This window comes from Ricinus communis, chromosome 6 (assembly GCF_019578655.1).
Source record: "Ricinus communis isolate WT05 ecotype wild-type chromosome 6, ASM1957865v1, whole genome shotgun sequence".
Taxonomy (NCBI): domain Eukaryota; kingdom Viridiplantae; phylum Streptophyta; class Magnoliopsida; order Malpighiales; family Euphorbiaceae; genus Ricinus; species Ricinus communis.
In genome coordinates, this window is record NC_063261.1 from 23460525 (window position 1) to 23529823 (window position 69299).

Sequence of the window (69299 nt, forward strand, 5' to 3'; positions counted from 1 at the left end):
TTTGTCTCGTGTCACCAACTTCCTTGGGCCTTGCATGAAATGGCTTCCCATCACCACCTTTTGGTATTTGATAATTCCATTTTTCCTCTAGGGCTTTCCACCTTGTCTCAAAAATCTTCTTCAGTTTCTCTGCCATATTATGAACATAATTTGGGGGAGTATTATATAACAAGGCATTTGAGAACGTCAATCTGACATCAGCAGCAAACTCTTCAGATTCGAAATACTGATTGTTCTCCAATTTCGATTTTACTGTCCCTAAATCCATGGGATTAGTTATAATAGAAAAATAATCAGGAATGTGAAGTTTATCTGGATCCACCGGCTCCTTGAAAACCCAACCACATGGATGATCCATAAGTGATTTCACAAGGGAAGCACACTGATGTATCACACTCCGGTCCATCTTCCGCTTCTTCTTTGATTGACCCTCCACCATCTCCGTTGGGCGACGCTTAATAGCACTGCGCTCTCTAGGGTTCTGCTTCATATTCTCTGTGTCACAAGCCCGAGAACGATAATTCTTCTCCACATTATGCGCAAAGCCACAAGCTTTTCTCCCAGAAACGCCATCTATCTTACGGGAAGAGAACTTAATCTTCAATTTCTCTGCTACTACAGGCACGGCAATAATCATTCTGAAGGTCTACAAGAGCACAAAAGGAGCACCGGCTAGATTAGCGAGTTTTTCAGACACAATTAAAATTGACCCCCTTAAAAGGCAATAACACAACACTGAAGCAATGCCCTATGAAAACAAAATCAACATGCAAGTAAGTACAAACGCAATTAGACAGTAGAAACAATGGATCGATCGATTAAAAGCAGACGGGAGACACAGAGAGAGAGAGGAAAGAAAGGGTTTTGGTTCTGGAGTAGAGAGAGTGAGCTGTGTTAGGGTTTTTGGACCTCTCTGTGGCTGTGAATGGATGTCTAAACAATGGGAACTAAGAAAGAACAAATAGGAAAGAAAACAGGAAAAGAATTTTATATGCGAAAGAACAGGAAAGTTTTCGTCTCCCATTAGGATTGTGAAACGCAATGCCACCTGGCATCTCCGAGTCCTAAACGTTTTTAGCGGGACAGCACTTTTGATTGGCCCAAACCTGAATCACTAAAAGAGTTTTAAATGGAACAAAATAGGCTTATAATGCTATTTAATCTAATATTTTTATCCAACTTATCACATCGTCTAATGTGATATTATAATTAATAGCTATCCTTTCTATAATTAAACAATACAATTAGAAAAATTATGATAATTAAAATAAGTTGGTTAAATAGAAATCTTCAATAAATAAATAAAAAGAATATTTAACATTAATTTTAATATTTATTTAAATTAAGAATTAATTAGTGTTTATTAATTTAAGACTGTATCTTGTTTAATGCTACTGAAAGAAGCCAAAATCTACTATTCAAATTAAATCTAATGATTTTAATTGTTTTAGATTAAATTTCCATAAAACAAGATTTTAATATTGGAAACATCCAAACTCATGCTACCAAATTGTGAAATGATTTAATATAATACTTTGTTATAGTCAAAAGTGCAAGAAAATAAATGTAGAAAATAAAGAAGACAACATATTATTTAATCTGGTTTCAAAAAACATATTATTTAACTTGAACGTTTTCTTCTAAAATTTACTGTATTTATATATTTCTATTTATATTTTCAATAAGATTATCTTTTTTTATACCTTGTTTTAGAGAATATTAGAAAAATCTCTTTTGTCATACTATTTTTCCTAGAAACAACGGGTAGTATTATTGCTACTTTCTATTTTATTAAGGCCAAACTTGAAGACCTCATTTTAATATAAGAAATAATCTTATTCATCAATAAAATAATAAAAAATTATTGGACCCATAAATCTTGATCACTATAGCTAAATTGTAATATTTTCTATTTTTTCTAATAAAGAACATCTTTTTAATTTTTTTAAAAAAAAAATTATTTACTTAAACTATTTATTTAATATTAAGAATATAAGAAATTATATTTATTTTATCTAGTAATATACCTATATACATAGATTTTATATTATCTTTTTAAAATTTTTTATTGTAAACATATATATTTTTTATTTTTCAATATGATTATCTTCTAAAGTCGTCAATTTTTTATATAAGTTAATGTGTTTTAATTAGAATAAAGTAATTATTTTTTTATTTTAATTTAAAATATTTTGTAAACTTAATCTTTCTCTGATTTATTAAGAGAGTTAAAAGAATAAAAACTCTAAAAATAATAATATCATGTTGCAGCATGAGAAGCCAACCAATCAGCAGCTTTGCTTTTGAAATCCTTGATCGCCTTTGAATCCCAGGGAACTAGATAAGCTGATTATATTATATATAAGCCCAATCTAATAACTGAATTTTCAATGTTTTCTTTTTCGTCTGTACTCTTTTAGTTTTGTGATTTTAACCACTCCACTAAATGCGTGGAGGCACATTTCTATAAAAAAGAATATGTAAGAAACATAATCCAATTGACAAACCATATAATAAATAAGATCATTGATGATCCAAGGTCTATTGATTTCAGTTGAAGTTCTTATTACATAAGAAACAATCAATTTAATGAACAAAATATAACTTGAACTGCATAAAATAGATAAATTGCTGGCAAAATCTTCCCGATCAAGAACGATAGATGTTGTTCTTACACCCTTCTTCAGACCCTGAAATTTCTTTTAGAAGAAATGGACGAATTAAAAGATGAAAATATTATCTTTAAGAACCTGAGGCAATAAATAATCTTTTCAGATTAAGAGTTATCGCACATACTGTTGGTAAGTGATGTGTATAACACCAGAATTAGGGTCTGCAATGGAGGCAAAAGCTTCTTGTGACAAGTCAATGGTACCTCTACAACTAGCAGGACAACGGTCTACAATCTTCACCACTACACTCCCACTGGCCCAACAAGGAAAAGGGGTGCCTTCATTTGTCCCACTTATGCAATTTACCTGATACATTTGTCCACAAGCAGCCCCATTATTCCAAATTGCTTCGCTTGCTGCTGCTATCATCACTCCTTGGTCCTCATATCCGTAACAAGCAGAAGCTGCACATAAACAAGAAAAAAGAAAACATCAAGAGAAGATGAAACGATTGTATGGCACATATATCAGGAAACTAACAAAGTTTGTGATCCCTGTATTATAGAATTTTACCGGCATATATGCCTGACACACGTAATAATTTATTATTATACGTAATGACTAATGAGAAGCACTAGTTTCTAAGATGCATACGCAGGTAAGTAGTATAGTAGGTAGCTGTGCCAGGAACTTGGGCATATGGCTTGAAAGAGGAGCTCAGTAAGGTCAGCCATATAGTAAGAAGAGCAAGAGAAATGGAGTAGCGAACTCTCAATGCCATTGATTGAATACAAGTGCTAAATTAACCAACTGAATAATAGCAATCAATTATAAATGTAGACTTGTTATGGCACAAGAAAGAAATGCTTGCAAATATATTCTCAATTGGAGAGAAATGCTATATTTATAGAGAAGAGCAATGGCTTGACTATTATTGAGGTGCTGCCCATTTACATTGTAGTCATAATCTACATTGTCCTTGGTTTAATTAGGCGGCAATTCTGGCTTTTTATGAGGTTTACAATGTGGCAATCTGCCAAAGAAAACACCCCTTTTTCTGTCTGGTAGTTTTACGGATGCATCGTGTGTTACAAATGGAAGAGCAAGTTTTGCTACATAAACGAGAATATGATCATCTCTTCTTTTTCTTTTTTTTTTTCTTTTTCCAGATTTCTGATTTACTATTATTATTGTTAATTTTTTTGCTGGTATTGGATCTTAAAGTATCTTTACGTTTATTAACATCTGGAACCTCTATAGGTGTAAATATGATTTTGTCAATTTCCAAAAGCTATTCAAAAATATATTTTCAACTATTTCTCGATCGTGTACTTTCAACTTTTTGTTTTTTTACTGGGTAAAATAAAAAATCATCCTTCCTGCAATTCAAAATGCAAATTTTCTTTCTTTACCCTTTCATTGTCTTAGCATAGAGAGTATATTTTGTCTTAATTATATAATGTGGTCACAATAGACTCAAAGTTGATGAAAATAATAGTTCAGAGATATATTAAAACACGAACATACTCAGATGCATGAAAGATAAAAGCTTCCAATTTATGAAAAATAATTTTGTCTTTTATTTTATTCTAATAAGTACCTAAAATGTAGTGGTAATATTGAAAACAAAATTAAAATTATGGTACCTACTACGAAGTAACATGCTAAAATACTAACGTTAATATTTGTAATACTATATTTATAGAATCGGTATAACTTTGTAATTAATACTACTAAATACTAAATTTACCAAATAATATAAGTACTATCAATACTAATACCAACTTTTCAAAAAAAAAACTAATATCAAGGTTATAAATACAGGTGAAAAATACCCTTTACAATCTTTAAGATACTATTAAAATACTAATGTTATTATTTACTATCTTTATAGTTTAGATGAATACTAAAAGGGATAATTTTTGGTCATTTAACTTTGCTTTAGGTTTCTTGTTGGTCATTAAATTTTTTTTTTTTTTATTTTGGTCACTCAACTTTTATTTCAATAGCAACGGTAGTACTACATGGTGAATATACAAAAATATGTTAATATTGTTTAAATTATTATATGATTGTATGACACGTGTCTAAGCTTAATCCTACTCACTTTCTTAAATTAGATTAGTTATTAAATCTAAATAATGTAATTGTATTAATTTTAAGACAGTAAATTCATTACAAATAAAAGGGTCACATACATTATTCAATGAATGAATTACATCTTTATTAAAATAATGAGTTAAAAATACTAATATGACCTATAACAGTGACTAGGATTAAGCTTTAGATATATGTCACACAATCACAAGATAATTAGAATACGTCAAATTTTATATATTTATCATATAGTGACCATCATTATTATCCAAATGAAAGTTGAGTGACTAAAATGAAACGAAGAAAAGATTAATGACCTAAATGAAACTAAAGCAAATTTAGGTGAATATTAAGATTATTATTCCACCTTATAGAATATTAGTGTTGCATTTATTTGTTAAAAAAAGAGAGAAAAAGAAGAGATATGTTTTTATTTTGTAATGATTTATACATATAAGAAATTTAAGAATTTAAGAAGAGTATTCAGATTCTATGTATGATATATAAGTCTGGTCTAAAGAAGCGGTTCGATGAGAACAAGAAGTGGACGTCGGAGCAAGGATAGGATACTTAGATAAGGAGCAGCTTATGGTAAGCTTCTAGGATGACAACACTTTAAGGTACAGGGGTACAACACATCAAAACGGGGTGGATAATAGTTGATATGTAAAGAGTTAGAACTAATCAAATGAGGTGTTTTTTGGTTGTTTGGTTGTGGAGTTCTAAAAACTCTAAAGTTAAACGTGCGAAGAAATTTTAAGATGGGTGACCTCCTGGACCCTCCTGGGAAGTTTTTGAATCCACAAAAGGGACAAACCGTAAGGCCAGTAGGGAGCCAAAAAGCGAATAATATCTCTTAAAGGTATTTCTTTTTTCTATTTTTAAAGGCATTTCTCTTAATTTAGATGTATTATTTTAATATATATTTTCTTTTATCTTAGATTTCTTCTTTTTCTTTTATCTTAGATTTCTTCTTTATTTATTTCATCTAAATATTTTATCTTTCTTTATTTTATTATTTTTCCATCTAAATTTTCTTTTTTTTCTTTTTTTCATTATTTTTTTCTTTCACATATACAACTATTTCTTTTTTTAACTTTTATTCTCCTATTATCAAAGAATAAAAAAAAAAATTTAATCCCTACATTTTAGTTATTTTTTTCCATCTATTTTAATTTACTAGCAGTCTACTTATACTAATACACAACTTTTTCTTTTTTTTTTTAACTTTAATAAGTATTTAATATTATCATTTTATTTTAAAAACTTTAAGATTTAATAGTCATAAAAACAATAAAAAAACATAATAGATATATAGTAAATTAGTGGTCTTATATAATAATTATTTTTTATTATATTTAGCTATAATAGATATATAGTAAATTAGTGGTCATAATAAATTATTATATAACCACATGATGCGGCTTTATAGAATATATATATATATATATGCTCTTAATTTTTCAGTCTAAGATCGAAATCCTTCACTCTGGAAACGGTTCGAACTTTACTAGGAACCGATAGCCTCAAATTATGTCAGGGCAAGAGAAAGAAAAGTAAGGACTCTCGTTTTCCGCATACGCATATAGGCTATATATATATATATATATATATATATATATATTATAGATTCAAAAGTAACTACTGTCTTCTGCAACTCAACTTGTTAATTATTCTTATTTGTCATGAATTTCTTTCTATGGACCGATAAATTTATTTTTTAAATTTATTTTTATTCTTTTTTTGCTTCTTCTATATCAGGTTATTAGTTAAATTCAAATCAAATACTCTCTCTTTATATAAAAAGAGTGCTTTAAGAAATGTTTTTTTTCGTAGATGCATCTCTCTATTTTTAAAGCTATTTTTATATATTTTAGAATTACTTAAAAAATTTATTATAACATATTCTAGAATAATTTTTTTTCTTACATGACAGTTTTTCTATTCTTTAAGGACATTTATTTTGATTTGATATGTTCTTTTAATATATTTTTTTCTTAATGATCTAATTATAATCTTCATCGATTCATCCATATTAATTCTCTCATTCAATTTTTCTTTTTTATTCAATTCTCTCCTTCACTTTTAATTATGCAAATTTTAAGTTTTTAAATTTATCTTGATTTTATTCAAATATTTTATTTGGAAAAAAATATTGAAGCAGAAATTATCAGATATTAAAATTTTCAATAATCTGTAAGACACTAATTATAGTAGAACATAATAGTTAATAATTTATGATATATAACTATTTAATAATTTATTATATTTGATTAGTATTTATATATAATATAGCTATTTTTTATATTCTAATAATTTTTAATCGGCCCATATGGTGGGAACTCTTCTAGTATGAATTGAAGCAATCTTAACATAAAACTTTACCTCCTGTTTCTTGAAATAATTATGAGGTGATCTTTCATAAATTACATCCAAGATAATTAAGGTTTAAGACATCCAAGATAATTAAGGTACTGCATATGTAAGAACATATCAAACTATTTTTAGTTTGTGGCATTCTCTAACCAAAATCTTGTGTTTGAGTCTTAACTTATCAAATCATACTTGGTTTGTGGCGTTTGGAGTTGAATTCAAGTGCTAGTTTTATTGTTGGAACTAGTTTTTCCTAACTTCACTTGAGGAGATTCTTAGGTTTTGGCATCATCTTGATTGGAGGGTATTTTCTTGCATTCCATATGTATCATAACTCATTAGTTCTTTGGGTGTATGGTTGTTAAGATGATGATTTCCTATCATAACTTTCATTATTTAATTTAATACATATTAGAAATTATATCTTTTTATTAATGTCTTTTAGAAAAAAATTAGAAAAACCCTAGCCGTACGATTTTTTTTTTTTCTATTTTTTTCGTTGTCGTCGATGGCTTTTGTTACCGTCAACGGAAGCTAACTTCAATTCTTCACTTCCTACTTCTTTTTCTGTTTCCTAGTAATTTTTTCAATCACAATGAAATGATCAAATTATATTTTCATCTTATTTGTATGAATTTTTTTCGAGTTTATAGGTTTTGATTGCAAAATCTCTTATATCTCTTTAGTAGTGAATTTGGTCTTAGTAGTGAATTTGGATAAACAGATAACAAATAAAAAGTATATGGAAGAAGATCTCATGACTGCTAAAGTTTCAACATTCGATGATAAATCAAGGCCTTCCAACAATGAAGATGAATTTATTTGGTTCAAAATTTGTTTAAGATCATATTTTATTTTATTTTTCATAGTTGTTTGTTAATTTTGTTGATTAAATATTATGAGTATTTTGTTTTATTTTTCTTTACAGTGGTTTGTCTGTCTTTTGTCATAGGAGTTAAGATGAGTTTGATTTTGGTATTCAAAAAACCATATTCTTTTAAAGACTCTTCAAATGATAATAAAGTCGATTTGTGGCTCAATATAGCTATCGAGTGGAATGTTTTTTTTGCCAATGCGCCAAACGCAGTTAAGATGTTGTATATAATTGTTCCGTCAACACAATTAATGAAGCTTAGAGAAAAAGCTTATCTTTTTAACAAGATTAATATGTATTTCTTGAATGTAGTCATGTTTGCTTGTCTATTACAAGTTGTATTTATTAATTATTTTTAATGAAAAAACTCATTTTATTTATAAAAAAAAAACACTTAGCACTAAAACCTTCACAATTTAGTTGTATGGTATTTAATTTGTTACAAAAGTTAGTTACAATTATATCACATAAGTTCTTTTTATAAACATAATTACTAAGATTAAATTTAAACATAATGACTATTTTAAAATAAAAAATCTATAACTGCTAAAAATCAAATTTATTTTAATATTGACCGTCATTATATTGTATTCTAAATTCAATATAAAATCATAAATAATATAAAAGAATTAAATATGTATAGTTCAAATATGTAAAATTATTTTTAAAAAGTTTAAAAGCGGTTCAGTTAGATATAATTCGAGACAATTTAATTTCATAATTAATATGAGTAATTAATGAAAATCATGACTTCATAAAAAAAATCTCAATACCATTCATGTCAGACAAATTTTTTTGGATATTTTTAATTTTGTCAAAAAATATTTTTAGTTTTAAATATTTTCATCTTAGGAATTTTTAATATGATGAAAGTGCTTGAAAAATATAAATAATAAATAATAACGACGAAGAGATAAGTGCAAGCACCGAATGACCTAATAAAATAACTACTACAGTAAATTCTTTCCTATTTCTTGTGCATCAAAGTGGCTTTCGATTAAAACCCTAACTGTAGTTGTCACTTATAAATAGGTTAGATGCAATATATCTAAACTATAGATTAGTCATCTAATCCTTAATTCAAAAAAAGATCCTACTGAATACATCAAACACTCCCTTCTTCTTCAGTATGGATTCATCAAAGGAAAGCTGAAGAATCTCTTGCTATGTAACTCCATTATGCAACATTGTTGAACCAGAAGACAATATCTCGCCATTGGACTTCTTCGTCTTCGAAATGTTAACCAATTTTATCAACTTCTCCGATCAAGAGACCTTCCTTATCGAACACAACATGGTTTTAAATGATGATCGAGAACCATCTAGGGCAAATATTTCCGACATTCTTCTCGAGATGCATGTTCCTCTTCATGAAGACGAAGCCATGCTTGATAAGATATTAAATACTGCAAGTAGCATGGCGACTCCTGATCGGCTCACGGGTCGTAAGGTTTTATGTCTAAAGATTAAAATTATTGTTGGGCTAAGCATAGATATTGACAAGGATGACAACAACAACTACTACTACTACGATCCTGATGATGATGCAGCATTGAACTAGGTGCCTGATCAAGCCTTAAACCTAAGACCCGCTAGTAATTTATCTATCAAGTCTCTGGAGAAAGTGCATGTTGATACCGGTATTGATTTGCAGCAATCTCAATATGTAGTTTGTTTACAGCAATTCACGATTGGCTCTATCGCCACTAGATTGCCTTGCAGCATGTTTATCATGATCGGTGTATACGTGATTGGCTTAAGACAAGTGGTGTTTTTCCATTCTATGGGGCATACATTGATACTATTAGTTCAATAGTTGAACTCACTATTTTTATTATTATTAATTTTTTTTCGTAATAATAGTTGCCTGTATAGGAAATTTAGAACTCCTCTAAGGTTAGGGTTTATTGGATATAATATATTCAAGTTGATTTGTTGGTTGAATTCAAGGAAATGGGTTATCAACTTGCATATTATGATGAATCTATTAACAGTCTGCAATTTGAAATTCTCAATTAGTATATGTTTGCTTAACTTTGTTTAATTTCTTTTATGAATTTTATATTTTGGAATTACTTCTTACTATGTTTGTTTAATTAACTTTTCTTTTTCAATTCCTTGTATGAATTTTATCTTTTGAAATTATTATATATGGTATCATATTGCTAATCTTAATTTTGGTATCTGCTTATGTTTTTGAAATTATAAAAAAAAAACTAAAAGATGAGCAATTTTTAATTTCTTTCCTCTTGATCTCGATTATGCTAATTTACAATCCGCCACTCTAAATATTCAAAGAACTAAAACGGTTTTCGTTGCAGAAATCTGCATTATGTCTGAATGTTCCAGGAACTGAACCGGAAATGGTTTCTTACAAAAGCATTTGTTCGAAGACCATAATGTCCAGTCAAATTCATACTAACACATTTATCTAATTAAAAGAAAAATACAAAAATGCTTTAAGAATTCAAAGGCATGGAAAGAAAAAACATGAATTCTATGTGGATAATAAAAGGAAATTCTAGAAATTAATCCTATAGTCGATGATCAGTAATTAAACTGCTTCCACCACTCAAAACATAAACACATAGTGGATCACACAGATTACAAACCTAAACCTGTCACAAGTATGTCTATCATCCAGCTGCTTTTGGAGCATTGCTAGTTTCATAGTTAAGGAAGAAGAGCATTGCTTCAATAGTGATTGCATGTATAGACCTAGACATATTAATTTTAGTTGCTAATTAATTTGTCTAACCAATAACATAATTATATAATTACTATTTGCTATTATCTTTTAATATTTGGAGGTTATTAAATCAATTAGCTATGATATATATTCACCGTGCTATAATTAATATAATTCATGTCTAACTATTCTCAACTGATTAAATTTTCACAAATAAAAATTTTATATGCCCAAGGTAATCAAAATATATAACGATTTTGAATTGATTAAAATGTTCACTTACCATTCCTCACCGTACCATACTCGATGTCATTCATGTCTAAACATTCTAAATTGATTCAATTCTTACCAAAAAATACTTGTTGTATGCCCTAATCGTGGTAGGATAATAATTGATGAAAATGATTTAATATCTACTACAATTAATTGACTATAAATTCAATAATTCACTAAGAACAATATTAATATGGTCATCACTGTAATTAACATTTAATGTATAATACCTTCTACAAAAAAATAAAATTACAAAATATTATTAATAAAGTGAAAGAATTGTTCATGTAACAGAATTGAAGTTCCATTAATAGTTAAATTAAAACTATTAAACATAGGCTAATATTTTTATGAATAAAATGTATATAGTTGATGTGCATAGTATTGTCAGAAAGTATTATTTTCGTATAAAAAAATATTATTGAGATGACATTAATAGTTTAGATGCTTATTATAATATTGCTAAAATACTCGATTTTCTCTTCTAAATAAATAGCATGAGTATAACATTTATTATATATTATTATAAATAGTATTGAATATGGTTTGACATCAATATAATACTATATAGCAAAAACGGTAAATATTTTTCTTTTAAAATAAAAAATATAGATAATATATCACATAATACTTGTCCATGACATAACAACATATCAATGTTATGTATAGGATTGATATTATCAAGGAAAAATATAGATAATAAAATGTCATTTTTAATCGTGATTTTGTTGATTCTGGTTTCATATAAATATATTTAAAAAAATATTATATTTAATTTAAAAGAATTACCATAAATTTGTATAAATAATTAAATATGAATTTAAACCTCGATTTAAATTTATGAATAACTTAGAGATTTTTCTGTTTTAAATTATGTTAAATTATTAATTAAATGAATTCTCTTGATAATATAATATGGATTAAATGAGATGAGAGAATAAAATATATATTTTAACTAAAACATTTAAATCTAATATTTCAACTAAATTAAATAAATTTAATAGAAAGTTAGTGTAATTTTTTCCTTTGCTTAATCAAGCATTAAATGCATGTTTCTAGAATTCTAGTTGGCTAGATTCTAGCCTTTTAGCATTGTCCAATATTTAATAAGTGGAATGATGATATTAACTCCACCTATTACTCTAAACAAATGAAGAATTAATCTTACCTATCGTTTTAATACTTTAGCACTATAAATAAATTACCATGAACCGCTCTAACAACCATGCTCTGCTCTGCTATACGACACTCCCAAAAACCCACCTCATAGTGGTAAATTATTTAAGAACCCACCAAAACCCATAAACGGGATTTAGGGCACAGATTGCAGAGCAAAAGAGTCAAAAGAAAAACCTCTCAGAATAACAAAAATGAAAGAATTGGACCATTTTTTGGCAAATCAACTAGGCACCTTCTCAAATTCATTACTCCAAAAACATAGAAGGACAATAAAGCTTGAATGGAAAGGGCGGCAAGCTACCCCCTTCTTTCCAATAAACAAAAAAAGTAATTTTTTTCCCTTCCAACAATCCTAATCTTGAAACATTTAGAAACACTTCCTATGCACAATTGATGGCCCAGATTCATCATATTCTGCCTTTGCAATCCACATCTGCAATCAGACAAAGAAGTAAGCAATGTACACATTCAGAAATAAATCTAAAGTGAAGCTATAATAAATAACATTCGTGATAAATCATCATGAATGAGCTTTGAACCAACCTGCTGGAAGGTGCTGAGTGAAGCCAAGATAGAACCACCAATCCAGACACTGTATTTCCTCTCTGGGGGTGCAACGACCTTGATTTTCATGCTGCTTGGGGCTAGTGCAGAGATTTCCTTGCTCATTCTATCAGCAATTCCAGGGAACATGGTCGAACCACCACTGAGCACAATGTTACCATACAGATCTTTCCTGATATCTACATCACACTTCATGATGGAGTTATAAGTGGTCTCATGAATGCCTGCAGCTTCCATTCCTATCATGGATGGTTGGAAGAGAACCTCAGGGCAACGGAAACGCTCAGCACCAATGGTGATGACCTGACCATCAGGCAGCTCATAGCTCTTCTCAACTGTTGTGCTAGTTTTGGAGGTCTCCAGCTCCTGCTCGTAGTCAAGAGCTATATAAGATAGTTTTTCCTTCATGTCCCTCACAATTTCTCTTTCAGCTGTGGTGGTGAAAGAGTATCCACGCTCAGTGAGGATCTTCATCAAGGCATCAGTAAGGTCACGACCAGCCAGGTCAAGACGAAGGATGGCATGTGGGAGGGCATAACCCTCGTAAATGGGAACTGTGTGGCTGACACCATCACCAGAGTCTAACACGATACCTGCACTTAGAATTCCACAAAAATCATGCAAATGATCTAAAAATTGCCTTGAATATGATATAATGTGATGCCCAACCAGATACCCATTAAAAAGAAAACCAACAAACTAACCTCAAACAAACATTAAATGAATCATATAATGGTGATCAGGAGAGCACTCCATACTTATTAGCCGTTTGGCACACTTCATAATTTGAACTATACATATCTAACTTCATCTAAACAATATCAATTTGCACATTGAATAGCTGCAGTTTTAGAATCACAAGCACTCACTGAATGAAGAAAATCATTTGCCTGCTTACCTGTTGTGCGACCACTGGCATACAAGGATAGAACAGCCTGAATGGCAACATACATAGCAGGAGTATTGAAGGTCTCAAACATGATTTGGGTCATCTTTTCACGATTAGCCTTGGGGTTCAGAGGAGCTTCAGTTAGAAGTACAGGGTGCTCTTCTGGGGCAACACGAAGCTCATTATAAAATGTATGATGCCAGATCTTTTCCATGTCATCCCAGTTGCTTACAATACCATGCTCAATTGGATATTTCAAAGTCAAAATACCCCTCTTGGACTGAGCCTCATCACCAACATATGCATCTTTCTGGCCCATACCAACCATCACGCCAGTGTGACGAGGACGGCCAACAATGCTGGGAAATACAGCACGTGGAGCATCATCTCCAGCAAACCCAGCCTAAAAGCAAATGTTGTAATCAATTTCCAGAATAACAACATACACACATTGTTTAAAAGTTTTGAATCAATATATTACAAAATAACCAGCCCTGTTACGCATGTAGTAAGAAACAACATAAGAAATCAACAGCCTGTTCGATCTAGTTCCCAGAAAGAGTCATTTGTCTTTAACAAACAAAACTATTTCCTGTTAAGACATGCATTTGGCTTAATGTCCCTAATACAAAGTCAATAAAGCCCAGCAACATACCTTGACCATTCCAGTTCCATTGTCACAGACAAGGGGTTGAATGTCCTCAGCATCAGCCATCTTCTATTGCCTGCCATAGAAAACGGCGACTAATGAAACGTACATAGTAGTTCATAGAACATTGTGAGATCATTGCATCATTTTGTATGATTATGGTCATTTAGAGAGATTCCGGAAACAACAGCCATTATATGTAACAAAGGTACATTACAGGAGACAAAATCAAATGTAAATTAACAATAAGACATACATAAATCCAATGCATCTCATCCGAGACATCTAGACAAAGGTAATAAATCATTAATGTACCACTCCATAAATGAAATAAAGGCATTGTATCATCTAATGTTCATGACTTGTTCCATTATAGATTTAGATTATTGAGTAACTAGTCTCTTTATTTAAAAATAACAACAAGAAATAATCCTCAATATAATCACTAAGGAAAAAAATCCTAAGCAAAATTCAACATTTAGAATTCTCTTTCTCTGAAAGAAAAAACACACTTAAAGAAAACAAACTCAACAATTCCGGTAGCAGATTCTGTCGGAGCTAAACAGAAAGATTAGGTGAATCGGAGAACAAAGAGAAAATTAATATGATTAAGAGAAGAGGAAGAAGAAGAAAGTACCTCAATTGAGATTGAGAGAGAAAGTAGCAAAATGGGAGTGAATGATTCTGTTTTAAAAAAAAAAACACAGAAATGGTCATTTTATGGAAGAGCGAGATTCAATGTGAGCCGTTGGATATTCTTGTGCTTTTTAATTTTTCTTTTTTAGTTCTTTTTTGTGTGGGCACAACTTGCACAAAGGAACGCGTCACGAGCATTAAAACTTCAAATCCGACCTTCGCGCGTTGTTTTAAATGCTACATGCCCATTTTCTCACCTTTTTTTTTTTTTTTTTACTTTATTAATATTCTTTTTCATATTTAAGTGTCCTTAATTAAGGTAAAGGACTAAATATTTCATTATAAGATTGAATAACTAGAATGAATATTATAAAATTATTCAAAGTTGGCGCCAAAGGTAAATGACTTTCTCATTATTCTATCAATTGAGATTTGAATTTTCATATTAATTATTTTAGAAGATAGTTTTCATATACTTGAGCTCAATCAAAATATTCTATTTAGATTCATCAAGATACATAATTTAATGAAGTTATGTATTAATACGGACCTTTATAATTTAAATTATTGAAAAAGAAAAGATAAAAATAAAATTTAATAACTTAAAAGTATAATTTGGACATCTCTTATTATTACTCATAAGATCATGTTATTCCAATTTTTTTTTTAATCCCATTCCAAGACTATATTTAGTAGCCTTCAATAATTTTCATGTTGTGAAAAAGCATTGGGCAAGTATGTTTCGCTATATTTTTAGGTAAATCTAATCATGGTTTATGAACTGGTAGTTTTTAATTGTCTTTTTACGATTTATTGACTTTTAAAATTTAGCAGTTTTGGTTTCATTGATTCCAACCCATATTAAAAGAAAGTAATTAGCTAAAAACAATTTCTCATGTTGAAATCGGAACCGTTGGTTCCTAAACTGGAGTCGGCGATTTTAGTTCCAATCAAATGAATTGGCTCTGGATTAGTTCTTCTAGTTCATATCCAAATTTTACCAATTTTGGGCTCGTATTAGCTAATGCTTATGGCTATTTTCAGAATATTGTTGAATATAGATATCATAACTGCGAGGTGGAAGATATCAAACTAAGGAAGTCGGGCAACTACCCCTTACGTGCAAATTGCTAATATATTAAAAATCCAGACGCCCGGCTTAAAGAGAGATGTGATGGCAAGATATAGTTTGATCATTATTTATCACCGAAGTTTAAAAACATGAAGGCTTAAACCAATGAATTGGAATTGACTAAATATACTAATTTTTTTGTCCCTTATTGCTAGATATACTAAAATTACAATTAATATTGAGTCGATATTAATTAAATGGAGTTCAAAATTAAGCTATTTGAGTAAATTGACAAGTTAAATTCAGGCATCTCAATGTTGGATTCACAAGCTCATGAGATTTTTACTATTTTACAATTTTATTATTACTAGTTTTTTTCAAGAATAAAAATTTGCTAATTTACTTTTCAAGAATTTTTAAAATGTAAAATATTTATCCAAATTACTACAAAAATTTTACAAAGTTTTATGCTTAAATCATGTCAATAAATTTGAAATTAGTGTTAATAATGATGAGTTATTGATTCATTATTTTGGATAATACGTATTGCTTATGGTGCTATTAAATAAATAAATTTTATTTGTGATTTTTTTCTTCAAATGTTTTATTTTATTATTTATCTTTATGAAATTAAATAAAAAATAAATTATTTTTCATGCTTGTTCAATATATGTGAATATTAATAATTTAACTTATTAATATACTCTTCTATTATCCTAATTCTAGTATAGACGTTATATTTTTATTTTGACTTAAGATCCAATTAAAGATAATATATCTCATAATTTTTCTATATACTTGAAATTCTACTTTAAAAATTTTAAATTCCCATTTTTAAGAAAATATTCATATAAATTTAACAAAATTATATACGATTTTAACTACAAGACTACAAATTATATAAATATTTATTAATTTAATAAATTTCTAATCCACTAAAAAGTGTTAAATACTCCTAATTCTTCATTTTCAATTGTTTGCCTCTCACACATCTACAAGAAAAGTTTTCACCTTTCTGCAAGTGCAAAATTTTATTATTACTAGTTATTTACTCATACGTTTCACGGCCATTATTATTATTTCGATTATAAAAGTAAGTTTATAGATACAATTTAATAAATTTTTTAATATTTAGTATTAATTTATAATTTTTTAAAAAATAATAGCAAACTAACTATTTTTAAATATCTTTAATTTTTTTAAATTTTATTAGTGTAATAATATAAAAATTATTTTTAAAATATTTATTTATTAATTCTAATATTATATGAATTAATACTATCAATATAATTGATATTACTCTTTTTAAATTAAAAATTATTATATAATTAAAATTAATTTTTAATGAATATAATATTTAAAAATATTATTTTCTATAATTATAATCATTATCTAATTAGAAAACTAATTTGTTAGTTAATACTGTATTAAAACATAATTAATATATTATTTTTAGAATAATCATTATCTAATTAGAAAATTAATTTATTATTAATATGTTATTTTTTAGAATTAGAATAAGTGTTTAATTAGAAGTGTAACTTATTAATCAATAAATTAATAAAAGAGCTACAAAATAACACATAAGCTTGAATTCCATGTGTCAAAAATAAATATACATGTCAAAAAATTATTATTTATGTTAAAAACTAAGCATACATGTTAAAAAAAAATTAGGTCTTATAAATTTATATATATATATCGTTTATTATTATTATTATTATTATTATTGCTGTTATTGTTATTATTATTCCTCTTCCTAATGCCACTTTTTTTCTTAATATTTTTTTAATTTAAATTTATTATCTTTTTAAAATTTTACTTTATAACTAACATTAGAAAATTCTAATAGTTAGACTTCTAAATTGGATATGTAGTTAATGAATTATTAATATTATTCGTCAATTTTAATTAATTTGAATAATTAAATAATAATTAATACATTTTTAGTAAATTTATTCGTCACTTTTTTTGTATTTTTATATATATTAATGATATGTATGATATATTTTAATATATTTGTCAAAACTCATTAAGTTGAAGCTTAATCTGAGATCATTAAAATATTAAGTGGGGTTCGAATTTGGATGATTGTATTGAGTAGAGTTATATGCACTTTTCTTTAGTAGAATTTATATTGAGTTCGACTCTAGCTTTTGCAATTTAAGTTGCGTTATAAAATTGAGTTCTTTACAAAAATATTTTTTATTATAAGAATAATTGTATTTTAAGAAAAATATTTATAGAAAAATATTTTTTAAAAAAATATACTTATAAAAATACGTTCAAGTTAAATATATTAAAAATCAACTAAATATCAACCACATCAAAAATCTATATTAATAGGATTTTTTTCTTACTTTATGTAATTACTTTCACTTTATTTATATCAATAGAACCTTTTTTTTTTGTCAACTTCAAGATGAAAATTTTTTTTTTTTAAAGAGGATAAAATTATTAATGTGAAATTGAACCTCAATGTATGATATTTCTTAACACATAAACATAACTTTTCAATAAAAAGAATTTCTAATATTTAAAATTTATTCAAAAAATAAATAACAATTTAAGTAAAGAAATTGAAAATAAATTTTCATAGATCTAAAAATCAATAAAACATCAACTAAGATAATTTAGCCTAAAAATTAAAAGACTTCAAATCAAAATAATTTATTTTATATAAAATTTTAAAAAATTAAACTTTTACATAGAGAAAGATTCAAGAAATTTGAAAAAGAAATTGAAAATGACAATATTTCTTCTTTTATATTAAAACATCAAAGAGAAAAAGCAAAAAGAAGAAATTGATACCAAAAAAAAAAACAGTTCAAGGAAAAGAAATTGAAGACAATAATTCATGAATACGAAAATCAACCAAACATCAATCATAAAATCAATCACGCATCAACTAAACATCAACAAAAAATCAAAGTAACTATGTAGTATCTGAACTTTAAAAACTTACTATATTTATAGAACTTGATTTTTAAAATAAATAAATAATAAATTAAAAGTGGAATAATTAAGCAATGATATTATTTTCAATGTATAATTTTTCATATATAATTAAGGGTAAAATTTACAAAACCACTATGTGGTTTGATGTTTTTTCACTTGAGGGAAGGAAATATTTTTTGTATCAAAGGAGTACCATTTTTTATTATTTTCTTAGCATTTCTTAGATACACATTTATATTTTTATTATTTTTTATATAATTTTGCATATATTTAATTTGAGTCATCACTAAATTATGATTTTATAAACAATATGGTATATAACAATGCAATGTCAAGTTCATAAATATATTAAAATTTTATTTTAAAAGATATTTTTAAATTTAATTAAAATTGAAAAATTTATATTTTAACATTTTGTTATGATCACAAAATATCTAGTCAAATGCTAAATTACTTAAACATATTTATTTTATCAAAATTTTATATTTTGTATTAATATTTATAATCTCAAAAATGGGAAAAACATTGAATGTACCCAAAAAATACTATAAAAAAATACATATTACTTCTTTGATACAAAAAATATATTTATTTCCCAAATCTAAAATCGCTAAACTATATAGTAATCTCTTAAAGTTTATCCTATATTTAAATTAAATAATTAATATAGAGTTTAGTAACAACAATGAAAATAGAATATATAATTTTATGTTATTAAAGAATAATTGTAAATATGGTGAGAATTAATTATGATAATAATCTATGTAATTATTTATTAGAACTTATTTGATCAACTGTATTAAATTAATAATTAAAATATTAATGAACAACAATTATATAAACTTAATATTATGGTTACTGGCTTAGTGTGTTCATAGTCATAAACTAAGTTAATTAGTTGATATAACTCTTTAAATCCCTGGGTTTGAAATTTCATGTCATTAAGAAAAAATTTCAAATAATTTATCAAATGTTAGGAGTTTAACTGATAAAGTGGTTAGTTTTGGTCATTTTAATATTGATTAAATTTAAATTCAATTTCTTTAGCGAACTTTACATTGACCAGATTCATTGATAATTTAGTTTTTTATCAGGATAGATATTTAGTTTTTTAATTTTTTGATTTTTTTTTTGAATGACTATTCAGTTTTAGTAGCTTGATACGATAGTATATCCATGTGTCAAATTAATTACATGTTTTAGAGGGGGATGACAATTTAACTGACAAATAAATAGTAAAATTAAATCTGCACTTGATGCATAAAGTAAAATTCTAAATTTATATAGATGCTAAAATTCAATCTAATAAATAACTAATTTTAGTTATTTTTTATATTAATTATATCGAAATTGAATCCTATAAACATGCTCTATTTTGTACATATTCACTTAACTCCTCCATAAATTAATTATTTAAATGCTAATATTATGAATATTTTGTCTAACAACACTCATTAAAAAAATTTCTCTAAGTTATTATATTAATTAGTATTTCTATTTTTATTTATAAAGAAAAGAGAGTAAATGAATTTTAAATTAAAATTAAATAATTTTTTTTAGAGTTTATTTTAATTTTTTTTATAAAAGAAAATATTTAATTAACATTATTGTAGAAAATAAAAAAAATATAATATTAATGAAAATAAATGTGAAGGCGGGTATGGAGAGAGAAAGAGAGAGTTATGAGATGAAGTACATGAAATGATTGCTCCTACAAACATTGAAAGTATAAAAAAAGGATGTCTACTGCATAATAGGAAATAGAAAAGACCGTTTCGATTGTATAAATGCAAATAGTGCAGATTGGATTTGAAGATACAATTTCCTTTTCTTTTTTTCTTAATGAAAATGAGACAATATCGAGGAGTTATTATTTAATGTCATATGACATTGATATCATTATAATTTTATATTTAATAAAAATAAAATTATTAATTTTTTTCTTAAAAGCTTGTATAATTGGTGAAATAAAATATTATTATTACTGAATTTTTACTTTTGTATTATATGTGACTGTTAAAAAAATAATCTATTATTTTATTAGTAAATTTTTTACTTATCGGCTATAATTAAATCTAACTAATTTGATGATTTAAAATATAAATGACACCGGTATCATATGGCACCAAATCAATTGTCTTATAGAGATATGTATCATTTTTTATAAAGTATGATAAAAAAAGTAAAAATGTAAAAAGAAAGCGGAAAAATATTAAAAGATGAGGTATTTTTATAATTATTAAAAAAAGAGTATTTTTGTAATTAATCTAATAAAATTAAGCTCCTAAAGTCACCTAATAGGTTAATTATTACTGAGGCTTCAACGTTTCATTTCCTGTATTAAAATGCAGAAAATAGATTGGCAATGGCGTATGCTCATCTCCTTGTTACTGTGCCTTAAAAGTTTAACCACCCAATAATTCTTCTTGTCTTAACATCAAGCATGTTGATACTTGAAGAGTGACAAGTATCCTCTTGAGCTAGAAACAATTTATTAGAAGCAGCATAAACTCATTGTTTTTTCTTGATTGCAAAGGATCCTCTTGGTTAATAACCTTAGAGCAAATGCTTCTGATGTCAAAAGTATTTTGTTATTTACCTCCTGAACACTTGCCTTTCTGACCAAAAACTACTTCATGTGATTGCCATTATTAATCAATAAAAACCCAAACTCAAACGCAAAAGATGGTAAGCTGAAGCTGAAAATGCATTTAAGAGTCAAAAACTTCTTACAATAGTAATAATGAAAGAATTTGGACCATTTTGGCGAACAACTTCTCGCCTTCTCAAAATCATCACTCCAACAACACAATAAACGTACAAGGACAACAAAGCTAGAAAGGAAAGGGGGCAAGCTACCCCCTTCTTTCCAAGACACAAAATAACACTTCTTTTCCTCTCTCTTTCTTTGACAATCCTATTCTTCGAACATTTAAAAGCACTTCCGATGCACAATCGATGGCCCGGACTCGTCGTATTCTGCCTTTGCAATCCACATCTGCAATTAAAGAAGGAAGAGCAAAGTGCACATTAAGAAATCAATGTCAAAGACAACTCCTATAAGGAAATATTTGTGTACATCCATGGCTGAATTTGAACCAACCTGCTGGAAGGTGCTAAGAGATGCCAAGATAGAACCACCAATCCAGACACTGTATTTCCTCTCAGGTGGTGCAACCACCTTGATTTTCATGCTGCTTGGGGCTAGTGCAGAGATTTCCTTGCTCATTCTGTCAGCAATGCCAGGGAACATGGTTGAGCCACCACTGAGAACAATGTTACCATACAAGTCTTTCCTGATATCAACATCACACTTCATAATGGAGTTGTATGTTGTCTCGTGGATGCCTGCAGCTTCCATTCCTATCATGGATGGTTGGAAGAGAACCTCTGGGCAACGGAAACGTTCAGCACCAATGGTGATGACCTGACCATCAGGCAACTCATAGCTCTTCTCAACTGATGAGCTGGTTTTGGAGGTCTCAAGCTCCTGCTCGTAGTCAAGAGCTATGTAAGACAGCTTTTCCTTCATGTCCCTCACAATTTCTCTTTCGGCTGTGGTGGTGAAAGAATATCCACGCTCAGTGAGGATCTTCATCAAGGCATCAGTAAGGTCACGACCAGCCAGGTCAAGACGAAGGATGGCATGTGGGAGTGCATAACCCTCATATATGGGAACTGTGTGGCTGACACCGTCACCAGAATCCAACACAATACCTGTGCAAAAGATACCACCAGTCATGCTAAATAGCCCAATATAAACATATAAGCGGCATCAGAAAGTCAAGCTCATATAAGGGAGTTCCCATCAAGATAAATTGCACTGCCTAGCACATATTTAACCCAATACTCAGTAGAACAGTTCATATATACTAACTGTATAGCTTACCAACTAAGAAGTCTCAATCTATGCAAAAATGACTTTATCTGGCACATAAAACATGATTATTTGCAAATTGAAGTACTGAACAGTAAAGTTTTCTAATGAAATCTTCATTGAAGCAAAAGCAAGCAAACTATTCAATTACTTACCGGTTGTACGACCACTTGCATACAAGGACAGAACGGCCTGAATGGCAACATACATAGCAGGAGCATTGAAGGTCTCAAACATGATTTGGGTCATCTTCTCACGGTTAGCCTTGGGATTCAAAGGAGCTTCAGTAAGGAGTACAGGGTGCTCTTCTGGGGCAACACGAAGCTCATTATAGAATGTATGATGCCAGATCTTTTCCATGTCATCCCAGTTGCTTACAATACCATGTTCAATTGGGTATTTCAAAGTCAAAATACCCCTCTTGGACTGAGCCTCATCACCAACGTATGCATCTTTCTGGCCCATGCCAACCATCACACCAGTGTGACGAGGACGACCAACAATGCTAGGAAACACAGCACGTGGAGCATCATCTCCAGCAAATCCAGCCTAAAAACAAATTTAGGCATCAATAACCTCAAAAATAAAATAAAAAATAATTCACTTTCTACTCAGTAGCATGTAAAAAGTAATAGCGTGCAATATTAGCAGCCTGTTCAATCAAGTTTCGAAATTTGTTAACAAAATGAAACCAACTCCACAGCCTATCTAAAATTACAAAGACTGTTCCCAGAGCAACTTTAATAAAAACCAAGCCAGCACACCACACAATTAAATTAACTTTTTTTAAAATTCTGTAAAAGAGCCCCTAATACAAGGACAATAAAGTTTCATTCCTACCTTGACCATTCCAGTTCCATTGTCACAGACAAGGGGTTGAATATCCTCAGCATCGGCCATCTTCTACTGCCTGCAAATGCCAAACTGTTATCAATCTAAACGTTCAAAATCACAACATTATGCTCTCCCCTTATACTCATTCATTAAATTCATTCAGCAAATTGATCAGTCAGAAAGCTTGCCATCACATCGTAAATGTGATGCAATGCATTCTCTCATAATCATATAGTCATATCACCAAAACATACAAAAGATTCTCTTTTTTATTTTTCTTTTGTGTGTTGGGTAGTTCGAGGTAACTATAACTTTAGTATTTTTCAGGGAAAGGTGGAATCATACAAACCCAGACAACCTCAGCTACACATAACACAGGCAACATAATTGAATCCTTTGTTTTCAAAAAAAAGAAAAATTCAATTGCAATCCTCAATTAAAGAATTAAGATTCAAATTCCCTAAACCAAAATAACAGATTTCTGATCAAGTAATTGGTGGCTCATTTCCTGCATACAAAATTCTTCAAACTACTAACAATAGGTTTGCAAAATTGATGAAAAAGAATACAATCATACAACTAAAAATTCCTCAATTTTAGTGCTCAAATTTTTAAAAAATAAATAAATAAAAGAAAAAGGGCAACACTGAGAAGCTTACTACACTGTTTAAACAATGAAACTGTTCCATGTAAAGAAAACAATGTCAAGCAATTAAAATGACATGCAACTTAATTTTCTTTTACCAGCAATCTATCCACATTTTCAGGTTCTCCTCCAAGATCAAACCAACAAATCATAAAATCAATAAAAGAAAAAGATGTAACATTAAAAAACAAACAAAAAAATGAATGTCAGAAGATTTGAAACCGCATTCAGCATAAGAAAATGAAAACACAGAAGGAACAAACTCTTTTAACAGATTCCTTGACAGATCCAATTCGGAGCTTAACAGATCAATCGATAGTGACAGGAAAAGAAAATGAGAAAATAAAGAAGAAGCAAACCTTAATTTAATTATGGGTCGAGAAATCAAAGAAATGGGTTTGTGTTGTGAGAGAGAGAGAGAAGAGAGAGTGGGGGGGGGGGGGGGGGGGGGGGGGGGGGGGGTGTTCGTTCGTTTCCTTTTGAAAGCGAAATTGGAAATGGTCATTATATGGAAGCGCGACATCTAATTTCAGCCGTTGGATTCTGTTTGGTTTTTATTTATTTATTATTATTATCAATTTTTGTGTGGGCACAACTTACAGAGCGGAACGCGTCGTGGGCTTTGAGGTTTGTTTTTTTTTTAAGAAAAAAATTTGATCTCATGAATCTGAGGTTATTATTGCTTCCCTACTCTTTTCCACTCATTTCTTTTTACCCCTTTTCTTTTCTTTCTTGATTTTTTTTAAATCAATACATCCAATTTCACTTACTACTAAATCTAGTGAATTTTAAAAAAATGTATTAGTTCATGTTATGAATAGAATAGAAAAATTAAATGCTAACTATGAGGGATAAGCTTATGAACTCAATATCCATTAAAATTTATTTAAAAATAGCTTCTTCTTTTTTCAAGCTGGATCAACTTAAATTTTTTAGAAAATTTTAATTATTTTATAGGCGAACTCAAATATATTATTCTTAAGATTCATTGAATAAATTTGATTCGAGTAAAAAAATTAGACACATATATAATTACAGACATAAATATATGAAAATATTAGATTTAAATAATTAGTTAAGCTAAGTTCAGATTTTAGTTTAGAAATTTCAAATCTAACTCAGTCTAGTCCAAACTCAGTTCGGCCTAGTAATTAAACAAAATAGATCTACTAGTTGTGAGATTAGAGAAGTCTCAAATTTAAATTTATTTATCTACCATTTAATAATATTAATGAAATTAATAAGATATATATATATATATATATATATATATATATATATATATATATAAAGGAGATGGTCCTATTATTGGGCTCTAACAAATTAAAATAATAAAGTATAAACACTCTTCTTTTTTTTAAAAATGTATTAAATATAAGAGTCGAATGTTAATTTATATTTTTCTTTTTTCTATATTCACTTTCAGAAGAGATACTAAGAAATGCTTTTTATTTTGGACTTAAGCACCTTCAATTTGTTTTTGGAAGTGTTTTCTCTTTTAACGGGAACGGTAGCAAGTGGGATTTAACTAATTATTATTATTATTAAGAGATCATAGTTTATCATTAAACTGTTAATTTAACCGTCCAACTTAAATTTGGTGAATTACATGTTTAAAATTAATTGTCAACTAGGTAATGTATTGACCGGCTACCGTTTCAGTGAGTTATAATTCGGAAAAGAAAAAAAAAGCAGAAAGAAAATAATGTATTTTAGATATTCTGAAGGAATTTCAAGTTTTTGGCCCAATGATAAAGGCGCCTAACTTTCATTATAAATGGGCAAGTGCCAACTAGGAATAAAATCAAAAATATATTTCTGTTAAACAATAAAAATAATAATAATACGTTGTGGCATCTATTTTTTTAAGAAAAGAAAAAAAATTTCCTCCAGGAATTTCATGGCAAAGCAGCTTGAGCAGCTTTTTCCAGCCCATAATGGTTGTTGAGTGGAGAAATTCAACAGTTCAGTAGTTGCTGTAGCCCTTATAAGCTGTCAGTTTTCCAATCTCATAAAGTTTACCTTATAAGCTATTTGTTTGAGCGTCACAAGTGGCCCTGATGATGACTTGGTTCCGGATCAGGAAACCTATGATCCTCCTTTCTTGCCATTCTCATTCTATCAAATCATCATTTCCATTTGTCAGCTTTAAGCTTTACAATACATGCTCTTCTTCTGCATAAGTCGCATGCATGCTTGCTATTTACTTTGCAAAAGTCAGACTCGAACTCCCATGAGCAACTTTCTTGTCAGCAAGGAAACTATCTTTCCATGACGCACAGGGTCAGGGTCAGGGTCACTGTCCAAGTACATCATCAAGTTAAGAGAAATATACATCTGCAAATCTGTAATTTACATGCATAACACCCTGTAAATTAAGTAGGGCAGCGAAGCCACTGTGCTTAGACATCTACGAATAATAAGGTACAATCGAATAACTCAACCAAGCCTTAATGGCAACATTAGTCTGAGCCTCGTGATTCTGAGTTTACTTGCATTACCTCTGCATACAGAGATACAACTATATAGGTTCATACGATAGACATTAAAAGAAAAATGGGGCGCGCAAGGTCAAGGCAAATATCATTTATGCTCTCTCTCAAGATTTGCAGATAAAAGTCCAATGCTTGCTGTAGCTAGCAGTTCCCATTTCATGATTTGGAATTTCGCAATGTTATATATGGAAAATGTAAGTTTATCAGCCAAAGCTAACTAGTTTTCGCATCAAAGATCTTAGTCACTGCTTTATACAGGATCCAGAATAAAACTTTAGAGGACAGACAAAAATGAGAAATGAAGAATGAGATACTAATGATCATCAGAAAGTCATAACTCATCAGATTAGCTAAACCAACAAATTCAGATAACTTGCCAAATAATTTAACATACTGGAGAAAGTTTAAAATAAGATTATGTTTGGACAAGATTATCCTCTATTTCCAATAATTTACTATCTAAATGGAAAGACTAGGTTCTCCAAGCGATTACATAAGTGTGACCTCCACTTCATATCTGAGAAGAACGAACCACAATCTGGGATTCATCATACTGCCAAGACTCAATACCAAATCAGCAAAAGAGTGGCAGAGTATCAATTCAGTTCTACAGGAATGGGGGCAATATAACCCATCGGCGTGGATATTTTGGTCTTCCATCCTTTCCGTCAAATAGCTGCACAAAACAAACAAAGGTTCATAAACACAGGGATGAAAAAGAAATTACAAAGAAAACATCATAAATAAGGAAAGTCTTTTATTTTCATTTTGATCAAATACATAGACAAAAACCAGCACATATACACACATAAACAAGTCCAGTGAAATAGAAAATACGTGAATGTTACTCGTATTTTCTAGCTATTTTCACATTTCAAGTTACTGCCCAACATAGATGGATCCTTTGCTTTCTGGCACAGATAGTTAGCAAACTCTTTTCTTTATGAATTAGATCTGCTAGGTAAGGTAGCACATACAACCGTACATTCCATATATAAGCACATTGCATGTATCAAAAAGTGTATTGCATAGATACAATAACCAAATATAGGCGTACTATCTCAATTGATATTGAAATGAACTAAAGCAACCAATCTAATTTAGCAGTAGGACCTTATTGCTACAGATGGCTTCAATATCACACAGTAACATACCAAGATAAAGCTTGCCTATTGTTAAATAAATATTTATGACTTCTTTCATTCATAAAATGCAATACTTTAAACTAGCTCGGAAGTGCAGAAGGATACCTTCCTCAGTCGGCGGTGCTTTGCAAGGGCCCAATTGGTCATGATCGAAGCGGCAACCACAAGAAAGATATAGCCTGCAACAGTCTGCGTTGCAATATTGAAACCCAACCACTGGTAAATTTCTGTTGTGTAGTTTGCGCATGTCACAATATTGAAGAGAAACCCATGTGGGATTTGATAACCTCCACTGCCATCAGGGCTGCGAAGATTTTTCAGCAAGATGTGACAATAGAAGTTGGCAATTTGACAAATCAAACCAAAACCAAAACCAATCTTCATTTGAAGATCACCAACAGGAGTGTAAAGTGGGTGGTTCACATAGTAAGCAATATAGGAACCAAAGGTCCAATAATAAGCACAATTTCGGAAAACATTGGAGAGCGGTGATGTTGCATGGCTAAATCGGTGCACAAAAAATGTTTCCATGATACGTTTGAAGTAATGGAAGCACCAGTAGTACATAGCATATGTCTGAACTGGGTGGATGACACGTTCCTCCTTGTATCCAAAGTACTTGTACACAGGGAAGAAGTAAAAGACAGGATAGAGGATCAAAGGACCCAAGTACTCGAAGAAAAAAAGTGTGCGGTAGGATACTTGTGGACCCAGATCCTTGAAAACTACTGTTATATTATCTGAATTCCCATCACAGTAATCCTTAAGACTCTTCTTGTAGTTCAGAACAGTTGGCCTGTCCTTTGATCCCGGTGGAAGAGGAAGGGTCAGCCGCTGTCTTGAAGGGTAGAATTTTTTGGCTGTTGATGTAAACAGTGAATCAGATTACTAAAATAAAACTCTCATCTGATGCTCCAAATACAAATACATATACACCTTATATGAATGTGTTTCCTTGGATGGGGGAGTGGAATATTTTATAAAAACTTGAAAAACATACTTGGACCTTTTGTCAAAGAAATTCAAGTATATTTTTGTCAAAAATATATCTGTAAAGTGATAAGCTAAAAAATTCAAGCTCCAAATCTGTTGAAAAAGATTCAGGAGACAATCCAGTCCCTTTCAAATTTCAGCCTTGATAGAGAGGGAGATATCTATTCCCTCACTCACGAGTCACCATTACAATCTATGATCTTAACAAATTGCTCTTATGCATGACAGTATTACATAACAAGAACCGCTGTGATTGAATATCAACATGTCATGGTGATTCAATGAATAAAATTGAGAATTGTACTTACCATGAAAAAAGTTACAAATTAAACTATATAAATAAAATATTTTTTCAAATGATTTAACTGAAGAAATGATACAAAGATAAGGCTGCAGATGAAGAAACCCGACATAGTCTTGTGTTAAATACTCTTCCCTCAAAATTCTAACAAAAACGTATGAAATCCGGTCATACTATCTTATGCATGTAGTTGTACTGAATGATAAGAAATGAAGTTTATTTTCTGCCAATGTCTCTTGTTGTCAACCAGAAAATTAACATTTGCAAGGAAAAATTATAAATGTTCTATGTGTGCTAGACAAGAAACACTACAAACTTTAACACCACCGTGAACCTAAACGGAGGGAGGAGGGGTGAAACAAAGGGACGCTACAGAGGAGCAACAGTCTACTACGCTCATGCTTATCAACAAAGCAGTAAGCAGAAATTTCTAAACAGATGAGATCAAACAAAAAGAAAATCTAGCCAATGTAATACTTGTGTAGGATTTTTCTAGTTTATAAAATTTTAAGAAATTCCAATGCAACAGAAAAAGTCTCTTTTTTTCTTAAAAAAAATAAAAAATCCAAGTAAAATTCATAACAGTAACAGCATCTATAAACCAAATTTAACATTAACAAGTTCCGGGTTTTGAAATAAATCTTAAATCAATTAGTAGAGTTACATGCATCACTTACTTCGTTTATGAATTGCCTCCTGCAGATCAGCCACTGTAGCCTATAAAACAATTCAAACACATAAAAATCACTATTGAAATCCCCAAAACAATCTGGAAAACCGACGTCTTTGACTCCATTACGCTGAAAAGAAAGAAGATTTTTTCGCTTTCCTTCTACTTTTTTACTCTCACATTATGTAGACAAACAACAAACTAACAGCATCATTTTCTTAGCAGCCTAACAAACTAAACTAAAACACAAATTATAGCATATATAGAGAGAAGAAGAGGGTACCGAATCATTGAGGTCGAGGCCTCCTTTGATGACCTCTCTACCACTGCGTGAAACTACAGTAACCTTCATCCTAATGATGAAATGAGAGAGACCCAATACACCAAATGGCAAACAAAAGAAACCCTTTAGACTACAAAGGATCGTACTCAAGATTGGACTAGAACCAGAGCTTGAAGTGGGAAATTGAAGGAGATCTCAAATAGATTCAAAGTGAAAAACAGCACATGAAATAGAAGAAGGCAGAGATGGGTTTGGGCCAATATAGATAGTTATAGATAGGCGGATATATTAAAGGCGTGTAGTTGGGAGTAGGGGAGCTAACTATACTGCTCTTAGATTGAATTCTGATGAACCGCACCGCACATACCTTCCTTAAATTGCCATTAGCTAATTGTCGTATTGAAGATGGCCTACTGTTGTTATGGGCCATGATTGACTTCACTTCAGCTTAACATGCCACTTCGATGATGTGGTTGAACAGATTTTTTAGTAAGATCTTTTTTCGACGCAATGTTTTTTTCTTCAAAATTAAAAATTTCATAGCTATAGGTTTAGACCTTTGCAATTTTTGATAAAATATTTTTATGTAAAAACATTTTTAAGATATGTCAACCGGAATTTTATAAATATGTGTCAGCTCATAAAAAAATTGCTATACACTAAGTTTATACAGTAAAATTATTCTTTTTGTAGTGACTCAGTATAAGAATAATTAGTTATAAAAGATTTCATTTCAAATCAAATATCTATCCACTCCGTTCAAGTTTAGTAGAAAATTTTGAGGGTTAGACACATTTTTTTCATTTTAGCTCCGTTTAGGTTCCAACTCATAAAAACTTGTTATGTTTTGAATGAGTTTGAAAATATTATTTTTTTTGAGCTTTGCGCAACAAGCAAACAATCAATCTAAAAATTATAAGATAAAATGTTTTAAATTTTTCATAATAGATTGAATTTAGTCAATTGTTTGTGTCTATATAGCTGGACCAGGCTGAACTCAGGGTTAGATTTAAATACTTCAAATTCCACCAGATTCAGATCAAACCTCACTTGACCCAATATTTGAATAAATCTAATTATATATATGAATAAACTCTATATCGTAATAAATTATAATTTTTTAAATTTTATCTTAAAATGAATATATATTATTATATTTTATTTTACTGTATTATTGGTTTGTCTCATTAAAATTATTGGTATAATATGGTAATATATTAATATATTTTATTTCTTATTATAACTTTACCAATAAAAATAAATATTAAATTAAAAAAATTAATATTCTAACGTGCATTAAATTATAGCTTTTTTATAATTTTTTGATTTTAAATGTAATGACATAAAAAGATTTTAATAAATACATAAAAAAAAAAGAAGTGCACGCGCATAAAAAAATCGATGCAAAATTACTTTTAGAGTAAAATTTTTTATATCAGTAAGATGAGACTTTTAATTAGAAAGAAATATACTTTTTTATTCCAACCAAGAATAATATTTTTGTGTTTTGCAGAGTTGCGAACATAAAATGAGATAGGATACTGTTAACACTCAAATTTAATTGTTCCATATTCACTTTGAGTTTCATTTTGGTTAGTTAATTTATTTTAATAAAATTATATCTCAAATTGGTTTTATGATTTGTGAATTCGTATGAATTAGACAATTCCAATGGTAAGATTTTAATTGATTTGTAGAATAAATTATTCTGATAGTCCCTTAAATTTGGAGTTTGTATCACAATTATCTTAAATCTCAGTTTAATATCACTAAACTATTTCAATTTTAATTAAAATATCAATAAAACTTTTTTTTTTTAAATTACATGTTATTCTTACATGGCACGTCACCGTATCAAAACCAATAATATTAAAACTACTGTCACTCATTGAAATTAAAAAAAAAATATATAGTAAACTAAATTAATTAAATCAAATAATAAATATTAAAAATATTAAAATCAAAATTAACGCACCTACTTTCTCTTTCAATTTTTTCTCACCTTTTCTCCCAATCCAAACAATCTCAATTCAAATAAAGTCCAAAAAAGTGACAATCTCTTGCACTACCACGAAGCTCTTGAAAAGGGGAGTTCAACCATACAACTCCCGCTGCCTGAAGCCTCGCCGTCGCCGCGAATCGGCTCCTTGAAATTTCGGCTCCGGGAAATGGCCTTCTCCCTTCTCCGATGATGTCGACGACCAAGAAGGGTAGTACTTAGATCACGCTACTTAGAAACAAGTTCTATCTTCCAAAGAAGAAGCGTTTGGCTAGAAGAACCAGTGGGTCAATAAATGCAATGGAAAATTCTACAATGGTTAGTGTGGTTCCAAGAGAGGATTTTCGGGTACACAATTAAAAGACAGATGTTGGCACTAGTAATGCCTCATTCAGTGGTGTGGAACATTGACAGTGGTTGGCATGGGGATTATTGAGCTTGATAAACTACATTTGTTAAACGATTTGCATGTTCTTGTTGTTGATCATTTTCATGATACAGAAAGGAGTAGTCCTTCAACTATGAGTTCTTTTTGCTATTTCGGTCTAATGTTCTTCCTTAGGACTGTGTTCAGTTTTTTTTCAAGTTCTGATTTTTTTGATTGAATTTGTTTATGGATTTTTTGATTCAATTTTTTTTCACAGTACCAAGGCCGAGGCCTTCACCTGAGACTCAATGGCAAGCTCCCCCCAACTGGAGTCATTAAGCTAAGTTTCGATGCGGCAGTAAACAAGCAAAAACAACGTTGGTTCTTGGGGAGTGACTGTAAGATATCATCTGGGTGACATTCACTTTGCAAAAGCTCATCAGGTGAGTGAGGGGTTGCTCTAATGAATACACCTGTGAAACTTCAACAGGATATAGCAGTTGTTGAAGATATTAGCAAGCTGATTTTAGACTTTGTTATTTGTCATATTCTATTTGTTCCCCGTATAGTTTACACTGGGTGACTCATGAAACAGCCAGGAAAGCCCTTAATTACTGATTTCAGTTTGTCTTCAAATCCCAGTAGCCTTATGGCTTGGCTCAGGGATACTGAGACTGTATGAGTTTTCCTTGATTAGTGAAGCTCTATCCTTTGTTGAAAAAAAAAAAAGAACCCTTCTAACCTTCATTTCTGTTCATGCCAATATGCACTATGAAAGAGGATGCTGTGTACGTTTAATTATATGTTCAAAGTTTCCAAGTCTATTACCAGTTCACAGAACAAAATGAAACAACTCCAAACTACACAAGACAAATAAATGTATTCTCTGGTCATCAAGTTCCTCTTATCACTTCCACTAGTTATTCACATTATACACTCTTAAACTTTGCTTCTAGCTATGCATGTTACTACGATTATCAGCTAGTCAGTTTCCATCCAAAAATATAGATGGAGAAGAGGCAAATTAAGACCACTTTGTTAACTAAACATCAAAACAAACAAATTTTGATTTCTTTTAAACTTTTATATATTGGGGTTTTATGCGACGATTTCAGTAAAAGTTCAAGATCGTTCTTAATTTTAATATTAGGCTTGAGCTTTCCAAACATGGTTTTCAATGGGGAATTACAATAAATCGAAGAGATTTTCTTAACTCACTTGGAACAGCATATTTAATAAGAATAAAATAAAAAAAGAAAAAAGAAAAAAGAAAGAGAATTAATTCACTCATATAGATTAAAAACTCAACAATAAGAAAATGTGTGGTGGGAATTCAACTTACACAAGGAAAAAACAGGAAAATCTCCAAGCGATGAAGAGCAAGGGAAAGCTGACAGAAAAATCACAGTGGTTTCTTGACTGGTTCAGGAAAAATCAACTATAGAGAGACCGATTAGAAAAAAATGTAAGAAGCGATTCCCATCAACAATCAGTATTTCAAGACAACAACTAATTAGGGTCTTCAACTTCCTGGTAAGTGGAAGAGAAATTTATGTCTTTACCTTTTATTTTCTTTGAAATTTCCGTATAAGATGATTGAAATTCAAATTCTTTAATCAATATCTTATAGTTATTGCATAATTAAACCAACTCAGATTTTAATTATATAGTTTAACTGGAAATTAAGAATCATCTTGTATAAACACCAGCCCAGTTTGGAAGCTTCCATAACATATGTATGCATCTCATATCTTAGAATTTACAGATCAAATTCAGTACTCCATGACTAGAATTTCTTTTTTTTTTTTTTTATATATATTTTTTCTGATAATTGATTAGAAAATGTAAGAAGCAATCCCCATCCAACAACAATGTAACAAGTAAGGTCTTTTTCTTGGAAAGTAAAAGAGAAATATATACGTCTTTACATTCTATTTTCCTTGAAATTTCATTTTCAGAATTGTTTGCGGGAACAAGAGGATCAAAACGACCATTAATAAACAATTACTGGTTGTATTGAATTGTTATTGAAATTCATCTTCAACCAATTAATGGCTATTTTCTTTTAAAAGAACATGTATAATATCTGTTGTTAAAATAGTCTTAGCTTAAGGCATCGTTTTTAAACGTTATTATTTGTTTATTCATACTTTTTGTTTGCTATTATTTTAATTACAGATAATAATTTAAAATAAATTAATGAACATAATTTAATATAATTTTTAAAATTTTAAAATATTTTTATTGTATTTTAAAAATAACAGCAATTTAAATTAACCTAACAGAATTTATGATATTTTAGAATTTTATAATTATTTAGAATAAAATAAAATCATTTCATACATAAATGAAGTTAATTGTATAACACATCAATAAAATTTCTACATGTCAATAACATAGTCTAGAAGTATATAAAAAATTTCGGTTGAACACTTTTAGACTAAGCTTTTATATATTTATAAAGATTTCCAAAATGAGGAAACTTCTACCATTTCTATTGTTTTTAAGGATAGGATTTAGTTTTGTAACTTGCAATATTTGGAACAACTTAAGGCAACCTTTAAAAAATTTGATTGAAATTCATAAAATTTATAAAATTTATTTATAAATTTAAAATTTATGTTGATTTAGAATTCTATATAATCAAATTTATAAAATTGATTATAACTAAATTAAATTATAACAAAATAGATAGAATTTCTAAATGTATTACACTTTAGTAAGTTAATATATTTCATAACACTAAAATATCTTTTTTAATTTTATTATTTTTATTTTATTTTCTTTTTCATATCTCTTTCAAATAAAATGAAGTTCTTAATGTATTTCAACTAAATAATTAATGGTGTTTATCGATTAAGTAGTGTTTGATAAAAATGTTTTCAGATTGAATTATATATTCTTATTCCTTAATTTTACTTTTTGAAACAGACTCAAAATCTTCGCTTAGGTGGCCAAATGATCTCTATTCTTGGTGGTTTATAGGTGGTCAAATGATCTCTACTTGTGAGAATTTGAGAACCCTTTCATTATTTTTTTTAATAGAGGTACCCAATTAATGGACCATTATTACAAATCAAATTTATTTAATACAAAGAAACTTTAAGACATAATTAGCATCATTTTTTGTGCCTCATATATCATTTTATAATTAGATGACTATAAGATGATGATTACATATTTAATGCTTGGAAGATACCAGTAAAAAGTCCAGAAATTCTGATACCTTAACTCAAGAAAGAAAGGGAAGTGTGGAAAAAAGAGGTAAAGGAAGCTTCCTCCACCATTCCAAAGTCGGTTCAAGGAAAAGCTCCTCTATATAACACAACTCAACAGCTGAAGGGTTAATTCATTAATCTTCACAGCAAATCCATCTTTATATTCTTAGAATTAGAATTACAGGCCTTCTATTTGAGAAGAAATTTTTGGTTCTTGCTGAAATTGCTTTGCTAAGATAATCTGCTCATTCATTATATATCTCGCATGCATATATGCTCATGAAATAATAGGTACATCAGTAGTCAACTTATCTTTAATAGTTTACTTGGAAAGACTTATTCAGTTCATGCATGTATAATTAATCAAAATTGTATGTATGGTTAAATATTATACATAATTTAAGTTCTTAATTAATTAATCGGGTGTATGCAGGAAACTTTAGCTGTCACTGAGATTGGAAAAAGTTTGCTGATTATTTCATTCATCAAGTATGAGACTAACCAAGATCAATCATTACAATCATCAACATCCGCTCATATTAAAGGATCCTCAAGAACCATATCTGTGCGATGGGTGCAAAGAGCGAGGACTTGGCTTGTGCTATGAATGCGAGCATGAAGGATGCAATTTCTCTCTTCATGAAGAATGTGCAAATGCTTCTCAATCGACTTACCATCCTTTTCTGAATGATTGCAACCTAAATTTTCACATGAAAGCCCCACAAGATGGCAAAAGATATTGTGACGCTTGTGGAAAGGATATATTAGGGTATGTATATCAATGCAACCACAAGCGCCCCTTTGATTTACACCCATGTTGCGTTAAGCTTCAACGCACCTTATCTGCGGATGGAGTTACAATACACCTAAAGGAAAAATTGCCATCAAAATGCCTGAAATGTGGAAGCAAAGAGATTGCGAAGAGAGTAACCGGTTGGTGCTACGTGTCGTCCTGTGGTAAGTATTGTTATCATGTAGCTTGTATAAAAGAAATGATCCTGGAGAGCTGGATGAAGCAACAAGAAAACAAGACAGGAGAGCCGAGTTGCCTGGCATTGCAGCGTTTGAATACAAGTCAAGAGGTAGCAACACAAAGTGAGAGCTCAAATAAGGCTGCAAAGCTGTGGAAAATGACAAAAACTGTGATTTTGCTAATCATTTCTGCTATATTTGGAGACCCGACATCTCTGATTTTTGCTCTCGCACAACACTTATTCTCAAATTAATTTATAAGAAGCTAGGTTTTATGTTTATGATCAATGTTTATTTTTGCATAAATCTTGTACATAGTATTAATTGGTCAAGTACTTTCCCATTGTGTTCGTAATTGTGTGTTTTTGGGAAGGTTTGGAAAGTTAAAAAAATGTTTGTACAAAAGAAAATAATGAATGGAGGTTGAATTTGCTAATTTAAAAATTGTCAATTTCTTATTCTTTTAATATTATATATTATTATCTCTGATTATTTATTCTCTTGTATTCTTTCTTTTTACACGAAATGTAGAATGTGAATAAAACAATACGCAGTGTGGAAAAGTGGCATTATAATCTTTAAAATGTATAATTTATAAAATGTTCGAAGAAGCTAACCATAATATACCATATGACTTTGTCCGACAAAAAGTCTATGAAGTAATGACCACTCAATATGAAGTATTTAATAAATTTAAAGTTGCATGAAATTACCTGGAACAAAGGAGTTGAACGTTACTTGATCATTTCCTTACAATTATTAATAAGTGTATCAATGTTGTCAACTCTAATCATCTAAGAAATTAATGCATAGTTCCTCTATTGATATTAAATTTATAATAATATTAGTGGTTTGCTGGTGCAAAGAAAATAGGATAATAATGAAATCGGCATACATATTTGATCACACAACGATGCTATAATTTTCACACCACAATAAAAAGAGATGATCCTAATGATCATTTAACTTTATTTGTAGTCTCATTTTATGTACTATAATTTTTTTATTTCATTTTAGTCGCTCAATTTCGAATTGGGTAGCAACAATGGTCACTACACTTATCCATAATGATGGCTGTTTAAATTGTCCTATGTTTGAGTGACATGTGCCTAACGCTCAATCCTAGTCACTGTTCTAGTCAGATTAGTAATTTAACTCAAACCTAAACTCATTCGAATACTTTAGTTAATATAGGTTGGCCAAATTTAGGTTTTAAATAACTAACCTGACTAGGATAATATTTAAGGTTGAGTTTTAGACACATACACTTGAGTATTCCGTATGTAGCCATCACCGTGAATGGATGTAGTGACAAACGTTGCTATCTAAATTAAAGTTGAGTAGCCAAAATGAAATAATAATAAAAAAAGATTGGTGACTAAAATGAAATTTAAAAATAAATTAAATAACCGTTATGATTATTATCCTAATAAACCCGTTAAAGTTTATGTGGATAAATAAATATATATTTGCAATCATAAATGATTTTATGTCTACAAATGGTGTGATAACTTCTATGATTCGAATTAAATATATTTATAGAAATTTCAGGATGAGTGATTTCTCAGGAAAAACTCGAATTCACCCAAAAAAAAAAAAGAAATACAAGGCTTAAATTCACCAAGAGAATAAACATGTGAAATCAATAGGGGACAAAGTAAATATTGTCTCATATAATTTAGATTCAGATCGTTAAATCTTCTCCAACAGAACGAGATACTAGCTTGCAACATGAAAATGAACCAAATAGTAAAAAAAGACTATGAATCCTTTAAAGATGTAAATATGGTGGAAAACTATAAACTTAAGCTAGGTAAAGATGGCATGAATTTTAACTATTTCACATTAATATTTATTGGAAGGATGTCTATAGAAATATAAACCAGGAAATCAAATGAAAGACTCTTATATATTCATGCCGTATACATTTCCACGTATACTGACATAAGTTCCACAACAGATTAGTTGATTATCATTTAATTAGAAAGGCCTAAACTGATTCTTTTTTTTTTTTAATCCTGAAACTACTTTGTTGACTAGGAAAGAATTAAGGACTCTTTGTGGTAATATTTAATTCATCTCTCTGAAACTTGTAGATAATATCTTTGAGTATTTAAATATTTAAGAGCAATTATTATTTATTTTTCTAAGTATCTTTAAGATTAAAAAAAGTTTATCATCCTCTAGTTGAAAAACAATTAGTATCACAGAAGAGAAATTCAAATTGGTGAAAAGGAAAAAAACAATTAAAATTAAGGAGATATTAGATTTTATTGAATTACAAATTTAATGGTCGAATTTCTGTCCGGCATGATAAGTTAAAAATTCAAGTTTCTAAATCGAAAGCTATAAATTAAATATATCTAAACATTGAATTTATTCCAATAGAAAACCATAGATATTTGAACGTTTACTATATTCCATACCCAAATTCAAAGGCTAAAATCACCCTTAAATATACTAATTTTTCTTTTTTCCTTCTTTTTAATGGAAATGGATATGTAGTAAGGTTTTATCATTTCCTGCTTTAAATTATGGATAATCTCCACATAATTTCTTTTATTTCTCTCCTTGTATGTCTTTGTCTTTGTTACTTGACTAAGTACACGTCCATGTGAAACAATGATTTGTCTTTGTCGCGCCCTAAATTTGGCCATTTGCTGTGGTTCAGTAATAAGGAGCAGAACCCCTTTGAATCTGTTGCTTTCCCGTGTGAGCCCTACCAAATAGGCAGTTAACTAACGACCATATAACATATATTATATAGAAACTAAATGGAAACTCAATCGACATAGAATTAGGCTTTTTTTTCTTAATTTATAATAATGTGGGTGTTTTCACCCTATTTCTTTAGTTATTCTTGACCTTTTGTTTTTAAAAGAATTTCGATCTAACTAATGTAGGGTTTTTCTTCTTTTTGTTCGAGTTTTTAGATTAGTTAACAAAATATAATGAAAGACTATTGACCTAGTTCAGGTAAATATGGTGGGAAAGAGAACTAGTTATGTCGACTTAAATAAACTATTTGAGGCTTTTGGAAGCTGAAAGTATGACTTTTATACTTAATCTCACCAAAGGGTGCACATATAAATTTCATTAATATTTTTAAATTTGGGTCTCTCTTCTAATCTGTTAACTAAAAAAAGACTTCCTTACTTTCTAGATACAATCACATAAATTCAATCAAAACGTAATGAATTAATGCCTCAAAGTGCAAATACTTTTTGACCAGGGATGAATATCTCATCATTCTAACTAATCCATCTCAAATGGAAACTTCCATATATTTTGGTACCATCTTATAACTGCCTCTCTTTTGTTGGTTTTTCTTATCATAGCCCTATAAATAACATGTCTTATTCCAAAACACTTCACAAATTGTTCATTTAGCTATATTCTTGCTTCTTTTGAAAAGGTTTATCAATTAGCTCATGCTCTTTACATAAATTTGATTTATTCATGTCCATGATGTTTAATTATATGTTATTTATATGTAGATCTCAATTTTTTATAGCTATTGATTGAGATCTCTGCCTAGTTTTCTTATATTTATATTTTGATTGATTTTATAAATGTATTTTTGGAATTGTACAAAATATTTATGAAAATTTTTTTTATTAAAATTTTCAAAATATTTCAATTGGCTGTTCATTTTACTATTTGTTTTATGTTTGGGAAGAGGTGAAAATATCAAATGTTATGGCGAATATCTAGATGTCAGTCCATTGGTACAATAGGTCTAAACTTTCCAATGAATTATAATCAGTTGTTAAATAGAATTACAGGATGAAAATTGGAAAATAATTTATTTACTTTTGCAATTGCATCTAGCATTATTAAACGATGTTCCTGACATTAATTTATGTGCATGGTTGCTTCTTGTAATTGCAGGAAAGTTGTAACCATGAACATGTCTTCTGTTCTCGAGATACAACATCCAAGCCACCGACACAAGCTCAAACTGAAACGTCCTTCTGCACCTTACTACTGCGATGGATGCAAAGAGCTAGGTTTTGACATATGTTACCAGTGCGAAACATGCAATATGTTTTCCATCCACAAGGAATGCGCAATTCCTGTATCTCCTACTTACCACCATTTCTTGAAGGACTGCAGGTTCGAGTTTCACGACAAATCAACAATTCCGGGTAATGGTAGAGATTGTGATGCTTGTGGGATGGATGTTAAAGGGAATGTGTATCAGTGTTCTTGCAAGAAATATGACATGCATCCTCACTGTACTAAGCTACCAGAAACTTTAACAGGTGAAAATGTGAAGCTACAGTTAAAGAAAAAGGTTTCACTCGAGTGCCAAAAATGCCATTTCAAGATTGATTCAAAGAGAGGGCCAAAAGGTTGGTGCTATGTTTCTTCTTGCGGGAAATACTGTCTTCATGTTGCATGCGTGAAGCAGCTGGTTTATGAAGCATGGCAAAATAACTACTTTAATCAGCAGAATGATAAAACTACCACAAAGAATTTAGCACTGCCGAGCAGAGAAGGTGCTAGCACTAGCACAGCGATCGTTGAAAAGAAGGAAAATAGATCAAGTGGTGGATGGAATATTGCAGTTTTAGTTCTGAAGCTCATCCTATCGGCTATTTTTGGAGAACCAATTACTGGGTTCACGGTTCTTATTGCTACTCTTGCCCATATTCTTTTTCCAAACAATTGATATTACTGGAGCAGCTTGATGGTGCGAGTTGTTCCAATTTTCCAGGCTGATGTCTACTGGTTCGAGTTTTATTTGCTTGTTCTGTTTAGAGTCTGGTTTTGGTTTCGTTTTCAGTTTGTTTGTGTTCTGCTTATATATGTTTTGGTCAGGAAAATACGGTTCCGGGTTCGCAATTGTTTGTCGGTCGATTTCTCTTTTAAAATTCTTGCAAGTTTCAATTTATTTTCTTGTTGGAAGATAAAATAAACATTTATGTTTAGGTCAATTTAATTTTAAAATAATATTATGCTTAAATTTGATGTATGTACCCACAAATAAATTAGTAACATAAATTTATTAATTTTAAATAATAAAATATGTGTCAATTATTCAATATAAAAATATAAAATATTTATAGATAAATACCACTCTCTTATTAATTATGCTTTAAATAGATAAAAATTTCTCTTAATTTTATGCACTTTTTGCATTGAATATAGTAGTAAACTCTTAATAATAGGCAACACTATTCCTTCTAATAAATAAACAAACAAATTCAAAAGATTTATAGCATATAAAGACGACTCCTTGATAACTGGTCAATTTTAGTTATTTCAGAATTATAAAAACATTTTAAAATCTTAAACGACTAATTCCAAGTTGACTTGTATTTATTTATTGCTTGAATCATTTATATTTTCTATTTATCACTCGTGGTCCCCTCCTCATAGTTAGGATATAATAGCATAAAGATAATATAATTAATTATATATCATAATATAGAAATATATATAAGAATTCAATAATGTATTATCTCTTCCCTTCCCCTAATTCACAAAAAGAAAAAAGAAGTAAAATAGATAAAATCGCTTTACATAGAAATTAAACATTTTTTTAATCTTTTTGTCCATTAATATAAAATTAACAAAAGAATCTATTATTACCAAAGAAATTATCATTTTTATATTAGATGCAAGAGACTTTTATTTTATTTTTTTATTTCTTTTTGATTTAAAAGGGAGATAAAAGTCTCTGATAATACATTTTGGATGAGAAACGCCTATATAGTATTCCTGCTGCAGCAATCCAAAAATATCAGTAGGAGCCGAATCAAGCTCTTGGACGCCAAAGGGAAGAGATTCAGCAAGAGAGGCAAGGCGATCAACAAGAGTGTTGGCTTCCCTGTAAGTGTGCCTAGCTTTAACCATATTGATACAAACCAAATTAATACAACCAACTAAATTAAGAGACTTAGTTTTTTTTTTTAGATTTTAATTATTGATAATCTATTTTAAAAATTTACTTTCAAACATTTTTTAGAGGTTGAATCGAATTAGTTCTTAGAATTTTTATATTACTATATTAGAAATTCACAATTCAAAATAAATTTTCAAACTTACTCATAGAGTTTTATATTACTAAAAAAATGTCTATATTGTGAATTTCGTTATTTATAAAATGCAACAGTCAAGATGTTAGTATTTTAAATAATGGAAGGATTTGGATCAATTGACATATATTTCTTCCCAACTTAGTGAAATATATATATATATTATATTATATTATAAAAGTTAGTCAAATTGATTATTACTATATATTTAAGATAAATAACAAGGTTGAAGGATAACGAGTGCATAAACCTTCTGATTAACTGTGTAAGAACTTAGAAATCAAATTGACAACATTTTTAAAATAATAATTTAATATAATTTTTAACTAAAATAGGAAAAAACATAATATTATAATGCGGCCTACTCAAGCCATTAGGCTCACCCGAATACACTAGAAAAATATATGCATCACAAAGTTATGTGAAAAAATTGCAAACTTCAACATTACAATTGGAAAGAAATACAATAGCTGAACTAGAAGATACTACACATTAAATTTAATTAGAAATGCACAAATTAAGAGTTCAAACAGCCTTGATACATAAAGAACAAGTCCACATGTGATTAAACATATCTCAGCAGCCCCAGGAAACAAAAAGCATTTGAAAATGCAATTAAAAATCACCTTAAACTCACCCTACTGAGCTACAAAACAAAAGTGAGCATCAGTAGTTGAATAATTAGATAGCTGAAAAAGCATTGTTGCATTAAGTAATATTAGGCCAAAATCCATAATGCTAAGACAAGACACATGAATAAGCACCAAAATCAAACCAAACAATTATAATTCAATTTACAACCAAGCAATCGTATCCTGGGTCTTATGAATTGCAGATTTTGCCAAATGATCTGCTCCACCAGTCGCCGGTGCTTCTGGGATCGGTATGCCTACTGCTAATCCTTCCAGTCTTCACCAGTTCTCCTCCTCCTCTGCCTCGGACTAGTCTTTTGTTTTCCTCAATTTTCTAACTTTATAGAACATTTTTTCTATGCAAATGATTAATATTTAATATATTTGTATATATTCTTAAAATAAATTTTATTATGCATCTAAACAAAATTAAAGGATCACCTTTAACGTATAAATTACTAATTACTACTAATAATAAAATTTTATTTAAAAAACCCTGCATTTATCAACGGATTAGCGGTGAAAAAAAAAATAAAAAAATATTATCCGCGAATTAGTGATTGAAATAAAAAGATAAATTTAAATTTAAAAAATTTTAGCCACAAATGTACTATCGTCGGAAAATGCTAACGACAACATAGAACGACAATATATTGTCAAATTAGGAATGATCATGTATATATATATATTTATATCCGGATAACTTAGGATTCTCAGACAAATTAGTATTAAGTTCAGCAACTAGGAGTTTGGATTTCTATATGTTGGAACTCTCTACCAAAAAGATTCAATCGTTAAAATTTTTCGAGTTGGATGGAAACGCCTGCTACAGTGGAAAAATTCCAATAAAAAGAGGAGGCCTTATGTTGCATTGGCAATGGAACTTGTAAAGAGTCATCAGTGGCAATCTCGGATGGGTAAGATCTATTGCTTTTGACCCAAACATACATGGCTTTGTACATGTTCTGCTGATCGTACAATCAAGATCTGGAATGTAGCAACGGGTAGGTTAAAGATTATACAGGACATATCGGACAAGTAGGGGCCTTGCAGTCAGTCCAAGAAACACATACATGTTTTCTGTTGGAGATGACAAACAAGTTAAATGCTGGGACCTTCAACAGAATAAAGTCATCCGGAAGTATCATGGTCATCTAACTGATGTCTATTGCTTATCTCTTCATCCTGATGATAAATATTTGCTTACTGGTGGCCGTGATTCTATATGCAGGGTTTAGGATATTCGAAGAAGAGATCAAGTAATTGTCTTTCTGGTCATAATGATGCAGTTTGCTCTGTTTTTGCTCACGGACTGGATCCACAAGTAGTCACCGGCTCTCACGATACAACAATAAAGTTTTGGGATCTCAGATTTGGTAAAAGTATATTAACTCTTAGACATCATAAGAAATCTGTGCGAGCAATGGAATTACATCCTACGGAAGATTGCTTTGCATCTGCATCATTTGATAATATCAAGAAGTTTAATCTTTCAGAGGGAGAATTTTTATATAATATGTCATCTGAGCAGAACACAGTCATTAATGCAATGGCTATTAAGAATGAGGGTGTTATGGCTACAGGAGGTGACAATGGGACTTTGGGCTTTTTGGGATTGGCAAAGTGGCCGTAGTTTCCAGCAAAAGAAGACAATTGCGCAGCCTTGGCTCAATGGAAAGTGAAGCTGGTATCTATGCTCTGTCCTTCGCAGAAACTCATCCCCTTAACTTGGAACGACCTAAATAGATTCGACGGTTTTAGTGCTCATGATTTTGCTGCCGGTGGTGGTAACTGTCATCTGGTGCAATATATTGGCAATTTAGTGATTTTTCTTGAAAACTATATAAAATACAATATGTGGGTCTATCAATTCATTAGATATAGTATTCTTTCTCATGCTATCAATAATTTGGCTTGCTTCTTGTTCATTACAAATTTACAATATGGCAATATTCTATTATACCACACTGCTGATTCTTTCTAATGATTAATTGTCTAAATTGCTTATATTCTTAGTGATCGTGTTTTTAAGAGTGAAAATCTCAGTGGATTAAAAGATGGTCTGTTCTATTTGAGGAGCTCTAGTTGTTTATTTTGATTTAAGGTGAGCTTCCGCAGATTCTGCGATAGCTCCTTGCTTCAATCCTCTTTCTGTTCTAGTTTTCTTTCTCTTTTTTATTGCTCGATTTTGTAATTCAACGAACATAAAAGCAAAAGCAGCTAACGTTGACTTTTCTTTTTTGTTCCAGGAGAATATTTTGATTGTATGATCAGAAAAATGAATTTATATTTACGCTCTCAATGTCTTCAAATTTTGCATAAGTTTCTAAAATTGCATTTTGAAATCCAAATCAACAACGTTCTTGGCTCTTCATCTGTATTTAGCTAGTTGGCTTTTGATCATATACCAAATGTTCCTGACAGAATTGGTCGTGGGAAATGTAACATCCACGAAACTTTTTAATTCATTATGATTTGCATGAAGAATTATAATATGAACCGAGTTTTCTATGTCGGCACCTGATATTGATAAAAGAATTTATTTCCATGATGCTCTTGGAGATATCAGCGGTGTTTTCCATCGGCAAGCAATTTCATAGTATTGTTTCAACTTCTGACTTCAAATGATCTTCTATAGTACTGTTATCGTTGGAATGTATTGCCTTGATCTGTGATCCATGCTATACAAGGTCTAGGCAAGATATTTTGATTATTATTGTGTTAATTGTGAACTAATGTATCCTCACAATCGCGCAGGAACTGTGTCTTCACCTTTATGACGGATGATAATGGAAAATATTTGTGTCCCTGGCTACTAGCAAGACGTGCACTTGCAGAAGCTTCTGTTTATACCAGGTCAGCATGCTAATTTTGTACATGATTAACCTTTTGATCAACAATTTAAATCTTGAGAAAGTAAAAGCTAATAAGTAAACTAATATCAAATGAAATGTTATTACATTTCATATTCTACCTTCTTTTTCCTTACAGCAAACCATAGAAACGAAATGAGAATTACATAACATTTTTCATTACATATTTTATACATTTAATCATATTATAGTTCATTGCCAGCACACTAAAATGCCTAAACATTTACAGATGATTGAGCAACATCAACATAGTTAGGGAGTGTATAGGATACACACACAGATGAAATTGCCATGCAAAGGAATCCAATGAGAAGAAGGCCAGCGGATGCATAACCCTTGTCAAAGAATGCTACAACTTCTCCAGCTCCCAAATCCTCAAATATTGGCTTCAGATCCACTGAGACACCAAATCCTGCAGGCACACCTGTTGCTAGTATATATGATATAACCTGCCCAAAATAGAAGTGTAGATTATGTAGACGTTAAAACCATCATTGAATATCAAGTTTTGACCCTTCTTTTATTATTAATTGGCGTCGAACGGATTCAAACTCGATTTCAATACCAATTCAGTTATTTCTAATTGGTATTAACTAACTTTTTCAAATACCAATTTATTAAAACTGGGTACTCTAGAATGTAACTTCAAGGGTTCAACAGAAAAAGATTTGAAGGATTAAGAGCAAAAATATATAGGAGAAAGATATAAACTCTCTCAAAGATGTGAAACTGAAATCTGCTGCGCAGGGTGTGTGTAGGTTTTCATGTTGTTGGTCTGTTTAGCCACTAAAGCTACTCGGTTTTGTTTAGTTATGAGAATTAGATATTGGAATACCTTATCACCATACATTTCGAACAAAAGGTTTCCATCACCACTCAATACACTCTTTCCTGTGGTAGCATGATATATTCTAAAAACAACCTGCATGATTGTGTATGCCATTCCAATCACAATTGTTGCTAGCATGAATCTGCAATTTTTTTCGACATCCAAAGTATTAAGAAAAGAAAAAGTTAAACTACATAGGTAAAAGATAAAATAACAATAGTTTTTTCATTAAGAAATAAATATGAAAGCAATATTAATGAAGGGTTTTTCTAATTATTTTGAAGAATCTGGCTGGTTAAGCAAAATTAAATGCTCCTGTAATTAATCATAGTTTTAACTTTTATGATGATTAACAAAACAATAAGTGATCGTTTGTGCTGATTAATTAATATAGGTTGATTAATGTATACTTTTATTACAATTTACAATCATAATCAGAGCTTACCGGTAGGAAATAACATCCTTAAAGTGAAAATTAACCTCATCAAGCTTAACTACTAAACTGGCAGTGTCGCTGATCAATATGATAAGTGAAGCTAAGAGGAAAATAAAAGTGAGAACCCTCAAGACAAGAGGAGCCTTACGACTAGCATTAGATAGTACTGATGATTTTAGTGGCATATTCGTCTCTTAAAAACACAGGATAATCTAACCCAGAAAAAAAAGAAAACCCTAGTACTACAAATGTACAATTGCTCTCAATTTATAAGAAATGTGTTATGAATGGGTCAATCTAATAATGGCCAATAAGATTTCACACATATATGAATTTTGCCTCATCACGTTGCTGGGGGGACCTGATTAATAAGCAAGAATTATCAGTGATATCAGTGGATGATGTAAATTAACCTAAAACGACAAGCAATGTTATAATTAATTCGAGAGAGATTTTGAATCTGTATGATTTCAGTACAAAATATGTGCAAATGGCTGAAATAAATTCAATAATTCTTTTTCTGTTTATTTGTATTTTAGTATATTGTACTTAAGTCTGCTGTTGTATTACTACTATTTTTAGTGATCTCATTCTGGATTAAGAAGAAGCAACAAACACCCATTTAGTATTTAATTAATATATTAGGAATTCCCTTTTTCCATATCTATGTAAAAGTCTAAGATTTGTGGAGATAGATATCAATGATTGCTTCATAATGTAATAATCAAGATAGAAAATTTAATAAGATATTTATAATTGCCACCAACTCTTTAAAGTTTAAGTTGTAACTGATAAAAATTTATATGTGGGATATGAATGACAGGAATGCAAAGTTTTGAAGTTTCCTTTGAACATTTTGATTTTGATTTTTCTAAATTTTGCAGCATTATAATATTTACAAGATGGTTGAAGAACAGAAGTATAGAAACTGTTAGGAAGCTCATCAATATTTAAAAATCAATGTGACAACATTTTAATTTCTTTCAAAATTCAAGTTGGAAGATAGAAGACACTGAATTTCCACATCAAATACTGTAAGGAAACAAGTATGTGGAAAGGAACCTGCGGAAATTATAATTCACTTTCTTATTTCGATATACAAAGTGTTTTTCCTGTCTGTTTCCTACACATAATAAGGTGGGAAAATAATAAAACAAACAACAGTACTGATCATACAAAGACAGCATCTACTTTTCTTTTTCCTTTTTTAAGTAATAAAGTGAGTATCAACCAACAGCTTCAATCTTTTCTTTCTTTAATAAGTTCAAGAACTTTCTGCAATTGCTAAATGGTATAATGTTCAACCCTATATACTTCAAAAATTCTAAAGGAAATAGGACTTATGCTATAATTTTAACTCCTAACCTCCTAATTAAGAAACAGATACATTATTAACTTATGGCGTATTATAATTTGAGTTAGCTGTTAATATTATCGTTATAAAAAATAATATATGATAGTGCATTTTATGTAATTATGCTGAATTTATCTCAGCCATAATTACAAGCATTGGTTATTTACTTAAAACAAGAAAATAGGGAAAAATGTAAATCCAACATCTAGTGATTAAACTTAAACTTGCTCCCATAAAGAGAAGGCTAGATGAGGCATAGCCGTTGTCGAAAAATTGTTCTGCATCTCCAGCTCTTAAAGCTACAAATATTCAGTTCAAAACTTTGATAGTAGCAAATTCTGTAGCAGAAGTACCTTTAGCTAGCACATATAATATTAACTGCCAAATTAAAGGATCTGGCTAGTGTTCAAGTGTCCATTGATTTATGCAGCATATTTAAACCATTGTGATCAAAGACACATTCTTGGCTATTGGACTAGGAGCCAAAATATTACGGCAAATTGCTATCGTTAGGGGTTGTTGTTGCCCTTGTATGGGAATTGACAAGGAGAAATTTGGGAGCTTGACTCGAAAGGGATTTTTTACTGATATCTATAGTAGAGATGGAATATTATATATCTTGATGCGATCTAGTTTATTGTTTGGGTTATATATAATGCAAATGAATTTTAGAAATAATATTACTATGAAAAGTTGGCGTTATTTCCATCAAACAATGACTGAAACTACTTAGAACAAGCAATTATAGAGGCATTACGTCATGTCCCTCCTTCTCGTCCTTTATTCGCCAGGAAAACATAGTGGTCTCCTCATGTAGGTTTCGTAACCAAGCTTTTGAGTTATTGGTGTTGAAGAATGATTCAAAGGTTGACCGGGTTTTGTGGGTCAAACAGATATTTTAGTAATGGGTTATGAGTTTGTTTTAGTTAATAAAATAGTGCGTAATATTGCTAATATTATGCTGGTAGTTAGTAAACTTAGTTTTGGACTTATTTTGTAAGCCTATATATAGGCACTGCACATCTTTATCATTTATTAAGCAATTTAGTAAAAAGTCTTCTGCAGATTCTGTAAATCTATCTTGTTCTTTATTTCTCTTTCCAACAAATTTGGTATCAGAGCCTGGTTGGGCAACAAAAATAATTGTGAAGTTTGGGTTCACTGGGTTTTTGAGTGAAACACGAGAAAGTTTGCGTTTACTGGGTGCTTGAGTGAAACACGAGAGAGTTTGAAGAGAGATGAACGCAAAATTAATTGCAGGAGCTGGTTTTTCATCCTCTCAACCGCTTATACCGATTTCCCATGGTGAGAAGTATGAGTGGTGGAGCATCAAGGTGAAGACATTGCTCAAATCGTAAGAGTTATGGGACTTGGTGGAATATGGGTTTATTGATATTTTAGATCCCACTCAAGAAGAGGAGGACAGACTGAGAGAAACCAAGAAGAGAGACACCAAAACATTATTCATTCTCCAGCAAGCAGTGCATGAGACAATTTTCTCTCGAATTGTTGCAGCAACCACATCAAAAGAAGCATGGTCAATCCTGTAGAAGGAGTTTCAAGGCGGTTCAAAGGTCATAGTTATGAAATTGCAAGCACTAAGACATGACTTTGAAACTTTGCTTATGAAGAATGGTGAATTAGTTGCAGATTTTTTATTACGAGCTATGGCCATAGTTAGTCAAATGCGCTCTTACGGTGAGCAGCTTTCAGAAGAGATAATTGTTGCCAAAATTTTGAGAAGCTTGACTCAAAAATTTGATCATGTGGTAGCTGCTATAGAAGAGTCTAAAGATCTGTCAGTTCTTTGTGTTGATGAACTGATGGGATCTCTTCAAGCGCATGAGTAAAAAATCAACAGGTCACTTGAACAGAATGAAGAAAAGGCATTTTAAGTGAAGGAGGCAGCAAACAAACATAAAGCATATTACCATCCAGCTCCTAGCAGTAGAGGAAGAGGATTTCGTGGTCGTGGTCGTGGTAATGGCTATGGCAGAGGAAGGATGAATGAAGAGTACAGGCAGACGTCTAATGAGCAGCGAAACACAAACAATGGCATTCAATGTTATCATTGCAGGAGGTACGGGCATATTAAAGCTAACTATTGGTATAAAGATGAAAAGATGAATTTTGTCGCAGAAGTAGAAAGTGAGCATGAAAACAGGCTTTTTATGGCGTGCTTTGATACTAACCATACACCAAGTGATTTGTGGTTTGTAGACAACGGTTGTTCAAATCATATGACTGGCACCAAAAGCTTGTTCCAAGAATTGGATGAAACTCATTAGATAACAGTTCAGCTAGGCAACAATAAAAAGCTGCAAGTTGAAGGAAAAGGCACTGTGGGAATCAACACTGGCAATGGAACAGTATTGAATAATGTTCAATTCGTACCTGATCTTGAGTATAATTTATTGAGTGTTGGGCAATTGATGAATGGTGGATATTCTGTTTTATTTGATGAGGATGCTTGTGTCATTAAAAATAAAAAATCAGGCCAACAGGTCCGTATTATCATGACTTCAAACAAGATGTTCCCATTGGATGTCTTTAACATGGAGAATTTTGCTCTTGCTGCACTTACAAAGAATGACTCAGAGCTATGGCATTTGAGGTACGACCATCTCAACGTCAAGGGCCTCAAGCTGCTGAGTGATAAAGGTATGGTTCACGGACTTCCAACAATGGGTGTATTTATGGAAAACAAACAAGGAAATTATTTCCTGTTGGGAAAGCTTGGCAAGCTGCAGAATGCCTAGAATTGATTCATGCTGATTTATATGGTCCGATGCAAACTGAGTCCTTAGATGGGAGTCATTATTTCTTGCTATTTACTGATGACTATAGTCGCATGAGCTGGGTTTATTTTCTGAAAAGCAAGTCAAATGCCTTTGAGAATTTTCGAAAATTCAAGGCCATGGTAGAGAAGCAAAGCAGCTGTTATATCAAAATTCTTCGTACAAATAGAGGTGGAGAATTCATGTCCAAAGAATTTAACTTATTCTGCGAAGAAAATGGCATCAATAGGGAGCTGACAACTCCTTACATTTCGGAGCAAAACGGCATCGCAGAGCGGAAAAATTGAACTGTTGTGGAAATGGCAAGAAGTATGTTGAAAGCCAAGGGACTCTCGAATCAATTTTGGGCAGAGGCTGTAGCGGCATCAGTTTATTTTCTGAATCTCTCACAAACAAAAGCTGTCATGAATCAAACTCCATATGAAGCCTGGTATGGAAGGAAACCATCTGTGAGTCATTTGAGAATTTTTGGTTGTGTTGCTTATGCCTTAATAAATTCTCAAGTTCGTCAAAAGCTTGATGAAAAATCTGAAAAATGCATTTTTATCGGCTATTGTATTCAATCTAAGGCATATAGATTGTATAACCCTCTCAGCGATAAGATTTCAATTAGAAGAGATGTAATATTCGATGAAAGTAAGAGCTGGGATTGGGGTGACGAACAAGTGCAACAAGATATTTCTGTGTCTGCTGAGATGTCTTTAGATGAAGAAAAAGGAGTTGTTCATCCAAGTTCATCTGTTGATTTCCCTACGACGTCATCTATCTCAGCAACACCAAACAGAACTTCACCACCCTCTACAACTCTTGAGGAGTCTTCAGATGAGACACTACTAAGGAAGTATAGATCTTTGACTGATATATATACATCTTGTCAGTTTGCTCTTACTGTCTCAGATCCTATACATTATGAAGAAGCAGCTGAAAAAGAAGAATGGCGGAGAGCAATGGTGGAAGAAATGAATACTATTGAAAAGAATGGAACATGGGAGATGGTTGATTTGCCAGAAGAAAAAAATGCAGTTGGCTTGAAATGGGTGTTCAAGACTAAATGGGCTGCAGATGGGAGCATTCAAAAGCACAAAGCTCGTCTCGTAGCAAAAGGTTATATACAACAATATGGTGTAGATTTCGAAGAAACTTTCTCTCCGGTAGCTCAATTTGAAACTGTGCGGCTTATTCTAGCATTGGCTTCACAAATGCAATAGCCTATCTATCAATTTGATGTCAAGTCAGCGTTCCTCAGTGGAGATTTACAAGAGGAGGTCTATGTAGCGCAGCTAGAAGGTTTCATAAAAAAGGGTAGCGAAGCAAAGGTATACAAGTTAAAGGAGGTGTTGTACGGGTTGAAGCAAGCACCGCGAGCTTGTTATAGCAAGATTGATGGCCATTTTTAGAATACTGGTTACAAGAGAAGTGAGAATGAGCCTACCTTATATCTGAAAAAGCAAGGTAAAAATGATTTCATCGTTGTCTGTCTTTATGTTGATGATATCATTTATACTAGTTCCTCTAGTTCTCTTATGGATGAGTTTAGATCTCAAATGATGAATGGATTTGAGATGTCAGATATGGGTTTATTGTATTATTTTCTTGGTCTTGAAGTTCATCAAGCTGAAGATAGAATTTTTATTTCACAAAGAAAATATGCCAAGGACCTCCTTAGTAAATTTGGCATGCTTAATTGTAAGCCTATAGCTACACCAATGAATATCAATGAAAAATTGCAGCATAGAGATGGGGCAGAAATGACAGATGCATGGAGGTTCAGAAGCTTGGTTGGAGGCTTAATTTATTTAACAAACAGTCGACCCAATGTTGCATTTTTTGTTGGTGCTATTTCAAGGTTTATGCAGCGACCTTCAAAAGATCATTATGGAGCAGCTAAATGAGTTTTGCGTTATATTGCTGGAACTACATAGTATGGAATATGGTACTCTAAAGATATCAGTTTCAGATTGTGTGGATTCACTGACAGTGATTGGGCAGGCTTGTTGGATAATAGGCGGAGCATTTCAGCTAATGTTTTCTTTCTAGGATCAGGAATAATCACTTGGAGCTCAAAGTTGCAAGGAACAGTGGCACTATCGGCTTCTGAAGCTGAGTATGTGGCAGCAGCTTGTCAAGCTGTTTGGCTAAGAAGATTATTGGCTGAACTTTAACATGAGCAAAAAAAACCAATGGAGATACTTTGTGACAACAAAGCAACAATCTTCATGACAATGAATCCAGCTTTTCACAGCAGAACAAAACATATCGAACTGCGTCACCATTTCATTCATGATCTTGTTGCAAAAGAAGAGATAATCTTGAAATATTGTAGCACCAATGAGCTGTTGGCGGATATACTTATGAAAGCTTTATCAAAGGAGAAGTTTTACTACTTCAGAGGATTCTTGGTGTGTGCAACTTTGAATCAAGGGGGAGTGTTGAAGAATGATTCAAAGGTTGACCGGGTTTTATAGGACAAACAAATATTTTAGTAATGGGTTGTGAGTTTGTTTTAATCAATAAAATAGTGCGTAATGTTGCTAAAATTATGCTGGTAATTAGTAGACTTAGTTTTGGACTTATTTTGTAAGCCTATATATAGGCACCGCACATCTTTATTATTTATTAAGCAATTCAGTAAAAAGTCTTTTGCAAATTCTGCAAAAGTGTAGCTTTACCACTGCAATTGGAAAATAGTTGAGTCTTTCTTTGGAGTTAGAATCCCCCCCCTTTTATCTCAGCTCTTTTTGTTTCCTTTTCAGCAATGCAGATTCAATTCAGTCCCCAGTTTTGATGTTTCTGGCATGCTGCAATCTTTTTAACGTTTTGGACCATCTGAAATATGTGAAATAGAACTTTCTTCGACAATGATACTGCCCTTGGGCTGATACGATGCAACATTACAGAATTGATTTTTTTCCAAGTTGGGTATATGCATAATACTCAACATGATTTTCTTTTATTAAACAAGCTTGACATAATAAGCAGGCCAACTCCAGCTCCAAAAGTTTCGGAGATAATCTGATATCCTCCCCCAAGGATTGGTTGAAAGTAGACTTTATTTTGATGGCTCTACTAAGGTTTTATTTAGGAATGGGTTCTGCTTATGAAGCTGAGTTAGCAACTGTAATTATAGCTATAAACGAGGGCTTGGAATTGTGGATGGATAAAGCTTTTGGTTGGGAAGTGATTCAAGCTATGTAGTTAATCTGCTTCGCTCTCGATTTTTTGTGATTCCATGGAGATGGCGTACAACCTAGCTTGCTTGTTTATCTCTTCTAAAGCATATGGTTTTTTATTTTTGTGATATTTATCGTGGGGGAAATGCCATTGCTGATTCTTTTTCTTCCAAAGTAGCTCACTAAATGATTCATTTTGGTGGTATGTTCCCCTCAATTTGTATCATATGCTTGTTCACGATGCTAATGGATTGCCCAATTATAGATATTTTTTAAATGCTATCTTTACTAACAATTGGCTTCCAAGAGATGTACTATTTAATTGTTATTTATTTTTTTTAATTTAATAAATAGTTTAAATGAGATGCGTACGCAATGCTAAAAAGGTGTCAATCTAGCTGAAATGTGCAGATCTTTTCCTTGTAGCTTTAAGTATAAAATTGGTTTCAATAGCACCGGTAGAAGCAAGAGTAAAGTAAAGTGCTTGAAATAACTGGAAATTTAGTTTTATAAACTTTCTCTTTTTGGTTTCTGACTTTGGATGAATATATTTTGACCTAAAATTTCTCAGGTATTACTTGGATTAGGGAATCAAGACCATGTGTTTCTGCCTTAATCTAATAAAAGCACAAAAGTAATACGATTATGATTTCATAATATACTTGAAATTTGAATTTATTTTTAAATAATTTAGTCAGTTGAAAAACATAGATGACCCTGGACATAATCGGCATGCTTCATAAATGAGCAAACAGAGCATACCCTGTATTTTAGTTAATATTATGCAGGTAACAGCAAGGAATTGAAAAATGAAAAGAGAGGTGGCTCAAAAAAACATGCAGAATGGAGAATATAAATTTCAGGTAAAGATTATATTAAGTGATGCTAGCACAAAACTAGTATTTTTAGCTTCATACAAAATTTTCAAACTTTAGATGGTATCACGAATCAGAATACACGCTCTATATTAAATTAAATTCTTAATCAGAGTAGAATAGGAAATTCGTAAAGAGAAAAAGAATTACATCCCTCAGGATTGGAACTCTATCAGCAAAGAGAGGAGCACACTCCATTCCCCGATTGAGCAAACTTTGGAGTTAGAAAACAACTAGTTTCAACTGAGAGTTGCATCAGCTTTTTATTTACTTTTGGCAAACCAAACAGTACGTCGATCATGCCAACACGAAAATATATACAAAGAAAGATGAAAAAAATGGAAATTATAATTAAATAATAAGACAGAACTTTGAAAAATAACAGCAAGCTTAAACAAGTAATTGACTAATCACATAAAAGAAGAAAATGGTAAAATGTAAAAAACATATAGTCATACTGATACATGTTCTTTCCTGTCAGGATTAAACTTGCTTCGGTAGTGCATAGGATGAGAAGACAGATAAAACTGCAGTACAGACGAATCCAATGAGAAGAAGGCTAGCAGAGGCATAGCCCTTGTTAATGAAAGCGTCAAAATCTCCTGATCCTGAAAATACAGGCTTTATATCTTTTGTTGAAGCAAATCCAGCAGCTGCACCTGTGACTAGTATATATGATATTACCTGCATATGCGACAATATATTTTTTAGATGTTGCCTCATCCAGGAATATAAGGGTTGGGCGTTATATATACCTTGTCACCAAAGAAGTCAAACGCAAGGTTTCCATCACCACTCATCATTCTATTCCCTGTGGCAACATAATATAATGTGAAAGCAATTTGCAAAACTGTATATGCAAGTCCAATCACGATTGTTGCAAGCATGTACCTGCAATTATATATTGGAAAATCACTATAAATTAAAGAGAAAGAGGATACCCTTTTGCTCAGGATCAATAAGTTCTTGATTAATTATTAGCTTGTAAGAACTAAAAAGGTTGAGGATTACCTGTAGGCATAAACATCCTTGAAGTGAACTTTAACCTCAACAAGATCAAGTTCTAAGGTGGCAGTGTTGGTTGTCAAGATGACTAGTGAAGCTATGAGGAAAATGAAAGTGAGAATCCTCAAGATAAGAGCAGCCATACGAGAAGCCAAGGATGGTGGTGGTGGTGCCATCTTTATTATTTAATTTTGCCCCCAGAAACACACAGAAAGCTAGCTAGCTAGCTGTAGATGTAATTGAAAATAAGAAGAATTCGTTATTGGTGTTAAGGTTGTTCTCAACTTATAGAAGCCATAGAATCGTTTACTTTGACTTCTTGCATCACATTATTGCAAGATATAGTCATCGCACTATTGCAAGTAGCCCAAAAAATAGGTTTAAGCTTTAGATTTAACTTGTAATGGTCCCCAATTACGTGGTTGGATCATTGACATAAAAATGGTGGGGAGAGATAGAATCTGTAGCATAAGAAGTACCATAAAAACAAGCCCTCGTCATTGACTTTCTTGTATATTTCTTTTGGTAATTTACTGAATTTGTCAATGTGAAAGGATTAAGTCTGACTTTCTTTTTTCATTAAAATTTATTGAAGACTCAATGGGTTGGAGGCTATAGACACAATATAAAGTTAACATTTCCTTATATTTATATATATTTTTTAATTCTTTTACATCTGATTTTGTTTTTTAATTATTCATTAGAGACATGACAGAATAAGAACTGTAAAATAAGAAATAACTATCCTTTTTATATATATTGACCATAACAATAATAACTCATCTAGTGTAGAAGAGATAATCCAATAACTTTTACTACTAAAACTAAATCTATTTTTATTGAATAGCATATAAATGATATAGTTAGGGTTTTTTTTAGCTTAACTAAGGTCGAGTTCGAATTTTAAGAATATAACTATATTAAAACTCTTGAAATAATATTTTACCATTTTTAAGAATCATGTCTAACATGCTCTATATTAATTATATATATATATAATATTAAAAAAGAGATTATTTCACTTGAATTTTAAATTTATTTTTTTATTCTGAATTTTTAAATTTATTTGTTTATCATATCACTTTTTCATTTATTTTATTAATGATTTGAGATTGTCAAATGGTGTCCCATATATTCTTAATTTGACATTAGCTAGCCAAGAGGACGATTTTTTTTTTTTTTTTTTGTGAAGGGAAGATAAAACATCAGCAAGCAGAACCTCCTCTAAACATGAAGGAGGAGAAGAAAATGAAACAGGAACGAATTAATGATTAGGATTTTACCATTTTCAAACGTAATTGGCTTTCATATGCAAGTCTCCTCTAACTTATTGATCCTGCTTTCGAGATCTTTTAAATAAATAAAACATAATAGAAGAATATGTTCTAATTGTTATTCCTTTTTGTGGGTTAAAGGACAAAACAGAAATGAAAATTTGAGAGTATACTGTAGTGTGGAGAATGTGTTTTCGATTATTTCTAATGATGTTTTTATCCAGAAAAGGGAAATTTTATCCAGTGCAAACATTTCTTCTGTCCATCGAAGTATGTTCTTTTTTTCTTGAAGCAATATATTATATTCTTTTTGTTTGAAAGTTAGAAAAGAATATCTAAAGTGCCAAATGAAAATATATATTTAGTGACGTTAAAATTTTTTATTTGAGAATGCTTTAAGTGTTATTATAATCATTACCGACATGCAAATGTTTTGCGTCGGTAAAAATAATTTTATAATACTTTTATTAACTACATCGTTAAATTTAATATGGCGATGCTAGTTTTTGTCACTATTATATAAAAAAATATAATTGATTTTTTTATTAAATTGTGCTACACTAATTAGAAATTATATCTCTAATTAATGACGCTTTTCAGATTAAATATTTCTAAATTAGAGACTCTCTGTAAAATTTGTATCATTATATTAGTATCGTTAACTATAATTCACATCCTTTATTTAGTGACAGTCTCTCTTTAGATTAGCATCACCAAATTTGAAAATAGTATTTAAAACTTGGATTCTACATTAGGTACGCTTTACAAAATCTATGTCTCGAAATAGTGTTAATATTTGAAAAATCTCAGTAATTCTACATGTTATTCATCATTAATAATTGTATTACATACAATATTTATAATATTACTTTGAATAATATAAAAAAAAATTAAAAATTATATAGTCATGTATATTAGAATATAACCAAAGTTGGTAAAAAAAATAAAAAGCATACTAATAATAGCATACAGTGTAATAGCGACACTGTCATAATTCAAAGGTATTGTATGAAAAAGTAATAAAAATGTCTTCATAATTTTATAATATTTCTTAACTTACGACGAAAGTCGGCCTTAGTGATCCGACGGTGCCGAGTGGAAGGACTGTCGCTAAACGGATAAAGAATAAACTCTGTAAGTGATGCCAAATCGTATACTTTCAGTTTTTTCTATCAGTTTCGAAGCCCTATTTTTGAATGAATAAGAACAATTTGATTAGCTTTTCTTTTCCATTTTAATGTATAAAAGAATATCAACTAAGAAGAAAGAAGGACTAACAAAGAACTTAAATTATGCAAAATAATCAAATTAAGATGAGCAATAAAATAAAAGTACATATCTAGGTAAATTTAAAATGAAAAAAAAAAATCTAATTTCAAATATTATAAAATAAAGAAAAAGAATATATAATATACTTACATTTAATTTAAGTTTGAGAATCTTCAAATTTTAAAAAATCTGGTGAATTTGGTTAATTCTGCAAAAGCAACAAATACCATAATAATACATTAAAACTTTTTATCACAAAATTTAAGGTTGATTTTGCATAAATTATAATTTAATATGAATGTTTAATATGTATTATCATACATTTGATATAAAACTTCTGAAACCAAAAAATTTTATTTGAAAGTTGTACATATTTTTTTGCAAACCAGCCATTTTTCCTTCATAATCTGCTTTCATATTCACCATTTTGCCCTCGTTCATTAGATAATTGAAGATAATTTAATAAATATAATCATAAACTTTTTATCTTTTTCTAAATATATTTGTAGCACTTTAGTTACTCTGAATTATAGCAAAATAAATTACAAACTACATTGTATACATGTCAGTTAGGTTGACATCCATATTAATCGATTCTTTTGTATGTTACAATTTACTAATGAATAAAATAGTATTTATGGCATTTTTATAACATGTTATTATTTCTAAACAAATAAGAGATCTAAAATGTTTATCACCAAATTTTGATAGTATCTCTTATTTTGACATTATCATAAATATCATTATGAATATCATTTTCTTGTGTTTGAGTTTCGCCGACTGGACTATCAATTGTGTCTCATTATCAAAGGTTGCTTGGTTAGTTTCAATTGTTTATGGGATATTTGTTTCAATTGTTTATGGAATATTTGTTCCTTAGCTAATCGTAACATTTGAAGACGTTTGTTCCTTGCCATGAATAAAGAGAACTAGTAGATAACCACCAAAAAGATGAATTAAATGTATTATTAATCTTTCTTAAAATGCTCTTAATAAATCAAAAAAGGTCCAGACAAGAATCCAAACTCTAGTTACAAACTTACAAAATGATATGTGCTAAAGTTTATCACTACTTGTAGAGTTGAAGCTTGTCTAAAAATACAAGCAACAAAATAGAAAATTAAACAAATAAAAAAGATCAAAATTCACGGATAAAAAAAAAAAAATGAATGCAATAGCAAGGACTTAAAATCACCCACTAATTAACACTAAAAGTTAATTTTTATCAACCCACAAAATATATAATATATTATAAGTAACTAATTCAATAAATCTCTAAAATATCAAAATAATTACTCCACAATATTTTTGAAATTCTTAACCATGATAAAAAAAAAATGATTGAGCCATAATATGTGATCATTACTGTAAAAATCACCATTAAAGGACCAAACTTTATATATCCATTTATCTTAAACACCTAAAAAAAATATTAAGAAAAAAGAAAAAGAAAAAGAAAAGTAAAGGCTTCAACACAACACATGCAAAGAGAGTTCTAATGATTTAAGAACAAATAGAAAACTCCATTAAGCATAATAAGACTTCCAAAGGTTAATCTCAGCATAAGTGCTAGAAATGATGTAATCATGTAACTGCTGTTGAAGATTTTTGGCAAATGGCAGAGACACAGTAATGTGAAAGAAGATGGGAAGACAATAAGTCTCGATAGTACAAAGAGACGTGCATTAAGCAGAGATAAGCGGAAAGTGGAATATATAATTATCACTTAAACTTTTAAGAATTTATGGTGAAACAACTGAAAATGATTTAAAATTGCGTTCTATTTTTTTTTATTAATTAAGATATTGTTAAGTGTTTCAGATATAAAATAATATATAATAACTTTAAATTTAGTAGTCCTATTTAAAAAGGGGTCATTGCTTGGTGTAACATGACACAAGTGACCTACAAATTTTACCTTTAATAAGATATTTAAGAAAGACAATTTAAAATAACTTTTACTACAATAAAATAAAATGTTTATAACACCGCCGGTATTATATGACAATAAATAATTTATCTTAAAAAAGTATTTGTATATGTACATCTGTCATATATATATATATATATGATAATTATGTGGTTAAAGAAATGCACTATTTATTACTGCTTAATCTGCCAAAAGAAATTGAAAACATGCTGGCAAAAAAATGAGTCTTCTTATGTTTACTTCAATTCAGTTAATTCTTTAATGCAACAATGAAATAAAATCATTAAAATTAACTAATCATTAAAATTAATCAAGAATTGAAACAAATCAGCTATATTTATTCAAGTCTTAGATATATACGCTTAAATACCCATTCAATATCAAAACTAAAAATTTTAAAAAAATTAAAAATGTTGTTGTAATCACCTACCTGATTTGTTTCTTCAAATTGCCTGAGGTAGATACTAAAAATATAATTACGATAAGGTATAGATAATTGATGAGACATAAGAGAAAAAATTTAAGAGATAAAAAAGACTCTTTATTATAGTGATATTTATTGCCTTTTTGTTTTCTCGATTAATGACGCATTTAAATAGAGTCCTTATTGTAGAATAATTCTACTAAACAGGTTTGACAATCCCTTTTAGTTTTTGTCCTATTCAGATGTATTATTAATATAGTGGTACTGTATATTAGTGTCGTCGAAAGTGGTGACGCATACATTATAAGAATTTGACAATTTACTGAATAAAATTATTAAAAAAAATATTTTATTAATAAATTGGCTAAATCTCTGTTATCTACAAATCTAGGAAAAATAATTTTCAATTAATTATCGACACCATTTCCAATAAATTTCGGATGATATTTTTAGCGACAAATATTATAGTTGGCAAAGTTGGTGCCAAATAATAGCGCCACAATATATCGATGATTTCCTTGCAATTTATGATGCATATTGAAAATTTTTTATAATTAATATAAACACTCATCATTTATCGGCATAATATTCATTAGTTTGTTAGTGAATATTTAAATATTTATTAATTTATTTAGACGTACATATATAACATAAACATAATATAAATCGTTTTTATAGTCAATAAATAAAAAAAATATTAAGCTAAAGTTATCTTACAAATATTTATATGTGGCATAAATATCTTTTCAATAAAAAAAGTTAATAAATAATAAAAATTTAATGTTTAAACAATAAACATTTAGTACATATTTAATGAATATTTAATACTAATTAAATAAATATAATTTTTTTTTAGAAAATATGCGTCAGAGTTCTGACGCATGTGTTGTATCTGGTCGGATCACATGCAGAATATAAGACCCATGTTTTCACCGTGTTCTTATAATCTATAAATCAGGCCCAAATTATAACCTAAATCCAAAAATATGAATATATTTATTAATTAAAAAATTAAGTTAGTATAATTATTTTAATTTTACTCATGTTCGGTTAATAATTATTAAACGAGAGAGGAGCAAAAAGAGAGATTCAAAAAGATAGGTTTGGTTATCTGGTCTTTTAATTATCCAATCAGAATTATAAGCGCTATTCATAAAATTATTATATATAGTGTAAATACATAAAATGCTTTTTGAAATATTATACAAAAATAATATATATATATATATATATATATATAATATAAAATTATATATATTTAAGAAAGTAATAGTAAGTTGGTTTAGTTAACTGTCGATTTTTGAAATTAAAAACAAAAGACCTATTGATTAACAAAATTTGTTAAAGGAAAAAATCAAAACTAAACCAACCGATTCAGTTAACCTATTTTCTATTCGGTTTCAATTAATTTTTGAGTCGGTTCGATTTTCTTGGACCTTTTTGCCTATGACTCTCTCTCTCTCTCTCTCTCTATCTATATATATATATATATATATGTCCTTTTTCTCTGGGTTATTTTCAAGTGAGATCTTAGTGCTTAGAGAATTAATTTGCATCAACAGCTTTGTAAACTTCTGGGCTTGATCTATCTAATGTTTAAAGATTTCTTATAGATGGCTATGATTTTTATTTTTATTTTTTAATGTTCAAAGTGAGCTTAAGCCACTATTTTAAGATGGAATTGGAGCTTTCACTTACCTTATTCATAGATCAAATTGCTCCTAATTTACATACATATTCTTTAAGTGATGAAATGGTTTTGGATTTATTTTACAAACAAGTGGTTTACTTGTGCATTATTCGGTTTTTATTATTATTTCAATTATAAAATTAAGTTGATAGATATAATTTAATAATTTTTTAATATTTAATACTAATTTATAATATTTTAAAAAATAACAGCAAACTGATTATTTTTAAATATATATTTTTTAAAAATTTTAAAATTTTATTAGTGTAAAAGCAATAAATTATTCTTAAAATATTTATTAATTAGTTTTAATATTATATAAATTAATATTATGAAAATAATTGATATTACTATTTTTAAAAGTAAAAATTTATTATATAATTAAAAAATTAATTTATAATTAAATATAATATCAAAAATATAAGTTAAGATATTATTTTCTAGCATTACAAGTATTATCTAATTAGAAAATTAATTTATTAGTTATTATAATATTAAAATATAATTAATATGTTATTTTTTAAGATAGAATTAGTATTATTATCTGATTAGAAAAATATTTATTAGTTAATATAATATTAAAATATAATTAATATATTATTTTTAAAATTAGAGTCGATTTAGTTAAGAATATAACTTATTAATCAATAAAAATTATAAAAAAATACATAAATTTAATTTTCATATGTCGGAAATAAGTACACATGTCAAATAAATAAATGCACTTGTCAAAACAAATATTTTATATGTCAACAATTAAGCACACATGTTAATATATATATATATATATATATATATATATATATATATATATATATATATATATAAATCATTATCATACATCTTATTTCGAATTGTACTGATAGTTTGATCTTAGGTGTATTTTTTTTTTCCTTTTGAAGGAATTTGACTCCTTTAGTTTCAATTAATTATAAAACATATTTTATAGTTTAAGATGTAAATTATAGAAGTGGAGCAATTTGGATCACGAAATGACAAAATTTTGTGGAATATAATAACAAACAAAAGACATTTTATGATTTTAAAGCTTAAATTCGTTTGTTCTTATTTAAAGAAATTAAAAAGGAATTTCTGTTAATGTTTTTATAAAATATATTAGGACTAAGTTTTATTCATATTCATTAATTCTTTTCATATAGAATTTTTTTATAATTTCTTTAAAAATTATATGGTAACTAGCAGTTATCTTATTTCATTAAGTTGGAACGATATTGATGGAGAGACCCAAATCTAAAATTCTAAACTTTAAATATTAGTAGATTTATATACTAAATTAAAATCCCACCACTGATTTCGGTCTTTGTACCATTTTATTGGATATTTGATCTTTTTATCCATCAATGACTTTTTCTCACTGTTAAAAGAATTTTAAATATATAAAGTCTTTGGGAAAACAAAACATATTGCGAAACGAAGTAGGGCAAAAGCTCTCATTTCCTTTTCTGCCTTTTCTTCCTGTTTTTGTTTTTTGTTTTTTGTTTTTTCCTTACATCATACGAGAAAAATGAGAATGGAGGATGTGATTGCCTGCCATTTACCAACTGGGTCAGCACTCAGCAGGGCCGGAGTAGCCACCTTTCCCAGAAATACGAATGTTGGTGCCTACGTTGGTGGTTCAAATGGACATCCTAACAAACTTTTGGGCTCATATGAAGTGCTTTGTTGACTGACCCAAAATATTATTATGAAAGTTTGAAGATCAGTGTTACAACTGACTATTTCGCTGGTCTAAAATGAAAAGTACTAGTTCTCATTCTCATATATAATGATCATAAAATGAGCCATTTATATAAGTAAAATTCATTCCATGTAAGTGAAATTCATGAATGATAGGCTCAATGTAAATTTCATTAATACTATGAATCACCAATCTTAATAATCCTAGGGATTCTACAAAATATGTATTCCAACTGGAAAAATAAAATATTATTTTCAGAAAAGTTTTGTATGCTATACTTGGATTTTGGCCTTGTTTAAGTTTGAAAATCTAGTTCCCCTATGCAATTCTTACATGATCTTTAAACAATTGGTAAGCAATCATTTGATAAGCAGTTTAATTATTGATTAATTGTCTATTTTATAATGCTTAAACAATTAGTAATTCGTCATTCAATTTGTAGTTTAATGATTAAATGTCTGTCTCATATTGCGGATATCATATGTCATGAAATTAGAATTAAAATGTTGCTGATTTTGTTTTGACAATTCAATCATCCATGACCAAACAGGTGCTCATGCAAAGACTCATAAACGTCCAATTCACTTTATCGAGGGTGCAATCTTGAAAGCACACCCAAAACAAAACTTTTGCCAAAAGTTTATTTCTTGAGCTATCTGTTTAATGTCGTTTTGCATATTGGAATTTATGCACAGAGCTCCAACACATAGTGCACATTGATTTCTTGGCAACTAAATCAATTTTGTCCCACTCTTTGATATTCATTTCATTTCAATGAGAAATTTAAGATTCTCCTCCACATCAAAGTGGTCCATAAGTAGTCAAAAGTGCATAAGTATATATGCATAGAGCTGGAATATGTAAAAGAAGCTGGCCTCTCCTAGTGGCTTTGGGTTGCTGCTATTATTCAATTTACCTTTTTCAGTTTGGACCTGAATTTGAAGCTTGAATTAATAGTGAATAGAGACTTTCTCTTTAGCATGAAACCAGTGCCTTTTGCTTGTCAAAGATGATGATTCTCGGACCACATTTACAATTTTCTGTTTGAACAAATTTATACCTTCTATGACTCCCATTCTTGTTGCTACATATATAGTATTTTTTTATGCATATATATGGGACCAATTCATGATTCTCCTTTCATTGGATTATATCCGGATCAACCCAATTGAAATCCAATTGTAATTGCAGTATTGATTTGTTGAATTAGAAATAGAAAATATATATTCTATGTCATGCTGAACAACCAATGTTCCTAGCTAGAACACAAATATTTAATTTAGTCCACCATTCTTAACAAACTAACAAAGGTAAAAACGAGAAAAAAAAATGACAACTTATTATATCTTACATTTATAGATAATCTTGTCATTACAATTCAGAATGTGAATTGAATTAAATCACTGCTCTGAAATATAAATTCAGGCTCCTAAACCCTTAACCCATAAGTAAAAGAGAAGATTGAGAAAATGCATGGTGGTCTTGGCACCAACATCATTTCTAACATTCAATCTTAATCATGATTAATGAGACAAATGTTCTTATAAATGTGAAAAAAAGAAAAAGAAAATCAAAGGAATGGTCCAATCTACTTTTGAGACATAATAAAGCTAGTAAGGCATGAACACAATTTAAAAAGAAGGAAATAATTAAGTAGGACCCTTGTGTTGGAGTGATATATACATCAAAGTTAGGGTTTCTTTTTTTTTTTTCCCCCCTTTTTAACCAACCTCTAATGTCACTACACCTTTCACAGCAAATCTTTCAACTACTAGTGCTTTTTGGGGACACAAATTTTATACATGACCTTAACATTCATATATTGCTAGTTAACGAGACAATTTTGATTAAATTTGATCTCATTCTATTGATAGAGAGATGACAAGAATTAAAGCCACAAAAGTCTCATACCATTGGTGTAAATCTTGGTCAAAGCTTGTAGGCTGATACCATTACAGTATATTACAAAAGAAAAGAAAAACGATTAATAAATAACAGTCTTCTATTAAGATGTTTTTTTAGCCCCAACAAATTCTAATCCATTCTTTTTGTAAAGGCAAATATATATTACTTAGGAATTAAGATAGTGATTAACTATATGACGTGTTGTTTTAAAAAAGTTATTTGGCCTTTGTGTATTTTGACGAAACTACTTTTTGGGTCCTAAAGATTTGGCTTATGCATATAGATAAATTTAATGTTCTTAATAAAAAAAATAAAAAAAATAAATGATATAAATGACCCCATTAATTACTTTTTATTAAACTAGCAATTTTTATATTTCACTAGTAAAAGGTTGCTTAATCACATAATTTAGCCAGCTATGGTTGCAAAAATTAGAACCTGAACCCTACATTCTAACTAATTAATTGGGTAATCCAAAATTGGGTAAATTAAAAATTTAAATCTCAAATGTCTTCTATAGTTTTATTTTTCTCTATTGATTTAGTATCATTCACAGTATATAATTATTATTGAAATGTAATTGCATATATGTAACTAAACCATGAAGACCATATCCACTTCTTTTTGGCTCCATCTCAGCTTCAAAATCTTATGCTTTTCCTTTCAACTTTGAAAAGTTTGGTTTTATTCATTAATAAGCCAAAAATAATGCCCTAAACATTGCAGGTCAATAAATGAGAAAGGACCAACACTACCACACCTTTGTTCTTTATAATGAGGCTATCAAATCATTAGCCTTACAAAAATATAGATTACTACTGGAGAAAAGGAAAAAAAGAGTTTCTCTTAACTTGATGATGTTATTCAAACAGGACAATTTAGGTTCAACATCGCCTACAATCATGAAAAAGATGGTCATCTATTTTTGTTTAAAAGTAAATACAGAGATGATAAGGCCAACTATATCTTGCATCGAACATGAAAATAATGGAACATTAATTACTTGATGTATTTATTTATTTTTAGCTTGTTTCTTTACAGTAAAAAAGATAGCAAAAAATTAAAATTTATCAGAATTGAACTCCTAATCTCTTCCTTTATGATATGTGTCTTCGACCATTTTGACTGGCAACTATTAGATTATATTATCTGTCTTGTATATATCATTCAACATATAAATTCTGTTAATATGTTCTTCCCAAAATTTAAAATCTAACATTGGAGAAAAGAAAGGTAAGATGGGGAAAATGATTATTTTACTGTCCTATTATTATAAGAGCAAATCAATTACTATAGTTTCCTTAGCTTTTAATTAAATTCAGAATTACATATATACATCTATCAGAATTAAACAAGATCATTCTTGGACTTTTTTTTTTTTTGAAAAAAAAAGGATACACTTTTGCCTTCGCATCATATTTTAGTCTTTGGATTTAAATAGAAATTCATATTTTAATCCTTCAAGTTTTAAATAAAATTAGTATTTAGCTCCTCATTTAATAACCATTTAAGAACTAATTTTTTTTTTTATTTTGTAAAATTAATATATTCAAAATGGAAAACTTAATAAAAAAAAAAGTTATGTTGAACTTTGAAATCAACTTTCAGATAAAAAGAATGTAAGTGTGTGGGAATTTTAGTAATAAGTTATTGATGATTCAATGGGAGTCTAAATTATACATTATCTTATAGCCAAGCCAAAATTCTAATAATAAAAACAAGGAGACATCTAAGTAATTGTCCTCAACTTTGGTCTAGACAATACTGATAAACTTTCTTAGCAATGTCTTTTTTGAAAGTGGATTAATTACAATGACAAAAGTACAAAAATATGACTCACTTTCACAAAAGATGAGTCCTTCTTCTGGTCAAGCATATCTTGCCATCTCTCTCTCTCTCTCTCTCAATAGGAAAACAAATTCCCTTTAAAACAAAAAGGAAAACATATACATATTCAGATTGATTATTTACATGATTTAACATATATATAGAATGTGTACTGTTTTGATGTGTGTGAATGAAATTAGTGCTTCTTTATATAACATTCCACTAATTTGTATGTGGTAAATGATGTAATTGAAGAGTTGATAGGAAAAACAAAATTCAAGCACTTGAGTGGAAACTTTGGGCCAAGAGGAAAACAAATTATTTAATATATAAAAACCATGCAAAGGCCAAGACTAATATCAAGACATATATATAAGCCTATATTAGTGCCCTCAAACAGGTCTTAATTAATTTAATAATATGAATTGAATGAACAACAATTTATAACAAAAAGGAAGAGGAGACAATCAATCAGAAAACTTTTCTGTTATGTGCACTATCAAGTCTTGACATGAACTTGAGCTATCATGAACCATGACCTCATCCTTCTGCTAAACGACTCAAAAGAACCACAAAGAAAAAGGTGTACACAGTGACATT

At 29.8% G+C, this 69299-nt stretch overlaps 10 protein-coding genes and 1 pseudogene across 12 annotated transcripts in view; 4 read left to right on the forward strand and 7 right to left on the reverse strand.

The window, feature by feature from the left end:
* LOC8267769 (transcription factor GTE9) overlaps window positions 1-637 on the reverse strand; it is a 1977-nt gene extending 1340 nt beyond the window's left edge. The window contains exon 1 of the mRNA XM_002530809.2: window positions 1-637. This exon is cut by the window's left edge and continues 1340 nt beyond it. Coding sequence (XP_002530855.1) covers window positions 1-637 — 637 coding nt within the window.
* A 2045-nt stretch (window positions 638-2682) lies between these two features.
* On the reverse strand, window positions 2683-4327 carry LOC8267768 (EG45-like domain containing protein). The gene is made up of 2 exons (XM_002530808.2): window positions 3267-4327; window positions 2683-3076 (listed from the first exon to the last, which is right to left on the reverse strand). The coding sequence occupies exons 1-2, from the start codon at window positions 3391-3393 to the stop codon at window positions 2784-2786; spliced, it is 420 nt and encodes a 139-aa protein (XP_002530854.1). The 5' UTR covers window positions 3394-4327; the 3' UTR covers window positions 2683-2783.
* Window positions 4328-12167: 7840 nt separating this feature from the next.
* Window positions 12168-14966, reverse strand: LOC8267766 (actin-1-like). Of its 2 annotated transcripts, none has more exons than XM_048375574.1 (5): window positions 14837-14966; window positions 14206-14275; window positions 13560-13953; window positions 12641-13254; window positions 12168-12535 (listed from the first exon to the last, which is right to left on the reverse strand). In XM_048375574.1, exons 2-5 carry the CDS (start codon window positions 14263-14265, stop codon window positions 12395-12397), a joined length of 1209 nt encoding a protein of 402 aa, XP_048231531.1. In that variant the 5' UTR covers window positions 14266-14275; window positions 14837-14966; the 3' UTR covers window positions 12168-12394. The 2 variants fall into 2 exon arrangements, with proteins under 2 accessions (XP_048231531.1, XP_048231530.1); XM_048375573.1 differs by having other exon boundaries at window positions 12168-12530; window positions 14837-14960.
* Window positions 14967-21554: 6588 nt separating this feature from the next.
* Window positions 21555-24642, reverse strand: LOC8267765 (actin). 2 transcript variants are annotated; one of them, XM_048375570.1, is made up of 5 exons: window positions 24582-24642; window positions 23583-23652; window positions 22898-23291; window positions 21969-22582; window positions 21555-21863 (listed from the first exon to the last, which is right to left on the reverse strand). In XM_048375570.1, the coding sequence occupies exons 2-5, from the start codon at window positions 23640-23642 to the stop codon at window positions 21798-21800; spliced, it is 1134 nt and encodes a 377-aa protein (XP_048231527.1). In that variant the 5' UTR covers window positions 23643-23652; window positions 24582-24642; the 3' UTR covers window positions 21555-21797. The 2 variants fall into 2 exon arrangements, with proteins under 2 accessions (XP_048231527.1, XP_048231528.1); XM_048375571.1 differs by lacking the exon at window positions 24582-24642 and adding an exon at window positions 24486-24505.
* Window positions 24643-27034: 2392 nt separating this feature from the next.
* LOC8267764 (very-long-chain enoyl-CoA reductase) lies at window positions 27035-30518 on the reverse strand. Its single transcript, XM_002530804.4, has 4 exons — window positions 30110-30518; window positions 29834-29873; window positions 27968-28722; window positions 27035-27393 (listed from the first exon to the last, which is right to left on the reverse strand). Exons 1-4 carry the CDS (start codon window positions 30176-30178, stop codon window positions 27325-27327), a joined length of 933 nt encoding a protein of 310 aa, XP_002530850.1. The 5' UTR covers window positions 30179-30518; the 3' UTR covers window positions 27035-27324.
* Window positions 30519-35848: 5330 nt separating this feature from the next.
* LOC8267763 lies at window positions 35849-37085 on the forward strand. The gene is made up of 2 exons (XM_015726409.3): window positions 35849-35984; window positions 36127-37085. Exon 2 carries the CDS (start codon window positions 36185-36187, stop codon window positions 36917-36919), a length of 735 nt encoding a protein of 244 aa, XP_015581895.1. The 5' UTR covers window positions 35849-35984; window positions 36127-36184; the 3' UTR covers window positions 36920-37085.
* A 3484-nt stretch (window positions 37086-40569) lies between these two features.
* LOC112536629 lies at window positions 40570-41484 on the forward strand. The gene has a single exon (XM_025159413.2). The coding sequence runs from the start codon at window positions 40570-40572 to the stop codon at window positions 41338-41340; it is 771 nt and encodes a 256-aa protein (XP_025015181.2). The 3' UTR covers window positions 41341-41484.
* A 2070-nt stretch (window positions 41485-43554) lies between these two features.
* LOC107262181 lies at window positions 43555-45087 on the forward strand (annotated as a pseudogene).
* Window positions 45088-46317: 1230 nt separating this feature from the next.
* Window positions 46318-47714, reverse strand: LOC8267760 (CASP-like protein 4D1). Its single transcript, XM_002530800.3, has 3 exons — window positions 47489-47714; window positions 47050-47185; window positions 46318-46663 (listed from the first exon to the last, which is right to left on the reverse strand). Exons 1-3 carry the CDS (start codon window positions 47662-47664, stop codon window positions 46430-46432), a joined length of 546 nt encoding a protein of 181 aa, XP_002530846.2. The 5' UTR covers window positions 47665-47714; the 3' UTR covers window positions 46318-46429.
* Window positions 47715-53178: 5464 nt separating this feature from the next.
* Window positions 53179-53793, forward strand: LOC125370322 (uncharacterized mitochondrial protein AtMg00810-like). The gene is made up of 2 exons (XM_048375353.1): window positions 53179-53409; window positions 53554-53793. The coding sequence occupies exons 1-2, from the start codon at window positions 53179-53181 to the stop codon at window positions 53791-53793; spliced, it is 471 nt and encodes a 156-aa protein (XP_048231310.1).
* Window positions 53794-55910: 2117 nt separating this feature from the next.
* Window positions 55911-56949, reverse strand: LOC8267759 (CASP-like protein 4D1). The gene is made up of 3 exons (XM_002530799.4): window positions 56688-56949; window positions 56432-56567; window positions 55911-56360 (listed from the first exon to the last, which is right to left on the reverse strand). Exons 1-3 carry the CDS (start codon window positions 56855-56857, stop codon window positions 56160-56162), a joined length of 507 nt encoding a protein of 168 aa, XP_002530845.1. The 5' UTR covers window positions 56858-56949; the 3' UTR covers window positions 55911-56159.
* Between the last annotated feature and the right edge of the window lie 12350 nt (window positions 56950-69299).

What these genes read in the sequence shown, in the direction of transcription:
- LOC8267760 (XM_002530800.3), bottom strand. Translation starts at nt 47,664, where the DNA reads ATGCCACTAAAATCATCAGTACTATCTAATGCTAGTCGTAAGGCTCCT. An exon ending in AAGGATGTTATTTCCTACCG is followed by an intron (nt 47,186 to 47,488) that starts GTAAGCTCTGAT and finishes AAAAAATTGCAG; the next exon opens with ATTCATGCTAGCAACAATTG. An exon ending in TCGAAATGTATGGTGATAAG is followed by an intron (nt 46,664 to 47,049) that starts GTATTCCAATAT and finishes TATTTTGGGCAG; the next exon opens with GTTATATCATATATACTAGC.
- LOC125370322 (XM_048375353.1), top strand. Translation starts at nt 53,179, where the DNA reads ATGAATGGATTTGAGATGTCAGATATGGGTTTATTGTATTATTTTCTT. An exon ending in CATGGAGGTTCAGAAGCTTG is followed by an intron (nt 53,410 to 53,553) that starts GTTGGAGGCTTA and finishes GGAACTACATAG; the next exon opens with TATGGAATATGGTACTCTAA.
- LOC8267763 (XM_015726409.3), top strand. Translation starts at nt 36,185, where the DNA reads ATGAGACTAACCAAGATCAATCATTACAATCATCAACATCCGCTCATA.
- LOC8267768 (XM_002530808.2), bottom strand. Translation starts at nt 3,393, where the DNA reads ATGGCATTGAGAGTTCGCTACTCCATTTCTCTTGCTCTTCTTACTATA. An exon ending in CTACTATACTACTTACCTGC is followed by an intron (nt 3,077 to 3,266) that starts GTATGCATCTTA and finishes GTTTATGTGCAG; the next exon opens with CTTCTGCTTGTTACGGATAT.
- LOC8267759 (XM_002530799.4), bottom strand. Translation starts at nt 56,857, where the DNA reads ATGGCACCACCACCACCATCCTTGGCTTCTCGTATGGCTGCTCTTATC. An exon ending in AAGGATGTTTATGCCTACAG is followed by an intron (nt 56,568 to 56,687) that starts GTAATCCTCAAC and finishes ATATAATTGCAG; the next exon opens with GTACATGCTTGCAACAATCG. An exon ending in TTGACTTCTTTGGTGACAAG is followed by an intron (nt 56,361 to 56,431) that starts GTATATATAACG and finishes TCGCATATGCAG; the next exon opens with GTAATATCATATATACTAGT.
- LOC8267765 (XM_048375570.1), bottom strand. Translation starts at nt 23,642, where the DNA reads ATGGCCGATGCTGAGGATATTCAACCCCTTGTCTGTGACAATGGAACT. An exon ending in ATGGAACTGGAATGGTCAAG is followed by an intron (nt 23,292 to 23,582) that starts GTAGGAATGAAA and finishes ATTTGTTTTTAG; the next exon opens with GCTGGATTTGCTGGAGATGA. An exon ending in CTCTTAGCACCTTCCAGCAG is followed by an intron (nt 21,864 to 21,968) that starts GTTGGTTCAAAT and finishes CTTTAATTGCAG; the next exon opens with ATGTGGATTGCAAAGGCAGA.
- LOC8267766 (XM_048375574.1), bottom strand. Translation starts at nt 14,265, where the DNA reads ATGGCTGATGCTGAGGACATTCAACCCCTTGTCTGTGACAATGGAACT. An exon ending in ATGGAACTGGAATGGTCAAG is followed by an intron (nt 13,954 to 14,205) that starts GTATGTTGCTGG and finishes ATTTGCTTTTAG; the next exon opens with GCTGGGTTTGCTGGAGATGA. An exon ending in CACTCAGCACCTTCCAGCAG is followed by an intron (nt 12,536 to 12,640) that starts GTTGGTTCAAAG and finishes TCTTTGTCTGAT; the next exon opens with TGCAGATGTGGATTGCAAAG.
- LOC8267764 (XM_002530804.4), bottom strand. Translation starts at nt 30,178, where the DNA reads ATGAAGGTTACTGTAGTTTCACGCAGTGGTAGAGAGGTCATCAAAGGA. An exon ending in GGAGGCAATTCATAAACGAA is followed by an intron (nt 28,723 to 29,833) that starts GTAAGTGATGCA and finishes TTACATCAACAG; the next exon opens with CCAAAAAATTCTACCCTTCA. An exon ending in AGCACCGCCGACTGAGGAAG is followed by an intron (nt 27,394 to 27,967) that starts GTATCCTTCTGC and finishes TGTTTTGTGCAG; the next exon opens with CTATTTGACGGAAAGGATGG.
- LOC112536629 (XM_025159413.2), top strand. Translation starts at nt 40,570, where the DNA reads ATGAACATGTCTTCTGTTCTCGAGATACAACATCCAAGCCACCGACAC.